Source organism: Lissotriton vulgaris, chromosome 3_1 (genome assembly GCF_964263255.1).
Source record: "Lissotriton vulgaris chromosome 3_1, aLisVul1.2, whole genome shotgun sequence".
Classification (NCBI taxonomy): Eukaryota; Metazoa; Chordata; class Amphibia; order Caudata; family Salamandridae; genus Lissotriton; species Lissotriton vulgaris.
In genome coordinates this window covers 63,940,092-64,012,180 of record NC_141689.1, presented here as the reverse complement: position 1 = coordinate 64,012,180, position 72,089 = coordinate 63,940,092, and positions in this window count along the sequence as shown.

The following is a 72,089-nucleotide window of genomic DNA, read 5'->3' as shown; positions in this document are numbered from 1 at the left end:
TTGTTCGCCATAAGTTGGCAGGGTATGCTCAGACTTGAGTCCCTTGTTCACTTTGCCACTGGATTCAAGCAAGCCTGGCTGAACACGGCTGAAATGCCAGAAACTGGTCCTAGGAAACTTGTTTCCGGTCCAGGAAAGACATGGCTTGGCAGTTCGGGCTGGACTGTTCCCACGAGGCACAGGGTGAGACTGATTTGCATATAGCCATGTCTGAACTGGGGTGGCAGAGTGGGCTAAAGAACGGTGATGGATTAAACCCAGATCTGTTGACTGGGTGTGAGTGTTTGATTGGTTCAGATGCTCCGTCCATCACCACCCCCTTTTGTACCGCTTTGTTCGCCATAAGTTGGCAGGGTATGCTCAGACGTGAGTCCCTTGCTCACTTTGCCACTGGATTCAAGCAAGCCTGGCTGAACACGGCTTGAATGCCAGAAACTGGTCCTAGGAAACTTGTTTCCGGTCCAGGGAAGGCATGGCTTGGCAGTTCAGGCTGGACTGTTCCCATGAGACACAGGGTCAGACTGATTTGCATATTGCCATGTCTGAACTGGGATGGCATAGTGGACTAAAGAACGGTGATGGATTAAACCCAGATCTGGTGACTGGGTGTGAGTGTTTGATTGGTTCAGATGCTCCGTCCATCACCACCCCCTTTTGTACCGCTTTGTTCGCCATAAGTTGGCAGGGTATGCTCAGACGTGAGTCCCTTGCTCACTTTGCCACTGGATTCAAGCAAGCCTGGCTGAACACGGCTGAAATGCCAGAAACTGGTCCTAGGAAACTTGTTTCCGGTCCCGGGAAGGCATGGCTTGGCAATTCAGGCTGGACTGTTCCCATGAGGCACAGGGTCAGACTGATATGCATATGGCCATGTCTGAACTGGGGTGGCAGAGTGGGCTAACGAACGGTGATGGATTAAACCCAGATCTATTGACTGGGTGTGAGTGTTTGATTGGTTTGGATGCTCCGTCCATCACCACCCCCTTTTGTACCGCATAAATATTACAGTCAGCTCCTTGTACCTATGCAGTACAACTGATGCGCTGCTCTCATGGGTATTTTTATGTTGAGGGCGTGTTCAGATAGTGACGTGCCCACGTTTGAGAGTGGCAAGTGTTGAAAGGGATACTGACTAGCCAAAAACAGAACCCGGGTGAGGGTGTTTTGGAAGCGTTTTCCTTTTTACTCATTATTTGCTGACCTTGTTTCTGTGAGTTATAGGTTTTGGGCACTTTGCCGCTATTGATCAGTGCTAGTAATGCATATGCCCTCTGTAGAATGGTGACAGTGACTACGTTTTCTAGGGTTGTCGTATTTGATTTAATGCTAAGTCTCTTGGAAATACATGTACGCGTTCCAAGGGCCGGTAAGCCAAATTCTACTAGCGGGCTTGCAAAATGTGCCACCCGCATGGGTAGCCATGTGATCAGAGGTCAGACCTATCATTATAGGGTCTGCGTACACAGTTGGTAAATTGCTGTGTTGGCTCATAGCCTTTCTTTCTTTACATATAAGCTACCTCTAGGTAGGCTCCAGGATTCCAAGTTGGTAACATTACTCACTGAGGGATTTATGCTTAGCATGTTACAGCAAGTTGTTTACATGGTTTTGAGGCTGAGCCTACTTGGCACTGGCCTCGGGGAGGGTCACTAAAGTACACGATTAACACCTAAGACTTCAAAACAGTACATCCCAGGTAGAGGTTGTCACACCTTCAAGGGTATCCCTGCATGCGTGTGCGGCGTTACATAGAAATGAAGGGTCTGTGTCAAAAAACCCTAGGCACCCATTGCAGGTACACGTCAGCTTTGGGAGTACGTGATGTCACGCGGTGCCTCTGCACTTGGCCGCTTAGACATGTATGCATTGTATGCCGGCGTCTGCTACACAGTATCTATACACCCTTATGCTCACTCAAGTATGACTAATTAATGTATTGTATCACATAGTTCCTCTGCACCCATCTGCCTGTGCACTTGTGCCTGTGATGTTCGTCTGGCGTTACCATCAAGAAACCTACCGGTACCGGAGCCGCCTACAGCCACCCACAACGACCTCTCCGCAATCCAGTCAGCTGCTGCTCGGTTGTCTGCCATTTGGAGGGGGAGATTGGCCACTGTTTGTCTCTGGATTCTCACTGATCACCGCGCCTGACTTCAAAATGGTAGCTCGCAAGGACTCCTCTTGATCGGAGCCTCACCGGAGCGCCCACCACCTTCCAGAAGTATGGGCTGCTGCTAGGCCTTTGTTTTGTGGCGCTGAGATGTTTGCCACCCCTTAGGCAGAGTCACATGGGCTGCTTGACTCTCGCCTCCACCCCTGATTCCAAAATGGCGGCCTGCGAGGACTCCTCTTGATCGGAGCCTCACCGGAGCCTCACAGGAACTGCCCGCCACCTTCCAGAGATATGGGCTGTTGCTAGGCCTTCTGGTTTGCGGCGATGAGATGTTTGCCACCTCCTAGGCGGAGCCTCATGGGCTGCTTGACTCTTGCCTCCGCGCCTGACTCCAAAATGGCGGCCCGCAAGGACTCCTACCACCTTCCCGAGGTCCTGGGTCTTGCTGGGCCATCTTTCATGTGGTGATGGGATGCTTGCCACCATACAGCCAAAGCCATTTGGGCTGCTAGACTCTCGTCGACCACCACCTCCATGCCTGACTTCAAAATGGCGGATGGCGAGGACTACTCCGAACGGAGCCTCACCGGAGCCGCCTTCTACCTTCCCAGGATCTTGGCTGTTGTTGGGTCGTCTGCTATGTAGTACTGAGACGTCCACCACCACATAGGCGGAGCCACCTGGGCTGCCTGTCTCTCTATGTTCACCTCCTCTGCACCTGACTTCAAAATGGCGGAGAGCGAGGTCTCCCCCTCATCGAAGTCTCACTAGAGCCGCCTTCCCCGCGGTCTCGGATGTTGCTGATCCATCCATCACAAGGAGAGGGGATGTCCACCTCCACATAGGTAGAGTCACTTGGGATGCTTGACTCTTGATGGTCGCCACCTCCGCGCCTGTCCCCAAAATAGACGATCCCGCGGAAGACTCCTGGCCGGAGCCTTACCGGGGCCGCCTGGACCGACCTCTCCTCGATTTCAGTTATTACGAGGACGTCCATCGCACAGCGATTCATCAACGCAAAGACTGATTCACGTTGCAGAACAACTCGAGTCTCACAGTTCGTCACCCATGCACCTGTCCTTGAAATGGCGGACACCAAGAACAACTATCTGACCTGATGGCACAAGGCGCACTCGGCGACTCCAATAACCTAATTCTTGGTGATCTGAATCTTCGCTGGAACGAGACACACAATCCTCTAATCCAATCGTTATCCAGCCTCCTCTATGATAACAACCTTAAACAACACTGCACTGAGGAGACTCATTACAAAGGGACCACATTGGATGCCATCATTTCACAAAAGAAATCAATCACGGTCAATCACATCCTTCCCGTCAACTGGTCAGACCACCACATGATCCTATTTCATATCAATCACCCCATTATCTCTCATAAACCTCCTCAAGACCCCCCCAAATGGATGAGAAATCTCTCCCAAATACCCCTAGATATCCTGGAAGGTCAGTTAAGCTCTCTTCTACCGGTCAACATAGCGCACCTTTCCATCAATGATGTAACCGACTGCTATAATTCTGAGCTAGCGTCCATACTCGACAAACTAGCGCCACTAAAGCTCAAAAGAAGCAGAGCTATCCCATCCAGAACATGGTTTAACGCTGACCTCAATGCAGAAAGGAGAAACTTAAGAGCCAAAGAAAGAAAGTGGGTAAACAACCCAACCGCCATCCTTCGCGACCAACTGAAATCAGCCCGCAGGAAATACAACAACCACATAAAAAACAAGAAATCCAGCTTCTTCCGCAAGGCACTGGACAAAGCCAAAAACAGACGAAAGGAGCTTTACAGCATCATCAGACAGCAAACTGTGCAGGCGTCCAAAGAACTATGCGACAATTTCGCCCACTTCTTCAACGATAAGATCACAATAATTGAACTATCACTTGACATCAACAAATCACACCCTAAGAAGACTAGCATGGCTATACCCCAGGCCCTCTCTTCCGGCTCTTCGATCACCCCCTAGCTTAGCTTCCACCCCGTTCCAGAAGCAGAGATAATCTCGCTGATCTCGTCCTCCAAACCATCTGCACATATATCAGACCCCATTCCTCCTTCTCTAATCAAGAAAATGAAGCTCGCTTTTGCACCTATATGGGGCAAAATCATAAACAGCTCCTTAAAAAATGGAGTGGTCCCTGATTGCCTAAAAATGGGGCAAGTCATCCCCCTGCTGAAAAAACCCGGTCTTGACTCAACAGACTTGAATAATTTCAGACCAATATCTAACCTCCCTCTGCTCTCTAAAACACTCGAACCCTGCGTACTTCTGCAACTGACTCAGCATCTGGACAACATCAATTTCCTAGACCCCCACTGGCTAGATAGAGTGGAATCATCATGCTATCGTAGGGTCTTTCGATTGCCAAACTCGACCTCTCACGCCCAAATCCGGAAAGAATTCTCCCTATCTTCCATGCGATGGATCATGAGGGCGAGATGTACCTCCTACTGCCTAAAGCGAAACAAGCTAGCCCTCTTTCTTTAAAGAGTTGCATAGGGTCAATGGTCAACAACCCAAAAACATAGTGGAATAAATATTTGATATTCTGCCTTGAATCTCTCAAAGCAAAGGACATATGGTCAGCTACCTTGCCGATGGAGGCGAAATCGAAGCTTTTAGTCAAACAAGCAAAAATCTTATCGAATGAGTTTGACGACCAACAGGTTCTCCAGCTCTTCAACGGCTTCTGGGCTTCTAAACTGTACGCCTCGAAATCTCTGCCGTTTTATCTTGCATCGTCAATGAATCCTTATATAAAACTTCAATTAATGAGATTCCGCTTCGCTTTAATACCGCTGAAGGCATACAAGTTTGGTCAAGGATACAAGAAAGAAGCCTCCTCCCAATGCCGTTTTTGCAACTTGGAAGAGGAAAATCTTATCCATATCTTGTGTATTTGTCATCGCCTACGAGCCCAAAGAATCTTTTGGCTGAGACCAATCTGGCTTCTCCATGGCATCAGTACATGTCAAGAAGCACTTGATGCATGCATGAGGGGGGACTCACCTCAGATGGCGACACGCTTTGTAAAATTCCTTACAGAAATTAACTCCTTGACCTTACCATTTGACCAAGTATGAGCTTTATTCCTTTCAAGAGACATTTTCACTTTTCTTTTAAATTAACAAACCCATTGATTTCCAAACTGATTTGAATATTCAATTCCTATAACTGCCAATTTTGTACGTGTATTTTGCTTTTTTTAAAAATAATTTTATTTTTCAGAGCCAGATAAAACAGGTACATACAAAAGAAAAAGTAGTCGAAGTGCGATAATATTGTACAATAAACAATAGCTTTCATGTTTGATTTGTTTTCATTCTTATATTGAGAGGGAAAGTGAAATAAAAATGAAGAAAACAATAAAAAATGAAAAAAGAAAAAGAAAAAAGAAAAGAAATGAAAAGAAAAGGGGCAGTGAATAGACATATAAAACGAGATATTAGAGTAAGTAATTATCATACTATCATACTGTGCTAAGCCTCCTTCTCCAATTAGTGATGGGTTGCCAGATCGCCATACCACGCATAGCGGATCTTAGCCCTCTAGTGGCATAGATAGCACTTTCCTGATTGAAGACCCCGAGAAGACGTGCTAACCACATTTGGAAACTCGGTGGATCTGAGTCTTTCCACCATGCTGCTAGTATTACCCTGAGGACTTCCGAGCTTATAAAAAGCAGGCAATCCAAGAGTACATACCACCCCCCACACGCACATGAAGCACTGAAGAGAATTTGTTCCAAGTTCCACCTCCATGACTCATGGCGCCTCCAACACCCGGATGGCCGTGACTATACTTTCTACTCCCCGCCCCACAACTCTTATTCAAGAATAGATTATTTATTGATATCTGACTCACATACACACCTCATCGATGAAACGGACATAGCCCCCATATTGGTGTCAGATCATGCTGCTATCCATATGAAATTGGCAGGCTCACATTCACTTATCCCTCCCAGTCGTGGCGCTTCAACGAGGAGATATTATCAGTGCCAGATAATAAGAAAAGCATAGAACATTGCATAGAAGAATACTTCCAGATAAACTCACAGCCGGAAACAGATCCCGCCTTAGTATGGGACGCGTTTAAGGCCACATTAAGGGTTATATTGATAGGTATCAGGGCTCGTATGAATAAAGAATTAAATTCCGAACTAGACGCTGTAAAAAGGGGTTCAAAGACAACCAGTAACCAAAGACCCTTTTATGTTGCCCGGCGGTGTCGCCTCTATGACCCACCAATATTAATCAACGAAGAAGCAGGCGCTGGAGACTGGAAGGCAGGAAACGAGGATTTTATTCTCTCCGGAGGAGAACACATCAATTCAGACAGCAAGTATCATCACGAGGTGCTCTAACCACATTTCTGAGGCCTGGCCTCTTATACTAGGGTTTATGACCCTTATTGCACGTAACACATTCTCGCAACACTTTGATATTTTGAAAGAACATCCTCGGAATCTCCCCTACAGGCCCGTTCCCACATACATTTACAGTTGAATTCCCCACCCCGGTCACAACAGGTGATGATTGTCACGCAGCAGGGCATTCCGCCGATTCACGGAATGCATGGGGTTGATCGGATCTCATAGGGTGGGGGCTTTGATCGGCTCGAGGGTCTTTTGATGGGGAGGGGAAGCTTCCTACTGTACGGGGTAATAAACAGTATCCGCAGGGCCAGGTGGCGGCCTGGGAATAGGGAAGACAAACGGGGACACAGGAAAAGGGGGTTTGCATCAAAAGGATCTGAGACCATGAAAGGAATGAAGGGAGGTGTCGCGCTGGGAACAGGATGGGATTCTGTGGCGGAGCTGCGCTGAAGAGGGGTTTATGACCCAAGGCATGAGAGAGCGGGGGTTGTCAGCGTGCGGGGGGATGCTTGCGAGGTTAGGAGAGAGAGAGAGAGAGAGAGACGCGCCGGCTATCAGCGAGGGGCAGGGAGGCCATGGTGTTTAAAATGGCTGCTGCTTACGCGCAAGGCATGTGAGAGTGGGAATGACCGGTGCGTGGGGGTCTTTCGAGAGGGTGATTCTGATCGTAACGGCTAAAATATGGCAGATGTGCATGACGAAAAGTGTGGCATCGGAAAAAGGCAAGATGGCGTAGATAATGTTCACTAAACTATATTAATTTTCCACAGTCCTCCCTTTAACATTTCCAAGACATCTTGCTGGCCTATTTCCTATCTATACCTATTGCAGCGGTCATAAGTAAAGGAGAGGGGACTTAGGCAAAAGAACTGTACATAAACATCACATTATAAACATCACATTGAAAAATCTCATCATCTAGTAGGCGGGTTCATCGTTAAGTTGGTTGCAGAAAAAGTCATAGTATTGCAATATCAGACTAGAATTATGTAGCGAGGGCGTTGGGTACAGATCATAGATACTTATAGTCATTTGGGATAGGAACTGGTAAGTTATCATATAAGTAAGTTCTTTTTGTACTCGGCGGGAGCATAGTCAGTCCAATGGTGGTTGGGAGAGAAATGAGATATAATAAAAAAATAAAAATCAGAGTTCTCAGTGTCTTTGTCGTCTTCTGTTGGCACTGTTAAGCACCTGGATTACAATTCGTTCTGTCAACAGGAATGTTCATGTGGATTGAGTCGTTGGAGGTCTGCGGGCAGGGGTACATTTTGTTTTGTTTCGCCAAACCTCATAGGAGAAATGCGTTACGGTTTTGGAGCAGGTGCACTTTCTTCCGTAACCCAGAGCATAGTTATTAGGAGGCAGAAAAAGGATTGTGACGAAAAGTGCGATTGTCTTTGAGTAGTGGGGTCTGTTTGTTTCTTGAGTCTCTGTGGTGGGTATTTCCTGTTGCTTCCATCATCATCGAGGCGTTCAGCAGCGGGTAGAACCACATACTTCGTTCATCTTCTCTTTAGGGGCGACCCTTGGTGGAGTTCTAGGTCACCGTTCTGAGATTAACATAGTTCGTGGTCTACTTAGTCGGAGCTCCCTCCCTTTTGACGCAGGGAATACCCTTCTCTGGATAGCTCAGTAGGATTTGGTGGAACTTGGAAGTTCAGGTGGAAAGGTGTGTGTGTGAACAGTCCTTATGGTAGGTCGGAGGAGGAGGGGATGGAGCAGGGCCAAGTTGGGAACAGATCAGGGGGACGGAGAATTTGAGACAGGCGGGTCCATAACCAGGTTCAGAGAGCGGGGACTTTTTGGCACACGTCGATCATAGAGCAGGGGCTTCAGGTCAGCCCTTTCCTTAGCTTTGTCTGAAACAGTGCCTCATCCTGCGACTCCTTACTGCTGTGGTCTCGCCTTGGCCTCCGTCGCTGAGGTTCCACGATCCACAGTCAAGCCGCGTGCTCCCACATCCGGTCTCTTTCTCCTCCGACAGTGGTACCCTTAAATGAGTTCGAAAAGACAGTCTTTAGAGATTTTGCAGAAGAAGGTAATTACGTAAACCTATTTCTCTCCCAACACCTAGCAACTGGGGTAAACATCCGCTACATTGAGATTTGCAGCCAACGTATAAACAATTGATGATGGGTTTGCTGGATTTTCTACAACTTCCCTTTGTGGCTAATTCTTTGGCGTTTTGTTGGTTATTACATTCATTTGTCGTGGTACGAGGTCTGGTACCCATTCATTGCATTCGTCTATCACAGTAGATGTCAGTTCTTCTGGTAGAGACCCATTTCCCTAGTACGAGTCTTGCAAGGCTAGGCCGGTCTTCAGGGCTTTGTATCTTACGGAAAAATGCAACGTGCTATTCACCATAGTCTGATAGGCATCCTTCTGAGGGATGAACATAGGCTAAACGACTCTCCATTACATAAATGCGTCCTATCTTTTAGCTAAACATCCTATTTTCAACAAGGTTTACTGCAACAAGTTCTTTCAGTTTTCGATCTAATTTTAACTTTGCACACATCTTTCTAACTTTCTATATAGATTCTCGCAACCTGGTCACTACAAAAAACTCGGGGGGGGGGTTTGCGATAATTATTAAACTTAATCTTTGGGGTGGGTGGGATCTTATGGAAAATAACCAGGAACACAGCGAATTGGAGCAAGGGGCGTTTTTCAGATTCTCGTTCAGGGCAGCTGATACCAAACTGGGGGCAATTTGGGAAGACGGGGGTGTCTCGATTATTTCTTACTGCTTGGGGTATGGAGACAATTTGGAATGGGGAAGGTCGCATTACCACAGACATTTTTTTTATCATGGAAGCCACTGACAAATAGTTCCCTGACTGTGGGTCAAATTTAGGGAACCTTAGTCGTCTTACCTGTCCCTTTCCTCTTGGCCAATTTAATTTTCATCCATATTTAGCAGAAAAGGAGAGGTAGTAACGTGGTATCGATACAATTTTATTTAGGACGAATTTGTGCAAATACTTGTGGTATTTGGGGCCAATCAGGAGGTGCACCAGGTTCGCCAATTAGGTGCCGGTCGCTAGGAAGAGGGAAAGTGTGGAGGGGTGAAAGAGAGGGAGAGAGAGAGAGAGAGAGAGAGAGAGAGAGAGAGAGAGAGAGAGAGTAACAATAGGCCAAATAGTACACGTGTGACACGGAGAATGACCGTGTATTGTTTGGGCTATTCAGTGCGTTACCCAACGTTAGACGTTTCGGGTCTGTGTTAGGACGTAGAAAGCATGCAGTTTTGGGACGGAAGAGCATTAGGTCAGGTACAAAAAGGTCGCGCATTGAGTAGGGCGTCTTGTTGTGTTGTCTTGCAGCGTTAGTTCGTATTCATGCATCGGGCGTGACGTGGCTCCAGATCCTTTACGATACCCTAATCGGGACTCCAATGTAACCTGCAGAGGGAAAAAGGAGGAGAAGGGAGGGGGAACAACATTCGAGCACATCAAATGTACGGGCACGAAAGTCCTTTACTTACCACATACTCATGCTTATCTCCTCGGGATATAATCCCTAGGGTCTTGGTTTCTGAAGTCAAGGGGGCGGGCAGTGTGATAGGTGGTTCATGGGGGGTTCGAAGGTGGCATTATGGATCGTGTGTAGGGAAACGCTAAAAAAGGAATCAGAGGTGCCTATCGCGAGGTACCTGGTTTTGTAGATGTATCTGGCCATCGGGATCCTTAAATCATTCCCAAAGCTGTGATGTTCTAAGGCATATCAGTTCTTCGGTCAATCCTGTCCCTTAGTACCTTCGACCACCATACCTTTATAACATTCTATCAATCACACCGCTATACTTTACCCATTCTCAGAAGTCGAGGTCCTTCTTCATACGTTAGTTCCTGAACTCAGTCGCATATTTTGGAGGCAGCGTATCATACCTTTGATTCGATCATCAATCCAGGGCCGAACAACCATTTTTCAGATAACCTTAAAAAAAGAGCAGAACGGTTGCGCACAGAGAAAACCCTCCCACCAATTCCCACATTTACAAAAGTATGTGATGCCTATTCATAGTTTGGAAAACCTTTATTTGCATAATCGTTCAGTACGTAAAATGTGAGAGTGCAATCATATTTTTGGCCGGACATGTCGACGATGGAAGCACATACAGTAGGGGGGTTATTTTGCGGCACAAGAACATGTTAAAAAGGCCTAATTAATTATTTGCAAGTAACTAAAAACGTTTCATTGCGTGATGAGGGATCAGGGGCATTTCAGTTCATAAATGGAAACACAGTCAAGCTCATTGTAATCACATTTCCTAGATGTATACCGTGGGTGTGCATCATAAGCGACGTTATGTACCAGTTGCAGATAAATATCAAAATAAATCGTTCATTGAAATCAACATTTTTACGGGACCCCTTTCAAATGTTCGTCAAGCGAACCCTCCTCCCTTTTTCATCAAGTGCGCAAAGGTTCGTATATAAATCTTAGTACATCAAGTTTCATTAGCTAAGGAACACCACGAGGCTTCCGTTAGTTCCTATTGATACCGGCGCCATTTTGGGCGAGGCCGGTTTAGTCCGGAAGTAGCATCAGGGGCAGAAAATGTCTCCGACGATTGGCGGTTGGACCAGGGTCCCTTTCGGCAGTTAAAAAAAAACTGTGCTAACAGAGGGGCTGGTGGTGTGGGCCGTCAATCAAGAGAGGGAGGGGGGTAGAGTCTTTCTTACCGGGTCATGTTGATGTTCAGCCGGAACTTACTCGAGTTCGTTAGCCCATAATGTTCCTGGGTGGTTCAGACGGAAGCTGATGCAGACACGAGAGCACCGCCATCTTGTTGCTGTGCCGCGGTTATTTCATTAGTGATCAATGCAGCTGTTCCCCACCGGAAGCCTGAAGGGGCTGAGGGCTCTTGGGACTTTGGTAGAATCTTCAAAGTCGAGGGGATGGTTGTCGATGGTGGGGGCTTGCGCCCAGGTGGGCAAATGCCCGAGTTGCAATTTCGGACAAAGTTACTCCAGAGGCCTAGACCCGCCTTCCGAGGGCCCAGACGCCATTTTGAGACCCTGCGGCAGCCGCCCTCCGTCGTATCTTTCAGGAGTGGAAGAAACTTCTTGTGGCGAAAATGACAGAACATCATGCTGTTGGAGCAGGACATTTTGGTTCGGGGCGCCAGGGTGCAGCAGTGGAGCCTTCATCTGGGGAGGTGAGGGAGGCTCGTCCGTGCCGCCTCCCTCTCCCGGCGCATCCTACGCCGTCCCTTCGAATCAGGGGTGCACATGATGACCACCCTACACCCCTGATTCCGACTCTTGGGGGACCATTGTACGTCCGGTGCTATTCAGGTATGCCCGTCGGACATTGTATGTCCTGTGCTGCGAAAATATACCAACCGGACATTGTAAGTTCTGTGCAGCGCAGGTATATGGCCGTCGCCCGGCTGGAGGACATCGGCGCCGGACCAGGGCAGGGAGGCCTCCTACCTGCGGAGGCGGGAGAGGGCTCGTCCGTGTCGCCTCTCCCTCCCCGCCCACCCTGCATCCGTTCGATGGAGGAATTTGTGATGGCCGGACCAGGAGATACGAGGGAGGGGGTCATTTGCATCCGCCCCCTCCCTACTCGCGGCCCGGGGGACGCCATCCCTGGAAGGGTAGTATGGGAAGACCATTTCATTGCCTGCTTTGTGGAGCCTCCGGTACCTTCTCGCCGGTGATCCCTTTTGGTCCATGGCTGCTGGCAGGCCCCGCCCCACACGTGCTATGTGTTTCAGGTGGACGGGACCATCGAACTGTTACATTTCGAGGACTTCCGGAGTGAGCATAATATGTTTTGTATTTCTCCTATTAGTACAGTTTGTTTTAGAGAGAGTTCTACTAGTTATTCTATTTACCGTTGGTTGTGTGTTTTCTTTACCGTAATTAAATCCTAAGTTATATAATAGACGTTTTTGGCTTCCTTGAGTCCTTTCTCCAACGGGGGTTGTTTACACTGGCCTGTAATTGTGTTTGTTTTTCAGAGTGGGGGGGAGCAACAGAGAGCAATCAGTCCCAGAACTCTAACATGTCGTTAAAATTGGTCTGACGAAACCTATGCCATCGAGCATAATCAAACGGGGTGGTTCTATCTGTTCCGTCTGCACTAGTCTGATTGGTTTTTATCTCGCGCCTTTTCCCTTTCTGCCGGCCTGTTCTTTCTGTCGACCCTTCGTTCTTACCTATGCTCTGCAGAGTCGGGCATTGGGCTTTCCAGTGCCCGAGACGTCTACAGAAAGCACATTGGTTTTGTTTTAAATCTGTTCGTCCTGTGCATAGTGTCGGGGGATTACTTTCGGGTCGTCGCGTCCCGGGGTTGTCCTGTCGACACATCCCTTTATACCGTTCCCTTTTCATATCTACTCCTCGGAGCTGTGCCATCGCTGGCCCTTCCCTTTGCCTACTAGACGTTTGGAGGGTCGTCCGCCGTGTCCCTTCACCTTTTCTGAATTCGTCGCTTTCCCTTCGTCGTGTGGCTTCTTTGCGCCACATACCGAGACTATCGAGCATAATAGGTGTTGTTTCATTCCTACGAAGGGTTATTTCTACCGTTTCTATTTTGTCAAGATCGAAGGATCCTATCAGTGGCCACTGACTTTCTCGATCCTTTTTCGTATATTTATGCCACAGCTGGCTATAGGCTATAGCGATTAATCCATGCTTCATGAACATGTCCTTATTAGGGGTGCCTTCCAGCGGAGCCGGATGGTTCATCTCTAATAAGCGGTCGGGCTAAACAGGCTACTAACCAGGGGGGAGAAGACAGGCATGACGGATCACAATGGGATAATAGTCAGCACTACCTATCTTATCACTGCTTGCAAAGACTAGACAGAATATTTCTATTCTACGTTGTTTGCAGGTAGTGAATACCTCATGAACCAATCTTGAGCAATCAATGTTAGGTCAAAAATAAAAAATCAATATGGTCAATGGGGAGAATAAGTAGGCTTGCAAAGGTCCGCGTCACCTACCCTTTCACTATCTGCAAAGAGGGGACCTATTCTTCCCTGTTTGCAGACAGAGAATCTCCAGAAAACAATCTATAACAGTTAATCAATGGGGGGAGGGGCAATTGTTCAGTGGGGGAGAAAGATAGGTCCGACGGATGCGTACCTATCCTTCGCTGTTTATAAAGGGAGAGCCTGTTGTTTCTCCGTTTGCAGACAGCGAATCTCCAAATAAATTAACAAAAAGTAATACTAGTATTTTCTCATCAATTATCAATCACTTTCAATTATCAATCACTTTCGCAATTCGTCGTGTTTACACGACCTTACCCGGACCGCATGGACAGTTTCTTGTCTTCCGAATCCAGCGCCCGATCGTCCTCTTCTCTTCGTAATCCACGTGGCACTCCTGATGGTTCCCAGTCAGGACCGCAGATCACTCGAGAGAGGTCTGTTCGGAACCAGTGAAGTTCGGATGATCGGCTGTCAGACGAGGGTCTATCGGACAGGGTACCTTCCGATCGTTGCAGTCGTTCACTCTGTCGTCAGGACCTCTCCCACTGGATCCACGAGTCGCTGATGGGCCCCACGTTTGGGACGCCAATTGTAAAAAGGGGTTCAAAGACAACCAGTAACCAAAGACCCTTTTATGTTGCCCGGCGGTGTCGCCTCTATGACCCACCAATATTAATCAACGAAGAAGCAGGCGCTGGAGACTGGAAGGCAGGAAACGAGGATTTTATTCTCTCCGGAGGAGAACACATCAATTCAGACAGCAAGTATCATCACGAGGTGCTCTAACCACATTTCTGAGGCCTGGCCTCTTATACTAGGGTTTATGACCTTTATTGCACGTAACACATTCTCGCAACACTTTGATATTTTGAAAGAACATCCTCGGAATCTCCCCTACAGGCCCGTTCCCACATACATTTACAGTTGAATTCCCCACCCCGGTCACAACAGGTGATGATTGTCACGCAGCAGGGCATTCCGCCGATTCACGGAATGCATGGGGTTGATCGGATCTCATAGGGTGGGGGCTTTGATCGGCTCGAGGGTCTTTTGATGGGGAGGGGAAGCTTCCTACTGTACGGGGTAATAAACAGTATCCGCAGGGCCAGGTGGCGGCCTGGGAATAGGGAAGACAAACGGGGACACAGGAAAAGGGGGTTTGCATCAAAAGGATCTGAGACCATGAAAGGAATGAAGGGAGGTGTCGCGCTGGGAACAGGATGGGATTCTGTGGCGGAGCTGCGCTGAAGAGGGGTTTATGACCCAAGGCATGAGAGAGCGGGGGTTGTCAGCGTGCGGGGGGATGCTTGCGAGGTTAGGAGAGAGAGAGAGAGAGAGAGACGCGCCGGCTATCAGCGAGGGGCAGGGAGGCCATGGTGTTTAAAATGGCTGCTGCTTACGCGCAAGGCATGTGAGAGTGGGAATGACCGGTGCGTGGGGGTCTTTCGTGAGGGTGATTCTGATCGTAACGGCTAAAATATGGCGGATGTGCATGACGAAAAGTGTGGCATCGGAAAAAGGCAAGATGGCGTAGATAATGTTCACTAAACTATATTAATTTTCCACAACGCTTTAGAGAAAACAATCAAGCAGCTAGAATTGCAACACTCCCTTGATCTGAATAATAAAGCTACCATCGACCGTTTGACCAATTTGAAATATAAATATAACGCCACCCTTAGTAAAAGGGCAGGAGTGTGGATTAATAAATTCAAGGCCTTAAGGCTATGTGCCGGTAACAAAGCAGGGAAGCTCCTTGCTTCCTATCTTAAACACAAAAGGAAGCAATTCCATATAACATCTATTAGGGACCAGTCCAATACTACCAAAACCAAACAGAAGGACATTCTCCGCACATTCCAGTCCTTTTACGAGGATCTTTACAAGTATAACGACCAATTCAACATGGAAGAATGTAACAATTATCTAAACTCTATCCAACTACCACGCTTATCCGACCCTGACAAAGCTAAACTTGGGGCACCATTGACCATATCAGAAATCTCGAACGCCGTTAAAACATTAAAAAACAATAAAGCTCCGGGGCCTGATGGCTTCACGGCCAATTTTTATAAGACCTTTGAGGAACAACTTAACCCACGTCTCCTCAAATTGTTCCAATCCTTTTCGGCATCAAAAAGAACCACCCCCACAATGAGTGAAGCAACAATAATAGTGATACCTAAGGAGGGGAAGGACCCTTTACTCCCTAAGAATTATAGGCCGATATCCCTCATAAACTTGGACTGCAAGATCTACGCGAAAGCCTTAGCAAGCAGACTTACCGCTGTTCTACCTTCCTTAATAAATAACTCACAGGTGGGGTTCCTGAAACACCGCCTTTCGAACGACAATACGAGACTCCTATGCCATGTTTTGGAGAAGTCGAAAATATCGAATGCCCCCGCAGTAGCAATCACCCTGGACGCGGAGAAGGCGTTTGATAGGGTGTCATGGCCCTTCCTCCGTCAATGCATGCACATATTCAACATGGGTGACACTTTTATCGACATGGTCATGTCACTGTATGCCTCCCCTTCTGCTAGAATTGCCATTAACAGTTCGCTGTTGGAACCTTTCCGTCTCGAACAAGGAACCAGACAGGGTTGTCCCTTATCTCCCGCTCTATTCCATCTAGCAATGGAACCTCTCCTCCGCGACATACAACAGAATGCAGATATCAGTGGCATCTCCTTCGGAGATAAAAGTATTAAAATTGCGGCTTACGCAGACGATATCCTGATAGTCACTGCGAACCCTGAATCCTCTATAGCCGCACTTATGAACTCAATAGAATCCTACGCTAACCAGTCAGGCTATAAACTGAATCGCGATAAATCTGAGGTAAAACCCCTCAATGTATTCACTAGTAAGGAATCTTTAGGTACATCAGGATTAGTCTGGCAAACCAATCACATTAAATACCTTGGTATAGAGTTTGCAAGTTCCATCTTAGAGACTCTCCAACACAATGAAAAAATTACTCTAGAGAAAATAAAAACTCAACTAGACGGATGGTCGCCCCGATTCATCACTTGGTGGGGCAGACTAGAGACCATCAAGATGATGATTGCACCACTAGTAAATTACATAATTACCATGCTCCCCTTGATGCTATCCCAAGACTTTCATAATAGGTTGGACAAAATGATTAACAATTTCATTTGGAAAGGGAAAAAATCCCGTATCAGCCTGCAAAAATTGAGATTAGATAAACCCATCGGTGGAGTCAATCTCCCAGATTTTAAGAGATATCAAATAGCCTTTCTAGCGAAGCAGGGATCCTATTGGCTGTCCCCCCCAGTGGATTATACACCGGTGTGGCTGGACATCGAAAAAGCGCTCCTGGATGGCATTCCTCCCATCTCAATCTTATCAATGAATGTGAATCAACTCCCGTGCTCTAAACCCATATTCACTAACACCAAAATAGCTCTACTAAGAATAGATAAACTGCTAGAATCATCGATAAGGAAATCTAGGTGGGAAGTGATTTGGAAAAATCCCTCAATCACTTACAAAAGTAAACCATTATTCAACCCAACCTGGATTGAGAAAGGAATTATTTTCCCCCACCAACTCTATGACAATGGCTATCCTCTGCCCTTTACAAAAATCCAATCGCTCTTTGGGATAGATAGTTCTGACTTTTACATATTCCTTAACATCAAAACTGCTCTTACAAAAGCGGGATTGACAACCAAACAACCGGCTCTTCCATCACTCCTCTCCTCCTTAAATAAAATCGGCCACCAGGTCTCAAGGCTGTACAAACTCTTGAGCCCACAATCATCCATGCTAAATGCCAAAACAACACAGTTCTGGTCGTCATTCGCCTCCTTCTCCATCTCAGAGCTGGAGTGGTCTTTGGCGTGGAAATCTTGCACAAGCCATAAAATTAGCCCTACATTATCACAAACCAAATTCTGGCTCATGCATAAAGTCTTCTGGACACCGTCCCGCCTATACGCGCATAAACTAAGCCCAGACGCATTTTGCTGGAACTGCAAGAGAGCTGAAGGAGACCTGGACCACCTCATCCTCCAATGCGACTGCGTCGCAACGTTTTGGGATAGGGTATTTGACTTCATCCGCAAAGTATTTAACATATCACCTGCCAAAGAACTCCCCTATCTTGTTTTCGGCTTTACAAAGGAGACCCAAATCCCAGAAACCGACAGGGCCCTCCTTGACCTCCTCCTCATGGCGGCCGTGAAAGTAATTCTAAACAATTGGAAGAACACAAAAAAGGCAAGCTTTGCCTGTTGGCTAAACTGGGTGATTAACCTCCGAGGGGCTGACAACATCTCTCTGCAAAACACACCAGGACGCCCTTCGCATAGGAAACTTTGGAACTCGCTGGATATATATTTCAAAACCCATAAACCTCCGTGATTACCCATTCCCTGTACTACTATGCCGCATCGTGGTGTTCCACCTTACTTCTCGCATCTCTTATCGTATATTTTTTCCTCTTACCTCTTACACCTATTCTTTGCTCTCTCTCCCTTCTCTGCTCTTATTCCTACCTACTTCACTTCCTTCCATTCCCTACTGTATTCTATCATCTCAGGTGCCCGGTCTAGAAAGGCTTCACGGCTGATTGCCACAATACCATAGAGACCGTCTCCAGCACCATGAACATCATTGAGGGACCTATAGCCTCTATATGCGAATACTCGCGCTATATCCTCTTTGCATATTATATAATGTCACGTATGTTTATATGTACATTGCTACTTCTGATTTGTATGCTACTAAACCCTGAAATTTCCAATAAAAATTTTTGAAATTAAAAAAAAAAAAAAAAGCATGTCCTCTTCTTCCCTGCTCAGGTTTAGTGTATTATGAGTACCTAACAGATATAGAGTAGGGGAGTCGGGTATTTTATGGCCAAACACTTCCTCCCAGAATTCACAGATAATTTTTTTAATAAGTGTTAATTGGTCGCATTCACAGAACATGTGAATAAGCGTTGCAGTGCCTTTAGGACATCTGGGGCAGTGATCGTTCTCTCTTTTGCCCCAGGCATATAATTTGGCCGGAGTATAGTATAGATTATAGATAGTTTTATAGGTCTGGGCTATTAAACTAGCTGACATAAGTAGTCGTGATGAAAGGCAGAGACTCATGTCAATATCTACATTCGGATTGTCAAGTCTGTCTGCCCACGCAATTTCTGTATGTTCTAGGTCATCTTGTACCTTATCCAGTAGCTGACCATAGATTGTACCTATTCTTGCTGTTCTTTTAGCGATAGTATCGATAATTTCAATTTTCTCCGAATTAATATTAGGGTTCTTATGTTTGAGCATAGTATGAATCTGCAAATATTTAAAATAGTGCCCATTTGGAAGATTACATTTTTGTTGTAAATCAGTAAAAGTATAAGCCTCATTCGCACCAAAAAGGTCACCAACTGAGGTAATTCCTACAGAGTGCCATTTCTTTGCGATAACATCGCTCCCTAGTTCCGGAAGAAGGTTAGAGTGCCATAGGGGAGAATACCTGTTAAGCTTTGGGATGTGCATATATTTCGTAATCCTTAACCAGATTGTCCAGGCACTCGTGATAACTTTGAATTTATTTTTCTTGTAGTAGCTTCTCTCTACTTGTCTCAGAAAAAGACCTTTAGCTTTTTCCCCTAGGGATAGCTTATATATAGATGGAATAGGTGCATCCTCCATAGTATCTGAGCTAGGATTCTCATAAAGTAGAGGAGCCATCTGTTGGAGAAATGAAGCCCAGAGATATAGCAGAATGTTTGGAACAGCTAGTCCACCTTTGTTCTGTGGTAGTGACAAAAGCTTCAAGGATCTTCTGTTTTTGCCCTGTTGCCACATAAATTCGGACATAAGAGAGTCTAGAATTTTGAGGACCTTTTCTTCAGGTATCAATGGAATAGCCCGGAAAAGATAAAGCACCCTTGGCAAGATATTCCTTTTTAAAAAGTTTCCTCTACCAATTATTGACAACTGTAGACTATAAACCTGATCTAGATCTTTCTTTACAGTGTTTAGTAATGGCTCATAATTGAGTTGAGAGATTCGTGTAACATCGGGGCTTATGCTAACACGAAGGTATGTAGCATTATCAGTTTTCCTGTGGTCATTACAAATAATGTTTTCTGTACATAGGATGATTGTTTTTTCTTTAATCAGAGAATATCCAGAGCAGCGTCCATAAGCTTGCGTTAGTGCCTCTATTTTTGATATTGCCACAGAAGGATTAGTCGTTAGTACAGCAATATCATCGGCATAGGCCAATACTTTGGTTTCAAATTTGTTAACAACTATAGGTGTGATTAGTGGGTTCTCTAAAAGTTTCAAAATTAAAGGGTTTATATACAGGGCAAATAATATCGGAGAACATGGACAGCCTTGGCGTGTGCCTCTGGATACTCTAATTATACTTGATTCAGAGCCCATTATTTGTAATTTTGCTATTGGTTTAGAATACATAGCCATGATAGACTTGATAAATTTGGGGCCGAAATTATACTGCGTCAGGGCAGCCCATAAAAAGTTCTAGGACACCCAGTCAAAGGCCTTCTCAGCATCCAGAAGGATCATCGACATCTGGCCTCCTGTTGCAGACATTACATCAAAGAGGGAGATTACTCTTCGAGTATGGTCAGTCGTACCTTTGCCTGGAATAAACCCTTGCTGCCATGAGGAGACCAGATGTTCGACGACCCTTCCGAGCCGGATGGCCATCATTTTAGCTTATAATTTGGAATCCGAATTGATTAGGGAAATTGGACGATATGATGATAATTGATCCTGAGGTTTGCCCTTTTTTGGAAAGATAATTATATTTGTTTCTCTCCATAAGGTGCGTGGGATACCACTCTATTGGATCCCTAAAAATAGATCATATATTAGTGGGCCCATGGTATGACTGAGAATTTTATATAGTTCCAGAGGTATTTTATCGGGGCCTGCCGCCTTCCCAGAAGCCAGTGAAGACAAAGGAAGCTGGACTTCTATAAGGGTAATTTCTTTCTCAAGCTCTTCTCTGGTATTATCATCTAAGGTCTTGTTTACCTCTGGTTGATCAAGAAGATCTTTCAAGAATAAGTCTGTGTCTGCCCTGCTGGTTCTGTTATCATCCTGGTAGAGGGTCTGATAGTATTGTTGAAATGCCCCAATTATTTCTGGTGTTTGTGTGAACGTCTGTCCTTGTGATTGTATCTTTGTGATGGCATTATGGGACATTTGCTGGCGTGTATGTAGTGCGAGATGTTTGCCAACTTTCTCCCCGTTCTCGTACACTTCTTTCCGGTGTGCTTTATATGTCTCAGCAGATTTCTGAGTCAGGCCAGAGTTAAGCTCGGTTTTTAACTCTAGCAGACGGTGCATAGCTAGTTTCCCATTTTCGCCTTGAGCTATTTGTGCCATGTGCTCTTCCTCGGCTCTAGTCAAATCAGCCAGTTGTTGATGATATCCCATATTGTTTTGCTTCCATATTCTAGCTTGATAGCTCGTAGTTTCGCCTCTTAGAGCCGCTTTAAAGCTATCCCATACAACAACCCTAGAGGCACTATATCTGTTTATATAAAAAAAAACTCTTGGTCCAGCTAGTAATGTGAGTAATATAATCTTTAACAAGTTTTACAGAGTTCCCTGAGCACAAAAGTATATGAGTGTATCTGTTAGATTTACAGATGATATCAATTCAAACAATGAAAGTCCATATCCATGTATCCAAGTTTGAAAAAAAGTCCTTATTTTATTTCTCTTCCAGATGCTCACGAAGACTTGTGGATACAGCAGTACAGTCCTGATATCAATTACAACAGCCAAACGCCAACACGTGTTTCGTCAAGGGGCATCACCCAATGACTTCCTCAGGGCAAAAGAATGATATCACTTGCAGATGTAAGAGCGGCTGAGTAACAGGAAATTCTATAGAGCAATCCACCTTAGGGTGGTATCGTAATTTTATTCCTCACTAGTGTCTTCAAGAGTCTATCAATCTCATTGTAAAAACGATAGGCAAAATAGGTCTGTGTATCTTGAGATTGCAACACGCCGTCCAAACGATACAGATCACATACGGGAGCTCGAGACATACTTGATGGTCTCAAGATACACAGACCTATTTTGCCTATCGTCATTGGGTGATGCCCCTTGACGAAACACGTGTTGGCGTTTGGCTGTTGTAATTGATATCAGGACTGTACTGCTGTATCCACAAGTCTTCGTGAGCATCTGGAAGAGAAATAAATTAAGGACTTTTTTTCAAACTTGGATACATGGATATGGACTTTCATTGTTTGAATTGATATCATCTGTAAATCTAACAGATACACTCATATACTTTTGTGCTCAGGGAACTCTGTAAAACTTGTCATTGTGACAACAATTACGTCTGTAATTTACTGTCTCTTGACAGCGGTGGGTGGTAGCTGTCTGTGGTTGCCTTGATGCCCCATTTTTGAGATAACAAGCTGTAAACTTATTGCTACATAGGCTATGCGCTGTTAAAAACTCACTACCCATCGTTCGAAGTGTGTAATATAATCTTTGTTGGCTAACAGCTTCCTATCAAATGTCCAGATTTTATGTTCCCTTTTAATGGATCCAAGTTTAATAGTGAGAGTTAGAGCATTATGGTCCGAGATAATTTTAGATTCCTTTAAAATTGTAGCATTGTCAGCCAAATGACTAGTAGCAAATAGATAGTCAATCCTGATATATTTGCTATGGGGGAAGGAATAATAAGTGTAACCAGGGTCCGTATAGTTTTTTAGGTCCCATACATCGCTTAACCCAAAGCTATCACAAAGTCTGCTAAGAGCTTTAAAGACTCGTGGCTTACGGCCAATATAGTGAGGATGTGTATGACTACTGAATCGAGGGCCTAATGATATGTTTAGATCGCCACATAATATAAGTGGGCCCTGTATAGGTGCTAGCTCGAGCTCAAGTGTCTCAAATATAGTCGGATCATCCTGATTAGATCCGTAGATAGAACAGATAGTGATACCAATGCCCAGTTTGATAATTACCCATCTGCCATGAGTGTCTACTATTTTATGAGTGGCCTGTCCCAGAAAAGTTTTAGCAAGCACTGCTACCCCCCTAATATTGGAGGTTTGTGTGGTACATGCTAATAAATTATATCCTCTGATTTTAAGAAGGTGTCTTTTCAGCCAGGGCATGTGTGTCTCTTGAAGGCAGATGATATCTGCTGAGTTTCGGTGAATTATCTCTCCCAGCCATTGACGTTTATCACTATCTAAGAGTCCTGAAACATTCTAAGTTTGTATAGTTAACTTCCCCATGGTCCTATGTTTAGCGAGCCATAATCAGCCAGTACCCTCAGCTCATATTGATAGTGTGTTTGATCTGACTTGATTTTGATTGCCCTATTCCGTAAGGGTAATATTGATTGAAAATAAAAAGTAAGACTTGGATTGACTCTGGTTCTGTTTTTTAAGTTTCTTTTAAATGCTTCCCCCCTCCCCCACTTTTCTCCCCCGCCTCCCCTCCCCTCCCCCCCCTCTCCCTGCGAGACGTCCTGGGTCATAGGGGGCCCAGGTGTGGCCGTCAGCAAGGACTGAACGTCCCAGCACGGATGCACCGTGGCCTGATCAAAAATATATACATTTTGGGTACATAGAATACATATAAGTTTACTTTCCTTTATTGTCATCCTAACCCAAATTTTTACAAAGTTGAGATGATCTCCTTCTTTATCTTGATCCTATCTTTTTGTTTATTTTCGTTTATTTATTATTTTTTTTCCTACAATGAACTGCCGGTGTGTAATCCGCTGGCGTATATGTTCAATAAATTGTAATGCTGTGATGGTTAAAACGGTTACAGAATGCCTTTTGGTTATTTTCCAGTGTTCTGCTTGCTTTTCTCAGTAATTTCTTTTACATAGGCCTCAGCCTGGATCTCACTTGTGAAAGTTTTAATTGTTCCTTTATAGATGATTTTCAGACGCGCCGGGTTTTGTAGGTATACTGTTGCTCCAGTTTGTTCAAATGGGGCGAATAGTTGTCTCATACGCCATCTGCGTTCTACTGTCGCGTGAGCAAAGTCGGGGCGCACTAAGAAAGTAAATCCCTTGAATTCTGTTTTATTTGACAGTCTGGCAATATCATAGATTTTTTCCCCTTAAGATGAAATTTCCGAAGTAGACCAACATGGCCCTCGGTTACTGTGGGGTTTGATGGTTACATTTGGGGAGTGCCAAGAGGAAGCGATGTGCGCATTGGATCTCTTTATTCAGGTTCCAAGTTTGGAGTTCGGGAAAAGATGTTTTCAGAAGATCAGCCATGAAGCCCCTTGGATCATTTCCCTCGGCGCCCTCGGGAATGCCTAGAAAGCGCAGATTGTTTCTCCTGCCTCTGTTCTCAAGGTCTTCAACCTTTTGGATCAGGTCTTTAATAACACCTTCATGAAAATGGCGTCGGAGTGAGAGGACGTAGCGGCCGCTTGCTCCGTGAGCTCTGATCTGAAGTCTCTCCTAGCAATGCTGGAATAAGCTCTGCCAGTTGCTGCTTTGCTGCTTTGCTCGACTCATTGCTTTTCCCGCTGGCAGTTGCTGTCGAGGCCGATGGGCTAAAAAAAAAAACCTCTGTCTCTATACTGCAGGTACTGGCACTGAGGGAATATGCGATTTGCAGCGGCGTGGTGTGGAAGTGACGGTGATGACAGCGTGCTGAGATTGTAGGCTGTGGGGGAAAAAAAAAAGAAAGAGAATACCCTTTCCTTCGTCTTTCACCTGCTATCTCTCCGGGGGTCTGCAGAGGCGCTGCACGGTGAGGAAGGTGCAACATCAGTAATGAGGGTGATAGATTGTAATTTTCCTGCTAATGATGTAGTGAATATGTTAGCCTAATGTGTCAAAATTAATATGCAGTTACAGCCTATTATTCATGTGCTGCAACCCACTGAGCTATTTTTCTTTATATGCAAGCTTCATTTGGCTAGAACTGTTTCTGTAATGGTTAAGCTTTTGTCTTATTTTTGCCTTCTAAGTTAGAAGACTTGCTGTAGTACATTGCCTTCTATCTGTTAGGTTCCCATTATTGATATTTTTGTATACTTTCTTATAATAACAAGAAGCTTGTCTATGACAGGCAGATTTCTAATGCTGACATTTGCTCTGCAGCTCCAATGTCTCATGGTACAGTTTTCCCCCCTCCCTTATGAGCAGAAAGTCCCTCTTTCAGCATTTCTTTCCTCAGAGCTTCGGCTCTGTGGCCTTGAGGGGTGATAACACTGTTGCCTTCGCAGGTGCAGATGCCTCATGTATGAGTTCATTGTTCTCCCTCTGCTGAGCCCAGTACTTTTCCAGTCTGGGCGTGGTTTTACTCTGCCATGCTATGTGATAATGTATTGCTGTGATGAGAGGAGTCAGTCCTCTCGATGCACTCCCTAGGGTGTAGACCTGACAGGGCCCATCTGCAGATGAATATTATTTAAATAAATATGTGTCTAATTCTTCTCCACTGCCTGGCTGGATTATTATATTGTTAGTGATAGATGAGTGAGGTAAGTCGCTCAGGTGAATTTGAGCCACACTTATCAGATGGCGCCCGAGCAGGGACTCCGCGATAAGGATCTTTCTCACCCGTAGGTGGGTAGCAGAAGGCCGGGGACCCTCTGGTCGGCACGGTGGGTCTGGGTACCCACTTTGATGCCGAGCTTGGTTCTCGCAGCGCTGCCCCACCCTGCTGATCAGGAGAGGTCCCGGTTCATGATCCTGCGCCGGGGTCCAGAAGGCGGAACTTTGGAGCGGACCGTGTTGGTCCCAGCAGCCGGCGGTGGAGAACAGTGGATGTCGGGTTCCGCGAACAGGAGGTGAGTGGTCCGACTGGTTATTGAAGGAGCTAGGGTGCTCCAGGGACTAGCGTGTCCCCAGTGGTTAAGAGACCGGTGTGTCTCTAGTGGTAAAGGAGCCGGTGCGCTCCTGGGGCTAGTATGCTCCGGGGAACTCAGAGTGCGAGTGGTGCTCTGACAGACTTAATGAAGGTTGGGAGGACATTTGTTTTTGGTCATCCGACCGGGTGGTACTGTGGTGGAGGCGTGGCTCATTGAGGGTAGGCTCCGGAACTCACCCCGAACCCCTAGGGTGGCGGTTCGGCGGGAGTGGGTCCTGGGTCCCCTGTGGTAAAGTGCGCAGCGATCTTTAGTGCCACCCGGGTGGCGGATGTGTTCTCCATCCTCAGAACAGTTAGTGTACTGTTCGGTCTGCGGTAGGGTCCAGGTTCTCCAGGACTTGGTCGACGTTCCTTGTCCCATTATGGTAACACGTGTTTGGCAGGGACTTAATGCATAGGATGGATGTGTGTGGGCGAATGTAAGTGGTTGTGTGTGGAGATAGTTGCTTGGTCTTTTGTGTCCGGGTATGTGTGGGTTCCTTGGCGGTATCTGATTGAGTGAGTTTGGTGGTGTTTGATTGAGGGTGCAAGATGCCGCGTTTCAGTAAGTTGCAATGTTTTAGGTGTTGCTGCAGTTTAACTGATGTCAGATTGGCCGAGAGCCAACCCGCTCCTGTAAAAGACTCTTTTAATTCTGAGATGTATGTGAATATGGATTTATCCTGATTTTGTTTAATATTTTTGATGCAGTTAAGATAGATTACTTACAGGAGAGACTGTTTGCTATGTACAGCTGTCAGAGCATGTTTAATTCCTAAGGTTGTGGCAGAGAGAGGTTCAGCAAAGACAGATATGAGGACTTATGATAGCCCAGAATATGGACAGATCAACAGTTTAGTTTTAAAGGAAGACAAAATGTGTACATTTGAAATGTGCAAGGTGTTCCTATTTAAATGTGCTTGTAATGGCTCAGGGGGGCAATGTGAGCAGTGATTAAGAGGATTGAGTATGTATTTCATATAATATGTTTGATTTGGTTATAATTGGTTTGGTTTGAGAGCAGTCTGTGGGTTGCCTTTTGTTTGTGTAAATGTTTGTTTGAATGAAGTGAGTGCATCTTTTGCATGAGTTAGTTTGTCTGGTCCTTGTGAGCTACCTGAGATGGTTGCGCCTGGCTATCAGTGTGTTTTTTTTATGTAGTGTAAAAGTGCATGCAGGGCTGTGCTCTATGAAAAAAAGTTTGGTTTCTTTCATCCCCTTAATTTGTGAACAGTAGAAGATGAAGAAAAGAATGAGGATTTGATTACCAGTAATTAGAATGTATATTAATAAGAATGTAGAAAGTGTGTAAAGTTAGGAGGAAGAGAAATGTATTTTTTAAAAAATATGGCATGTCGAAAAAGTTAGGAAAGGCTTCTTGGCTTTGTCAGCGCCTGAGCGACGAGCACAGACTGCGAAGCAGATTTGGCCTTGGTGCTGAATGCCAGGGGGGGCTAGGAAGGCTGGCTAGCAGCCCAGAATTCTTATCTCTTGGAAGATGGTAAGTGTGAGATGTATTTTCTGAACGACAAAATAGGCCTTCAAAAAGGGAATTTGGGACTCTGGGCTGGGAAGGTTTAGTATGACAGTGTGTGAATTCTATTCCGTTCTGGAAGGGTTAAATAGAAAAATAGAGAATGTGAGCAGGGCTATTGTGGAAGATTTAGACGAGCAGAGCAGCGGTGACCTTGTGTGATAACAGCATTCCAATGGGTTCGCAGAGCACAGACAGAAGATTATGGGGAGGGCTAGGAGGCCCAGCTATTGGCACTGACAGGCAGAGATACACAGTTGGAGCCATGTGAATTGTGAATTTGGAGCGAGTCTGCATAATTATTAGTGCAAAATGCTGGTTTAGACTAAAGTATGAAGCAGTTGTTCAGAACACATGTGATTTAGTATCAGGAACAAACTTATGAATAATTTTCAACAGGTTATTCCACTTGGACATAGAGACTTACACTTCACTGTTGGTCCATGTCATAGTATACAGGTTTTCTATTTGAATAAATATTGAGTTGGGGGGGGGTCTCTGATGGGCATACTGATTAGTGTTTTTGCTAGTGGATTCCTAGTGGAGAGAACTGATCATGCGAGGGTAGGTATCTAATATTGATTGTGTTGCTCATAAGAAGGTCTGGTGGGAATGTATATATGCATGTATATATTGGATTTGTATAAAAGTCTTTGTATGCAGTTTGTCCATAGGATACCATTGCAGTGGGACCAGTGCCCCACCCGCTGAGTAGAGGTGCAGAGTGTGTTTGTGCAAATGTCAAAATGTTAACATAACACAGTTAGAGCTGTGATTTTACCCAGAAGTAAGATGCTTTTTTTTGTTTAAAGATGAGAATGTGCAATTGGTTATAAAAAGGCCCATTTAAAAGGGTAAGATGTCTGTGCAGAAAAAAGATTTGGTACCTTTAGTAACAAGAATAATGGAAAGGGGCGACCATTCGGTCCCCCCGAACGTATGGCGGAGTACCACGATCCCCCCGGGAAGCCATCTTGGGCGGGAGGCGTGTCTCGGCTGGTATGCCCGAAGCGGCGTGGCCGGGGCGCCCCTTTTTCCCGCCCTGGAGTGGGCTGGCCTAGACACTGACGCGGCCGGCCACGCCCTTGGGGCAGGCAGGGGCGGGTTTACGCCCGCCCTGAAGACGGATAAAAGGAGCAACAAGCCAAGAAAGCATCCTCTTGTTCCTGTGCTCTGAAGCTGCACCTCCTCGCTGCACGTGAGCTCGAGACGGAACGAAGAGCCAATTTTGAGCGTTGTAATCTTTCTTGTTTGTTTTACAGATACTCTGTTGGAGAATGCCCAAGAAAGCGGGAAAGCGAATGACTACCGACCAGATGCTGCGTGTTCTTATGAAAGAGGTGACCGACCTAAAGAGGCGAATGGCGGATAAAGACGAGGAAGGGGGACCGAAACGTCCTTTGGCAGGAGCAGCTCCAGGAGGAAAAGGCAAGAGGCCCAGAAGGGGAGCAGCTGGGGGAGACATCCCGGTTCCCTGTACCCCACTCGAAGAACCAACTCCGGTGCCGGCAGAGGGGAATCCGATTCCCGTGGTGGTCACCCCCGTGTCCGGGGAGGATATGCCGCCCGAGCTGGCAGCACAATTAGCAGCGTGGTTGGGTAAAGGTAGCGAGGGCGCCACGGCTGACGACGCGCGGGTGTTGATGAAGCAACTGCGTGAAATGAGGGAAGCGGCGAAGGCATCATCGCCGGCTGCGGCAGTAGAGAAACCACCTGGGACAGGTCCAGTCGCAGATACAGCTTCCGGTTCAGGTAAGCGGCCATTGCCGATTGCGAGGGATGAGTCTGCACCCTCACGAAGGGAAAAGTTGGGTCAACATGTCCCTCTGGCTATTAAAGAGAAGATATGGGCAGATGAGTATATAAACATCTTCTCGTTGCTTACCGATCATTATGAGATGGAGCATGTTAAGAGCCAGAAGGAGCTCATGCATCCGAGTGTTTGGCGCGCAAAGATGGCCGCCTTTAAGGTAAATGAAAACATTGGCACTTGGGGCAGAGCGTGGGGGATTTTTACATCCATCATGGGTGAACGTAGGCCCGAGTTGCTGTCCGAATTGCCGATTTATCAGTCACGGATCATGGGGTATTCTGTATCACACGAGGGCAATCAATGGTTCTGTTACGATAATATTTTCAGAAAAGCGAAAGAACAGGATAAAAACTTAACTTGGGACTGTTATGATTCTGTGTCTTGGTCCAAAATGGAAGATACTGGTATGCTGAAGTTGCCATTGGTAGGGAGTAGCGTGGGTGAATCCTCCCGCCAATATGCTGGGACGCCCTTTCGATCAGGTACGAGTAACGACTACCACTCGAGGCCGAACGGCAATGCAGGTAAAAGGGGGATTTGTTGGAACTTTAACAGGGGTAAATGTACGAGGCCCCAGGGGTCATGCAAATTTAGGCACGAATGTGGTGGGTGTGGGCAATCATCCCATCCTGAGTCCATGTGCAGAGCCAAAACGGGTGATAACGGGGGTAGAGGAGGCGCCAAACAGGTCTGAAATAGTCCGAGGGGCGCCTTTACCTACTCCGATTGATACCATGGCAATGATTCCCTGGCTCAGCGAATACCCGGATCACGCTTCCGCTGGGGTGTTGCGGAACGGGTTTTCATATGGTTTCCGCATCCCAGTGGGAGAGTTTCAGGGTGTAGCGAAATGTAAAAACCAAATATCGGTCTTGCAACATACGACCGTGGTACAGGAGAAGATCGGGAAAGAAGTTACTCGAGGTCGAGTCGCCGGTCCATTCAAGGTGCCACCAGTTGCTAACTTTGTTTGTTCCCCTTTAGGGGTGGTCCCCAAGAAGGACCCGGGTGAGTTTCGGCTGATACATAATTTATCAGCCCCACGTGGTCTTTCCGTAAACGATGCAATAGACCCGGAAGTGTGTTCGGTGCGGTACGCATCCTTCGATGAGGCCGTAGCCATATTGAATCGCCTGGGGCCCGGTGCGCTGATGGCAAAATCTGATATTGAGTCAGCGTTCCGGTTGCTCCCGGTACATCCAGACGACCAGCGTCTTCTTGGTTTCATGTTTCAGGGTCACTATTACATGGATAGGTGTATGCCAATGGGGTGCTCTATATCTTGTGCCTATTTTGAGAAGTTCAGTTGTTTCCTGCAATGGGTCTTCACAAAGAAGATGGGGTTTCAACATGTTATGCATTATCTCGATGACTTTTTGTTTCTGGGGGCAGCCGGGGATCCGGAATGTGGACAGGCTTTGACTGAATTTTGTGTCTTGATGAATCAATTTGGCGGGCCATTGGCACCAGGTAAGACTGTGGGTCCCTCGACTTGCCTCGAGTTTCTGGGGATCGAGCTCGACTCTGAAGAAGGTTGTTTTCGTTTACCAAGAGACAAAGTGTTAAGATTCAGGGCATGCCTGGAAACGTGTATAAGTGAGTCTAAGGTTAAGCTACATCAATTACAACAAGTGGTGGGACAGTTGAATTTTGCCCTAAGAGTAATACCGATGGCCCGCCCCTTTTCCCGCTCGATCGCTCAAGCCATGGTCGGCCTGAAGGAGGGTCATCATCGCACGAGGCTCTCGGCAGAGGTTCGCCAGGACATGCGCATTTGGTTGCCATTTCTGGCGGATTTCAATGGTCGAATTGTCTGGAACAAACCGGCGGTGTCCTCTGAGGACCTGGGGCTGTGGACAGATTCGGCAGGGAGCATTGGTTTTGGTGCCATATTCGGCACTCAGTGGTCGGCACAAAAATGGCCGTCATGGTGGCATGATGGTGGACTGACAAGTAACATTGCTTTTCTGGAACTTTTCCCCATTCTGGTGGCCCTGAAAACTTGGCCCGAGGGGTTCAGAGATCACTCTGTGGTATTCTGGTCTGATAACATGACCGTGGTTGAGTGTATCAATAGCCAGGCAGCACGATGCAAATGGATTCTGAGATTGCTCAAGGAAATTGTACTACTGTGTATGAAATTGAATGTGCTATTTAAGGCAAGACATGTGCCGGGGGTGATGAACCAGGCGGCTGATGCGCTTTCTCGTTTTCGTATGCAGGCCTTCTGGGGTTTTCTGCCCACAGCGGACCCGGTGGCGGCACCCTTTCCCGAAGCTCTCTGGTCTCTCGGTGCCCCGAACTACGAAACCTCGTGGGAGAGAGTTTAGCACCCAGGACGAGGAAGGCATATGAAGGGGCGTTCCGTTCCTATTGGGCCTTTTTGGGGGCTGCTAGAGGGGAGCTTTGGGGCCAGGAGGAGTTGGTAGTAAAATTCCTGCTGTCTTTACATCAGGCAGGCAAATCAGTGGCTACGGCCCAGAGGCATCGGGCCGCCATTTCCTTTGTGGCTAGGGCTCATGGGATCCAGGACCCGACAGCGTCTTTCGTTGTGCAAAAAGCGCTACGTGGGTGGCAACGCCTTGAGGATCGCAGAGTAGATGAAAGGCGCCCGATAGGTTTGGATAGGTTGGCCCTGTTATTGTCCGTACTCCCTACAACGTGTTCATCCCAGTATGAAACAGTGTTATTCCGAGCCGCTTTTACGCTGGCATTCCATGGGGCTATGCGGGTAAGCGAACTAGTGGCAAGGAACAAGCAGGATGGGATGGGGGGACTGTGCCGAGAGCACGTTCAGGTCAGAGGGGAGACAATGACTGTCTCGTTTGTCAGGTCCAAGACCGATCAGGGTGCGATGGGTGACTGCATAATCATACAAAGGATTCCCGGGTCCTCCATGTGCCCGGTGAGTTGTGTAGAGGAATATTTAGCACAAAGGTTGGCATCATGGGGGGGGACCTTGTTGAGACACGCTGACGCCACCCCACTGACGAGGTTTCAGTTTCAGCGGGTGCTTGCGATGTCGATTGCCGCTGCGGGCTTGAACCCCGGCGAGTTTGGGACCCATTCCTTTCGGATAGGGGCTGCTACAGAGGCTACAGCCAGGGGTCTGAATGTCGAACAAGTTAAACGTGTGGGGCGTTGGTCCTCCAACTGTTATAAAAGGTATGTGCGGTTGCACATGTTGTGAAGCTGTAATGATGTACTCACGCTTCTTGTTTTTGTTTGGTTTTCAGTTGCGCAAGCCTACGAGGCGGGGCGGACTAAGCAGTCGACCCAACACCGGGCCAGCGGTCAGACATCACCGGCTGTGAAAAAGGAGGTGTGGGTCGTGGGCCACTCATACGTGAGGCGTGCCGCGGACGTATTCAAAGCAGGTGACATGATTCACGTGGCTGGGGAATACGGGTACAGTGTGTCCTTCTACGGAAGGGGCGGACTCTGTATTGACCAGTTTCAATCATTTTTTGAGGGTTTGCTAGGGCGGACGAGGTCACCGCCGTCTATAGTCATAGTACATCTTGGGGGCAATGATTTGGTCACCACTGGTAGACGACTTCTTCTTGAGGCGATGCTTTCCACTGTAAGTTGGTTAGCGAGGAGAGTTCCAGGGTGTACAATTGCATGGTCCCATATGATCCCACGAAAAGTATGGCGGGGGGCTATTTCTGTTTCTGCTCTGAATCATTCAGTAAGAAAAATTAATAACAAAGTGAGTAGATTGTTCCGTTCCAATACACTGCATTCTATTTCGCATGGTTGTATTAATGGTGACAGTATGTATTTGGGGGATGGTGTTCATTTGTCCCGGGTGGGGAACGAGTTACTCATAGGAGACTTGATAGCTTGGCTAAAGACTTTAAGACATGACCTTTAGGTAGGAGTGTTGTGGGGGGTCCGGATAGCCGGTCAACTATCCGGCCTGTGGCGGTAAGGTCATGATCGGTGAGCACTAATTGGAAGATCCCTATGAGTGGGCGTCACCCATTACGGATGGGAGCGCTCGAGGGAGGTGGCCATTGGCCCCTCAACGGGGAGGCGGTCCCTTCTAAGGATGGGCCGCCGAAAGGAAAGGAAAGGCGGTCAAGGCCCCTTCCTGGGTAGGAGGGGCTACAGCCCCCTCCTGGGGAATTTCCCGGGGCCAGGACATCTGCGACGGCAGATGTGGTAAGTTGTGTGGGGTTTGGGGGGGGGTCTACGCTACCTTCTAGATACCTCACACGAGTCCTCGGACGACCTTTAAGTGGCGTCGAGTTTATTGGGGCCCCCGTCAAGTCAAGGGAAATTGGTAGTTGCACTTGAGGTACACCTCTGTGCGGTCGCCCCTCACAAGTGAGGGGGATATTTCTGGTTTAGGGATCTTGACACCGGTTACGACCTTGCCGTTGGCCCTTAAACGTTAGGATGTACAATTTCAAAATTTCAAGTTAAATGTTTTGTAGGATGTTAGTTCGGCTAGGAGAACCTTTGTATTAGAGAATATGTTAAGGTTAGCCAAACATCGCAATGTGGTAATGAAATTGTACATAATATGAAACTGTTATTTTAATGTTTTAATTTTGTTTCATATTTTAATAAATACGGCCGGGAGGGTCACTCCCTCCCGTCTTCCAAAAGTTCAGAACTGTTTCCGGTTTCCCATCCTTGGGGATTGTGTTGAGAGGGGGTGGCGGGTATCTCAGCCATATGGAAAGGGGCGACCATTCGGTCCCCCCGAACGTATGGCGGAGTACCACGATCCCCCCGGGAAGCCATCTTGGGCGGGAGGCGTGTCTCGGCTGGTATGCCCGAAGCGGTGTGGCCGGGGCGCGCCTTTTTCCCGCCCTGGAGTGGGCTGGCCTAGACACTGACGCGGCCGGCCATGCCCTTGGGGCAGGCAGGGGCGGGTTTACGCCCGCCCTGAAGACGGATAAAAGGAGCAACAAGCCAAGAAAGCATCCTCTTGTTCCTGTGCTCTGAAGCTGCACCTCCTCGCTGCACGTGAGCTCGAGACGGAACGAAGAGCCAATTTTGACCCACCCACCAGCCCCTGAGGACAGCAAGTGGTTTTGAATAAAGTTTGATGTGGTAACTCTAATTTTTTGTTTACAGGTTGGGATTATTATCGTGATATCTTTTGAATATGCAATAAAGAATGGTTAATTTGTCGTATGTTTTGCAAATAAAGTAATCCTGCTCTAGTGTTGATCAGTAAGCATGCTTTTAATAAAGTTGTTGTTGTTACTGTCTTTTAAGTAATTTAGTCATTTAGTAATTTAGTTAGAATTGTCGTATTTATTTTGGTCGGGCGGTAAGGTCATGATCGGTGAGCACTAATTGGAAGATCCCTATGAGTGGGCGTCACCCATTACGGATGGGAGCGCTCGAGGGAGGTGGCCATTGGCCCCTCAACGGGGAGGCGGTCCCTTCTAAGGATGGGCCGCCGAAAGGAAAGGAAAGGCGGTCAAGGCCCCTTCCTGGGTAGGAGGGGCTACAGCCCCCTCCTGGGGAATTTCCCGGGGCCAGGACATCTGCGACGGCAGATGTGGTAAGTTGTGTGGGGTTTGGGGGGGGGTCTACGCTACCTTCTAGATACCTCACACGAGTCCTCGGACGACCTTTAAGTGGCGTCGAGTTTATTGGGGCCCCCGTCAAGTCAAGGGAAATTGGTAGTTCAAGTTAAATGTTTTGTAGGATGTTAGTTCGGCTAGGAGAACCTTTGTATTAGAGAATATGTTAAGGTTAGCCAAACATCGCAATGTGGTAATGAAATTGTACATAATATGAAACTGTTATTTTAATGTTTTAATTTTGTTTCATATTTTAATAAATACGGCCGGGAGGGTCACTCCCTCCCGTCTTCCAAAAGTTCAGAACTGTTTCCGGTTTCCCATCCTTGGGGATTGTGTTGAGAGGGGGTGGCGGGTATCTCAGCCATACAGTTTTACGCATGGAAAGTAAACGTACATCTTTTTCTCTTTTGATGCTGCCTTAAATGTTATTATAACATAGTCATGTGATTTTCAATGCTGCCACATGTTTTGTTCTTTTGACTGGAGGTTGGGGGCTCGTCCTGTCTAAGACAACAAATAGGGTTTTTTTTTTTACATTGAAAGGATGTTAGGGTGTGAATGGGCTCCAAGCATAGGTTTTAAGGTAAGTATTTATATAGGGTATTTTTACTAAGTGGTTGCCTTTCTGTCCAATATTTTGTGTGTTGTTGTTTTTTTTTATTTTGTGGTTTGATTTGTTTCGTTTCAGTGCAATGGGAAATATTATCTCTGTGTTATGGTGAGTATTGATGCAACTTTGTGTTAGACAGATTACATGTGCACTGACACCGCATGATGCATGACATGCATGAGAAAGATATAGTCCTTTGAGTAACTAATATTGTGTTTCCCTTATTGTGGTTTTTGTGTTTGGTATATGTATTATTGCATATTATTTTATGTTATACGCATGTAAATATTGTGTGTTTTATGTTTTCTTTGGCTTATTGTGCGTTGTTTGTTCTGTTCTGCGTGGTAGGGATGCTGATCGATCTTAAGGCTGACAACCTAAGGAGGCCAGCATACTGGGTTTTGGGCTGCAGTTTCACTGTGCATGAAATGCATGGCATTGTGTTCTGTGTCACAGCTCCTTTGCATGTGTTGCTGGGATTTGTCTATGCTTTCTGTGCTTGGCACAGCCAGTATACCTGTTGCCTTGGTATGCTTGTTTCTGTTTTGTATTGTTTTGACAATTCTATTTTTGATACTAGTACAAGCTCCTCTGTGGGGAATTTGTTCTGGTCCCTAAATTTCACAGACAGCACTTTAGCAGTGTACGTCTATTTTGTTACATGGTTGTTCTTTTATAGATTTCCCTTTTGCCGCCATTTCCCTAATGGCGCATAGTGCCTGGTTATGGGGGATTTTTACACTTTTCTTGTCCTTACTCCTTAATGGGAATATAAGGCCTCAAAAGAAGTTGTGTGTTTTGCAATAGATAAATAATAAGAATGAATTTGCGATATTAATAGGCACACACATCATTTTATGGCAATGACATTTGTACATGTGCTAAAAGATGTTCTATCCCTCTCAAAAGTGCTATGTATCTCCTACAATTTTGTTTCTGCCCAGTGCTACACCCGGGGGTTGATGGTTTTGACTGAAGAGAAATATGTTTCAGATTTCCTTCTGTCAAACATGGGGGAGGTAGCTAGCTCTCCGCTAGCTCTCCTATAAATTAGGAATAGGTAACATGTATATTCCTCCCTCCTCTTCTCCAATTTTTATTAGCCTGTTCTGCTTTGCTCTAAAAGGGGAATTAGATGTGGGTAGTTTTGTTTTACAAGTGTTGGGGTTTAAAGTCGTGCGGGCACACTGCTAGTTCTTTATTAGCTAGTCTGTGAAAATAAACTGATAGTCTTTATTAGAGAAGACGCCCCAGACTAATGTTTCCTTATTTGACCTTTGAAGGGAACAATAGTTCTGTACTTTTTTCTTTTATTTTTGGCAGCCCCTTTTTTAGCTAGGATAGCTACTCCTCTTGTCCTACTATCCTGATTTGTATGAGCAAGAACCTCATACCCCATCTGTTCCAGCATGAATTTATCCTTCCCCATAATATGAGTCTCTTGGAGACATATCACATCCAGCCTTAACATCCTTAGCATAGCTGCAGCCGTCTGCCTTTTCCCTCCGTTATTCAGTCCACATATGTTAAAAGAGGCCACCCTTAACGCCATGTATATTTACAAGGATTTTCCATACTACCTGCCAGCTTGAAACTCTCTTCTCTCATTATGTATACCCAAGCTTCCTCTTCTTGATGTGTTTTGTCATTTTGTGCTGTTTTCTCCACCCGACCATCACAAGACATGGTCTACATAGTGAAAAAGGTGAAAGATGCTTGTGTGATCCTCAGCAAAATATCCTCAGCAAAATATTTTTTCTGTTGCAATTATAGCTTTGTAGAAGTTAGTTTCCTGCTGCTTCCCATAGTACATGAGCATGGTCATGAGGAGAAAAAAAAAAGTGAATATTAGAAGTGTTTGATGATTTGCACAACAGTGAGGGTTCACAAAGTAGACGCTGTGTGCATGCTATAGGAATAGCGTTTTGAAATTCCCTTTTTGAGGATTCTCAAGAAAATGTTTTGCGGGAATACAACATGTCTGTTTTGTTTTATTTTTTCTCTTCTCTTAGAATTAACGCATACGTCCGACCACAGGTAATACAGTGGAAAAGTCAAATAAGTAATTTATTACCTATTGTTAGCACACATTTATTGATAGGCCTGAGATGTTTTTTTCATTCAAAACCACACCGCCCAGCAAATGTTTAGGGTGTCTTGAGACCAAATTGTTTTGACACTTTGTATGCTTTGACTAAAGATCTTCGTTCCCTTCATCAGCAGGTAGCAGACACACTGAAGCCGCAACCGGAGGGGCCTGGACACACACCAACCAACATGAGGACTGCGTCGACATCCGAAGATACCAGCGGAAGTCTTACTTTGAGCCGAGAGGAAGGTGCTGCTGCCACCCAAACAGCACTCAGTGTGCACCCACCTCTCTAAGCTTCTGTTACCCTATGAGTGGGAGTGGGCGTGAAAGGGCGTCGCTGATGACAAATACGCTTCTCAGATGCTTTATTGAGAGGTGAGGAGCCTGATCAAAAGGAGAAAAGGCCATCTCTGATCGATAGTGGTGAGGTCTCTCTTGATCACAGTAAGCAAACATCAGCAGATAAGTCCCCTGCAAATGAGCCCCCCATTCTGTTCACAGATCCAGAGGTGCGAGGGAGCACTCGATACAATCTGTGGCCCAAGAAAGGAGAGCAGGGCACCGGAATAAGGGCTGAGTAAGGGAAGTAGGGAAGGACTAAAGAAAGTGGTAGGGATGGACTGCTGGAAGAGCCCTGGTGCACTGTTGAGACATTGTCAGGTGAGACACTAGGACTGCGCCTGGGCCCAGATTAAGTTCTCCTCTGAGTCGTGAAGCTGTGCGACTCCATCGTGGGAGTTAGGGAATGAACAATATAAGCCTGCCTGTGAGGATTTAACGGACACAGGGAGAAGATCCCTTTTGAGGGTTGAAGAACCCCTCTGGCCGGTTTTAGGACTGTCTGGGACAATTTTTTCTAGTTTAGTTTCTTTTTCCTTTTTTTCCTTTTTGCTTTTTGGATTTTTTGGTTACGTTACAATGTATTCCTTTGGTCGTCCTATCCCCGATGAGGAGCAGCCCTTTGCAGCTCCTCGTACACCTGAGCCCGCTTCCCCCTGGTTGGCCTCAGTGTGAACTGTTTTTTCCCCTAGTTTACTTTGGTCTTTTAGCTAGGAAAATGAGTCCCTTTGAATGTTCCTTTTCACCAGGAGGAGCTGCCTCTGCGGCTCCTTGTCCAGATGCCCGTGTCCATATTTGGTTCACATGGTCTACAAATTTAATAATGTGTTTGTTTTTGGAAGTTCATTAGGATGATGTAGTATTCCATTGTTGCACAAGACACATGTTACTTATAGTACTGCAGATTATTGGGTGTGTGGGTCGTTGCCTTCAAACACACAAGGGTGAAAAAAATGTTGCTTCTATTCCTGCCCTATGGAGGTAGCTGTGAGGGTTAGTATACTTTGAGTAGTCGAGAAAAGAAAAAATTCTCAGCCCAAAAAAGATATGCTTCATGGGTGTTAGATAAAGGTCCTTGCTGATAATGCAAGTGAATACTGAGTATATGGTTCAATAGGGTGTTTTCTCTGATCAATATTATTGCATTAATTCCTGCTCATGACTTGAACTGTGATGTCTTTTTAAGTTGTCCGATAATGACATAATGTTATAGAGCAATGGTGCACCGAGAGAATATGCTTAGATTAGTCAAAAAGGAGGGTGCCTCACACCCAGAGAATAATAATTGTTTTAGTAGGTATTGCAGGGGTTGTTCTTTTACTAGTTGCCTCTGCACTTCCTGTCCTATAGTATGCTGCGCTACTTCTATGACCATGCTCATCCTAGTATTTCCTTTCCCGACCTTTGATTGATGAGTGATGCCGTCCCCGTTCTCTCCTTTAGAATTGCACAGTCCCTACTTTGAGCAATAAAGGCTGCACTTATGTTAGCCACATTAGGCTAAAAGGAGGGTCTGATAGATTGTAATTTTCCTGCTAATGATGTGGTGAATATGTTAGCCTAATGTGTCAAAATTAATATGCAGTTACAGCCTATTATTCATGTGCTGCAACCCACTGAGCTATTTTTCTTTACATGCAAGCTTCATTTGGATAGAACTGTTTCTGTAATGGTTAAGCTTTTGACTTATTTTTGCCTTCTAAGTTAGAAGACTTGCTGTAGTACATTGCCTTCTATCTGTTAGGTTCCCATTATTGATATTTTTGTATACTTTCTTATAATAACAAGAAGCTTGTCTATGACAGGCAGATTTCTAATGCTGACATTTGCTCTGCAGCTCCAATGTCTCATGGTACACTTTTCCCCCCTCCCTTATGAGCAGAAAGTCCCTGTTTCAGCATTTCTTTCCTCAGAGCTTCGGCTCTGTGGCCTTGAGGGGTGATAACACTGTTGCCTTCGCAGGTGCAGATGCCTCATGTATGAGTTCATTGTTCTCCCTCTGCTGAGCCCAGTACTTTTCCAGTCTGGGCGTGGTTTTACTCTGCCATGCTATGTGATAATGTATTGCTGTGATGAGAGGAGTCAGTCCTCTCGATGCACTCCCTGGGGAGTAGACCTGACAGGGCCCATCTGCAGATTAATATTATTTAAATAAATATGTGTCTAATTCTTCTCCACTGCCTGGCTGGATTATTATATTGTTAGTGATAGATGAGTGAGGTGAGTCGCTCAGGTGGATTTGAGCCACACTTATCAAGGGAAAGATAAGGACAAGGATTAACCGGAGAATGCCGACCTCCAACCAGTGACCCTGCCTTGAGCTCTCAAGCGTGGACTTGGCTTGGGCTTGGGTCTGGACGTGTCTGTGGATATCGGGTTTGAAAGGAGCTGAGACATTTCAGGACACCTCTAAAGCCTGTGTAAGTACAGCTGCATGTAGCACTCTGCGCCATCCACCGCGCTGGGCAGGCCGAACGAGGCTTACAACCCGCTGTCCTCCTAATGCTGTATATATTTCACCTGCTTTCACCCAGCTTCTCACACGTACCTTTCTTGTCTGCGGTGCGGCTGAAGGGCGGCCTGAAGGGTCACGGCAAGTCGGAAGGACACGGCATGCAGCGTGGGGCCTTGTGAAGGATTCGGGCACTTACAGACTTACTAAATCACTGGTTAAGCATCTGTAGCTCTGTGGTTCCGTGGCTCCCTGCGTTGCATATGCACTGAGGAGCTGATCAACTACTCGACTGTCCCAGGCTGATTCTCCACGTCATCTGCAGAGTTTGAGACGCTGTGCTTTAAGGGCTTTAAGGATTAAAGGGCCCCTGACTTTTTTTTTGTGCTTAATTTATCATTCAATTTTGAAAAACTTAGTGGCTTTGATAGGCATCCAGGCACTTTCAGCGGCATTTTCGTGGCATCTCCACTCTCATCCTCATTTTCAGCAGCTGCTTCTTTAATTGTTAATTGTACTGAGTTTCATTGCTAATTAGCCGAGGCCTACGTGGCAAAAAGCTGGGAAAAACCGGGGAGGATAAAAAACTGAGACCACACAGGTCACACAGACTGGGCAGATCGACAGACAAAGAGCAAAGAACAAAAGTAAAGCAAAACCGATACAAAGTTAAGCTGAATAACAAAATAGAACCGAGGCCAGTTAAGAGAGAGCAAATATCCAAAGTATAAGTAAAGGCCAGTTGCACTGCATGAATTTTTCAAATACTATCAATGCTAATCTGCTGCCACGTATTGTGCTGGGTTTGTGCTGTTTATGAGGCAATGTGCCTCTACAACTGCGCTGCTCCTGAGCTATTCTGAAGGTCTACAGTGCTGCTCTGCTGATTGACCATCTAACTTGGTACGGCTCAGGGCTTAGTAGACTTGGCAAAGAGGCAAGAACGACAACCCTAAAAATAACTCAAAAACAATCAAGGCTGGTAGACTAAACAACCAACTAAGTAACCAAACCCCCAACAACGAAGAATAAAGAAGCTAAGCAGCACACTCCAGACCAGAGATACGGGTGGGGTGGCTTTTTAAAGGCTTGTTGAGGTAGAGTGCAGGCTCACTTCGATAAACTGGGGGGACAGGGGGGCTCAAAGAACGGACACTCGGGTGTCTGTGAAGTTTAAAAGACAGACGGGTCAGCCAAATGCTTATGCCAAACTCCAACCTGGCAGATGCGCTCCGTATTACCTCCACCACATGCCAAGTGACAGAAATACCATAAGAGGGTGGCCTGCGCAAAATCCACAATCATTTCTAAAACATAAGGGAAGGGCATTAGCCGTATCAGTGGCCTCTGAGGTAGTGGCAGCAAAGGGGTCAAAACTCTCTAAATTCCCCACTATAACCATTATAGCTACTATAACTCTTGCCCTAAGAACACACAAACAAACTCAGGCACAGCTGAGCGGGCAAGCTGCGAGCCAAACCCTGACTCAGGCACAGAGAATATACAACATGGCAGATCTTGCTCGGGCAGAGGGACAGGCATCGGAGCAAATATCCGAAAAAATATCTGAACATTTAATCGAATCAAAACTCAACAAGGTAATCCAGAAGAGCCAGAAGGGCCAGAAGTGCCAGAAGAACCCAGAAAAGCCACTTTAGAGACACAAAACACCAACAATGTCCAAAAAGCAAAACATGGGCAACGACGACCTGAAACCACAGGGTCCAAGGCTAAAGAAAACCCCGATGAGAAAAGGAACGCTAGTAGTAGCAATGTGGAGAAAAATAAAAATAAGGACAATAACAAAAATAAAGCGACGGAAAAAAACACAGACAAGGCCTTTGATAAAAAAACGGAAAAAAACATTGATAAAGATAACGACAAAGACAAGAACAAAAATGAAGGTAATGATAAAGTAAAGGAAAAGGACAGAGTAATCCTAATCAAAGAACAAAGCGACGACAATGAGAATCTGGAGTTGATAGCCAAAAAGGCAAGGAGGTTGCAAAATATAAAAAACCTGAAAGCATCAGCCAAAAAAAGTCAGCAGGTAGACTCCCAGCCCAGGATCTCTAATATTTTTACGCCATTATTCAAGGAAGGGCAGAACAAACTGACAGCAAACTCAAACGCAAATACGAGTAAAAACACTATCTTATCCGCAAATACAAGTGATGCGACTGAATCTTTGCCTATACTCTCAACTGAACCCCTGAGAGTTGAACACTCTTCCGCAACGGCCCTGGTACAAACATTTAGTGATGGTGGCGAACTATACCCTGAGCCTAAAGTATCCGCCATAGATGCGGACTCTGACTCGGACATCTATGAGACAGGAGTATCTATTTCTAGTGCGACAACTGATTCAAGCGAGGCAGGAGAGGAAGATAATCCAATTGAAAGAAGCTCAAGCCTCAAACTGGTAGAAGCAATGCTGGAGGTCTCTGATACCATAGGCGAAGGGAAATCAGGGGCAGGGTGTCAAAATCCCACTCCCAAAAAGAAGCTGAAAAAAAAAGAACTAGACATAGAAGACACCGTAAGCTATCATATGATGAAACCACTGATCCCGGGAGTAATACGGAACATGCTAAAGAAAGACCTAACCATACCCAGAACGACTCATTATTTAAAAAGCCCATAGAAACTGAATCATACATGTGTTCCAATCGGGTTCCATTGGAAATGGCTTCAGCACAAAATGGAAAGTACAGCGACAGACATGAAAATACAAATGAACCATCTCTGAGCGAAGTACTCAATTCCATCAAACTCTTCCATAAGGATGTCAAAATAGACAGCAACAGAAATCATGCGGCTATACAAAAACTCCAAGATGCTGTACAAAAAGTAGACCAAACTTGCTCAGAAATATCTAACCGAATGGCCTCTGTCGAAACCCGTACTGAAAATCTCGAGCTCGATGTCACAAACTGTACGTGTATTTTGCAATGATTTTAATTAATTGTGCAAATAAAAATTTTACTTACTTACTCCTAGACCCCCTCCAGTCCGGCTTTCGACAAGGCTGCAGCACAGAAACAGCGATGCTGAACCTCATAGATGATATCCACGGATCTCTTGACTCAGACAAATGTTGCCACCTCATCCTCCTTGACCTCTCTGCAGCATTTGATACGGTGGAACACAAACTCCTCATCAAGGCTCTTCAAGAAAGAGCTGGCCTCGGCGAGGTAGTTCTCAAATGGTTCTCCTCATTTATACACAATCGAACGCAAATAATAAAAATTAAGAACTTCACCTCCGAAACCCAGCAAGTCAACAAGGGCGTCCCCCAAGGATCGGTGCTCTCTCCTCACATTTTTAACATCTATATGGAACCACTATCCAAGCTACTCAGGAAAGCCAACATCTGCTTCCACCTTTATGCGGACGATACACAATCTATCTGGAAACTTCCTCTCTCAATAACATCCATAGACTAAATGATGTCCTGAAAGATGTTCAAGAATGGCTGACAAACAATCACTTGAAACTAAATCCAGACAAGACCGAGACACTCCTCATCTCGAACAAGGAAGACAACCCGCAAATCACCGAATGGCTAAAAGCAATTTATGCGCTCAAAGTGAATCTTACTCTAGTAGACTCTGTTAAATCTCTTGGCATCACCTTAGATTCCAAACTAAACATGATAAAACCCATCAAAAACGCGGCCAAAAGTGCATTCTTTAATCTCAGACTTCTGAACAAAATCAAAGCCTACATTCCTAATAAGGATCTCAAACTGCCCACTCAATCTCTGGTACTGTCAAGACTGGACTATGGGAACGCAATCCTAACAGGTATTCCTAAATTGAACTTGGCAACGATCAAAACAACATTACATGCGGCAGCCAGAATGATCACCGGCATCAAAAAATCTGATCACATCTCCCCTGCACTCAAAGAACTCAAATGGCTCCCAGTAGAAATGCGAAGTAACTTCAGAACGGCCTGCCTAACCCACAAAGCCCTCCACACCGACAAACCCGAATACTTGGCAAAACAACTCAAAAAAGCAGGCCAAGCCAGGAATCTGAGAAGCTCTAACTCCTTCCTCCTCATCCTACCTAAAACTAGAAAGAAAAGAACAGCGGACTGCTCTTTCACGGGAAACGCCCCCACAATCTGGAACTCCATCCCCCGCACATCAGAACTATACCGTCTTTTGTGGAATTCAAAAGCCAACTCAAATCCTTGTTCCTTATCCGCTCCCTTGGCTGTGGATAATTCGGCCAGAGAGCAACCCCATAACTATGCGACTACACTGAATCCGCTTACTCTGACACTCGTTGACTGCTAATACCTTTCATATGTCATGTCTCTGATGATTTTATGCAAAACAGGACAAGGTGGCTAGTCAGGTTTGTTTTGTTATAAGTTTGGACAAACACAGCCAGTTTGTGCTGCGTGAACCTCACGTTTTATATTACAAAAGATGTATTTTCATTTTTAGTTAAGTTTCATAAATTAAACCATATGTCTTCAAAGGAATATCCTGTCAAAACAGTCGAATCAACAACAGACAATTGTGTGCGCAATATATACAGTTGCAAAAAGGTTCACAGTGGATACTCAAAATTCACGACACCAACATACAACTTATTACATAATTGTTACATACAAAACAAATTGCAACATGAGAGGCATTAAACGAGGAAAAGCATTACACAAAAAGAACCAGTCCTTGAACTTGAATTCCAGTGGACAGGCGGAACTAAGGATACAATGAAACTGCCTGCCTGTCTCACAAAACCTGTGATAAAGTGTTTTCCGGATTGTCAGCTAGAGCCCACTGCAGTGGTATTGATTATTCCCTGGCTGCACCCTTCTTTCTTGTCACAGGCTGGGGGTCAACGCGTTTCGAATCGTAGCAATTGAAAGGTTCTCCTCAGGACGGGGACTGGGTGAGATCTTCACTGCACAACACGCACAGAGGCTGCAGGAGTGGAGATTAACTGTGCATCATGTGAATTTTTCTGTACTTAAATGTGGATGCAGGGTGAGGAGGACTCGTGAATCAGGGCGCCCGTGAATTGGAACGGAGTCGATGGGTGGAACTGCTCACCTTCTCTCAATTACTGCACTCAATTGTAACTGCAGGTAGACGGTGACGCCCGGGAAGAAGTCCGGAGGTAGCAGGGGTAGAGACTCTCCTACGCTGAACCGTCGGACGGTAGCTGGATTCAATCCATTTCGCCACCAGTGTCATCTGGCGTGTGATAGCGCGGGCCGGCTCCGGTAGATTTGCCGGCCTTAAACGACAAAAATACACACTATGATTACTTTAAGATGGTAGATTTAAGCTTAGTTCAGTTCAGTTGTCAGATGCGACACTCTGCAATGTCGCAGCGATGGGAAATGCGGAAAAGTTCAGGTGCAAAGAAATAAAGACGTGAAGATCTTCCAGATGCGGCACGCTTCTCGGGGATGCGAGAAGTTCTCGGTCGGATACGTGGACTACAGCGATGACATCCAAGATGCGACGGTAGCAGCTCCAGTGGTGAGGCTCTTCTCCCACGATGCGTGAAGGTTCCGCTCGATGCGACAACTACAGCGGCGACATCCAAAATGCGACGGCAGCAACTCCTACAGCGGCGCACTTCACGGGGATGGAGGTGCTCTTGGTCGATGCGGTGCAATGCGACAGTTCCGGCGGTGACTACAGCGGTGACATCCAAGATGCGACGGTAGCAGCTCCAGTGGTGAGGCTCTTCTCCCACGATGCGTGAAGGTTCCGCTCGATGCAACAACTACAGCGGCGACATCCAAAATGCGACGGCAGCAACTCCTACAGCGGCGCACTTCACGGGGATGGAGGTGCTCTTGGTCGATGCGGTGCAATGCGACAGTTCCGGCGGTGAAACCCTCCTTAACCGGAGTTGCGACAGCAGGCACAGCGACGGCGACACGCTTCGACCTTGTTGCAAGATTCTTCTCCTGATGCGGTGCAGTGCGACAGCTCCAGTGGCGACACCCTCCTTCTTCGGAGGTGCGACAGCAGCAGCAGCGACGGTGACATGCTTCCTCTTCATTGCGGCACGCTTCTCTCTGATGCGGTGCAGTGCGACAGTTCCAGCGGCGACACCCTCCTTTCTCCAGAGTTGCGACGGCAGGCACAGCGACGGCAGGCACAGGAACACGCTTCTTCTTGTTGAGTCGCACTCCCAGGTCCTTGCGACACGCAGTTCCTCAGAAGGCCCAAAACAGCAGCAGGCACTTTCACAAGTACTCTGGGGAGCTGGGGGGTGAAGTCTGTTGTCCCTGATACTTCAGCAGGAGGCAAGCTCTTTTCCAAGCCCTTGGAGATCCTTCACAAGTTGAAAGAAAAGTACACAAAGTTTCTTTCTCCTTCCTTTGGCAGTAAGGCAACCACTGCAAGCCAATCCCCCAAGCAGCACTTTAGCTTGGGAATAGTCTCTCCTCAGTTTCTCCAGGTTCCTCTCCTCAGTAAAGGTTTCTTCTTGTAGTCCAAAAGTGATCTAATTTCTTGGGAGCAGGGTCCCAATACTTATACCCCCAAATCCTTTGTTCTCTGAGGGGAGAGGGGCCTTTGTCCAGTCCAAACCAGTTCTGAAGCACTCTGTTTACCAGACCTCTCTTTTCCTTTCACAGTGCAGAGCAGAAACATCAGACGCCCCACAGGAGGTGGAGCCAGCATTGTGGAAGGCAAGTGCAGTCCAGGAGCACTTTGTTGACAGGACTCCTTCTCTTCTTTCAGTGTGCAGGGCAGAGACATCAGCCGCTCCCCAGGGGGTGGAGCCAGCATTGTGGAAGGCAGGCACAGCCCTATTCAGAGTTCAGGTGCACTCCTCCCTCCCATCTAGATGCAGATCTCTCAATTCACCACTTGGTGACTCAGCCTGTCTCCTGGAATTCCACAGCCCTGACACTCACAGAAACCAGACATAGGAATACACAACCTAGCAGAGGCAGGTTTGAATGGTTAGACAATTAAATACCTATTTTCTAAAAGTGGTATTCGCAAACACAGAATATTAATATAAACTTTACTAAAAGATGTATTTTATTATTTTGAGTTCAGGCATACTAAACTCGAATTTCTACCATGTTCTCTGAGCCTGGTAGGATTATAAAGTGTAACAATTCTAACAGCCCATTCTGGCCTATGGAGAACAGGTAGCCTTGCAATAGTGAAAAACGAAAATGTCTGTAATTCATTATTTGGACATGCCACACACATCAGTGCTTGTCCTACCTTATACTTATACTTACTTATGCACCCTGCCCTTGGGCCTACCATAGGGGTGACTGATATGAAGAAAAGGGAAGGTTTAGGGACTGGCAAGTGGATGCACTTGCCCAGTCAGCATGGCAGTACCAGACTGCACGCAGGGTCTGCAATGGCAGACCTTAGAGACATGTTACAAGGCTGCTTCTGTGGGTGGCACAACCAGTGCTGCAGGCCCACCAGCAGCATTTGGATTACATGCCCTGGCACACTCAATGCACTAGACTAGGGTCTGACAAGTAAATCAACATAGCCAAACATGGAATCACTAATCCATACATCAATTTACAATAGGGAGCACTTGCACCGTGGTACTGAATAGCAGTGGCACAGTCCCCAAAGCTAACACCAGCATAAACACATGAGGCAACAGAAAAAAATGGAAGGGAGACCCACACCAATGATGCTAGGTATTGGACCTAGCCCTTTTTGGCATGTTCACCCCAAAACTTTTTGCTTTTGCCTAGCCTGTTTCTGTGACCTGGTGTTGGTGATTTTAGGCTTCTGCGCACTTTTTCACTGTGGTACAGTGTAAAGTGCATGAGCTCTCTGTGTATGTGTGGTGAGTGACCTGTCCTCCCATAGGAATGAATAGGGAATATGTATGCCCATGGTAGTTCCTGATGTGTGGGGAGTGCAGGGTCGAGTTTGGTATGTGTGAGCTTGTGATATTGAATACTGCGTAATGATATATGCGGCATGAATGTGTCTAGTATAGAAATGCCACTTTTAGAATTTGGCATATTTGTGTAATTTGTGTCTGGCGTGTGATTGGCTGGTGAGCCTTGCTCCAAGAGGCTGGGTGGGCCTGCTTGTGGATTGACTGTCTGGTGTGAGGGTGACAGGGGCTGCAGAGCCCCCAGGAGGTTGTCTGAGTCAGCCCGTGGATGAAAGGCTGCATCTGCTGCCAAGCCAGTGGGAGGAGATAGCACCTGGGAGTGACTAGGGCTGTGCCTGCCTGACCACAATGCTGGCTCCACCTCCCGCTGGGCGACTGTCACCTCTGTCCCTGATACTGAAAGAAAGAAGGAAGCCAGGAAAGCCCCAGTGCCCCAGCAACACCCAGAACTGGTTTAGACCGGGCTCAGGGCCCACTTGCCCAAAGACTTCAAAGAACTTCAAAGACTTTTAGGGGTTTAAGAGAAGGACCCCTGACAACAGAAAATCAGATTCTACAATCAAGAGGTGTCTGTGAAGTTTAAAAGACAGACGGGTCAGCCAAATGCTTATGCCAAACTCCAACCTGGCAGATGCGCACCGTATTACCTCCACCACATGCCAAGTGACAGAAATACCATAAGAGGGTGGCCTGCGCAAAATCCACAATCATTTCTAAAACATAAGGGAAGGGCATTAGCCGTATCAGTGGCCTCTGAGGTAGTGGCAGCAAAGGGGTCAAAACTCTCTAAATTCCCCACTATAACCATTATAGCTACTATAACTCTTGCCCTAAGAACACACAAACAAACTCAGGCACAGCTGAGCGGGCAAGCTGCGAGCCAAACCCTGACTCAGGCACAGAGGATATACAACATGGCAGATCTTGCTCGGGCAGAGGGACAGGCATCGGAGCAAATATCCGAAAAAATATCTGAACATTTAATCGAATCAAAACTCAACAAGGTAATCCAGAAGAGCCAGAAGGGCCAGAAGTGCCAGAAGAACCCAGAAAAGCCACTTTAGAGACACAAAACACCAACAATGTCCAAAAAGCAAAACATGGGCAACGACGACCTGAAACCACAGGGTCCAAGGCTAAAGAAAACCCCGATGAGAAAAGGAACGCTAGTAGTAGCAATGTGGAGAAAAATAAAAATAAGGACAATAACAAAAATAAAGCGACGGAAAAAAACACAGACAAGGCCTTTGATAAAAAAACGGAAAAAAACATTGATAAAGATAACGACAAAGACAAGAACAAAAATGAAGGTAATGATAAAGTAAAGGAAAAGGACAGAGTAATCCTAATCAAAGAACAAAGCGACGACAATGAGAATCTGGAGTTGATAGCCAAAAAGGCAAGGAGGTTGCAAAATATAAAAAACCTGAAAGCATCAGCCAAAAAAAGTCAGCAGGTAGACTCCCAGCCCAGGATCTCTAATATTTTTACGCCATTATTCAAGGAAGGGCAGAACAAACTGACAGCAAACTCAAACGCAAATACGAGTAAAAACACTATCTTATCCGCAAATACAAGTGATGCGACTGAATCTTTGCCTATACTCTCAACTGAACCCCTGAGAGTTGAACACTCTTCCGCAACGGCCCTGGTACAAACATTTAGTGATGGTGGCGAACTATACCCTGAGCCTAAAGTATCCGCCATAGATGCGGACTCTGACTCGGACATCTATGAGACAGGAGTATCTATTTCTAGTGCGACAACTGATTCAAGCGAGGCAGGAGAGGAAGATAATCCAATTGAAAGAAGCTCAAGCCTCAAACTGGTAGAAGCAATGCTGGAGGTCTCTGATACCATAGGCGAAGGGAAATCAGGGGCAGGGTGTCAAAATCCCACTCCCAAAAAGAAGCTGAAAAAAAAAGAACTAGACATAGAAGACACCGTAAGCTATCATATGATGAAACCACTGATCCCGGGAGTAATACGGAACATGCTAAAGAAAGACCTAACCATACCCAGAACGACTCATTATTTAAAAAGCCCATAGAAACTGAATCATACATGTGTTCCAATCGGGTTCCATTGGAAATGGCTTCAGCACAAAATGGAAAGTACAGCGACAGACATGAAAATACAAATGAACCATCTCTGAGCGAAGTACTCAATTCCATCAAACTCTTCCATAAGGATGTCAAAATAGACAGCAACAGAAATCATGCGGCTATACAAAAACTCCAAGATGCTGTACAAAAAGTAGACCAAACTTGCTCAGAAATATCTAACCGAATGGCCTCTGTCGAAACCCGTACTGAAAATCTCGAGCTCGATGTCACAAACTGTACGTGTATTTTGCAATGATTTTAATTAATTGTGCAAATAAAAATTTTACTTACTTACTCCTAGACCCCCTCCAGTCCGGCTTTCGACAAGGCTGCAGCACAGAAACAGCGATGCTGAACCTCATAGATGATATCCACGGATCTCTTGACTCAGACAAATGTTGCCACCTCATCCTCCTTGACCTCTCTGCAGCATTTGATACGGTGGAACACAAACTCCTCATCAAGGCTCTTCAAGAAAGAGCTGGCCTCGGCGAGGTAGTTCTCAAATGGTTCTCCTCATTTATACACAATCGAACGCAAATAATAAAAATTAAGAACTTCACCTCCGAAACCCAGCAAGTCAACAAGGGCGTCCCCCAAGGATCGGTGCTCTCTCCTCACATTTTTAACATCTATATGGAACCACTATCCAAGCTACTCAGGAAAGCCAACATCTGCTTCCACCTTTATGCGGACGATACACAATCTATCTGGAAACTTCCTCTCTCAATAACATCCATAGACTAAATGATGTCCTGAAAGATGTTCAAGAATGGCTGACAAACAATCACTTGAAACTAAATCCAGACAAGACCGAGACACTCCTCATCTCGAACAAGGAAGACAACCCGCAAATCACCGAATGGCTAAAAGCAATTTATGCGCTCAAAGTGAATCTTACTCTAGTAGACTCTGTTAAATCTCTTGGCATCACCTTAGATTCCAAACTAAACATGATAAAACCCATCAAAAACGCGGCCAAAAGTGCATTCTTTAATCTCAGACTTCTGAACAAAATCAAAGCCTACATTCCTAATAAGGATCTCAAACTGCCCACTCAATCTCTGGTACTGTCAAGACTGGACTATGGGAACGCAATCCTAACAGGTATTCCTAAATTGAACTTGGCAACGATCAAAACAACATTACATGCGGCAGCCAGAATGATCACCGGCATCAAAAAATCTGATCACATCTCCCCTGCACTCAAAGAACTCAAATGGCTCCCAGTAGAAATGCGAAGTAACTTCAGAACGGCCTGCCTAACCCACAAAGCCCTCCACACCGACAAACCCGAATACTTGGCAAAACAACTCAAAAAAGCAGGCCAAGCCAGGAATCTGAGAAGCTCTAACTCCTTCCTCCTCATCCTACCTAAAACTAGAAAGAAAAGAACAGCGGACTGCTCTTTCACGGGAAACGCCCCCACAATCTGGAACTCCATCCCCCGCACATCAGAACTATACCGTCTTTTGTGGAATTCAAAAGCCAACTCAAATCCTTGTTCCTTATCCGCTCCCTTGGCTGTGGATAATTCGGCCAGAGAGCAACCCCATAACTATGCGACTACACTGAATCCGCTTACTCTGACACTCGTTGACTGCTAATACCTTTCATATGTCATGTCTCTGATGATTTTATGCAAAACAGGACAAGGTGGCTAGTCAGGTTTGTTTTGTTATAAGTTTGGACAAACACAGCCAGTTTGTGCTGCGTGAACCTCACGTTTTATATTACAAAAGATGTATTTTCATTTTTAGTTAAGTTTCATAAATTAAACCATATGTCTTCAAAGGAATATCCTGTCAAAACAGTCGAATCAACAACAGACAATTGTGTGCGCAATATATACAGTTGCAAAAAGGTTCACAGTGGATACTCAAAATTCACGACACCAACATACAACTTATTACATAATTGTTACATACAAAACAAATTGCAACATGAGAGGCATTAAACGAGGAAAAGCATTACACAAAAAGAACCAGTCCTTGAACTTGAATTCCAGTGGACAGGCGGAACTAAGGATACAATGAAACTGCCTGCCTGTCTCACAAAACCTGTGATAAAGTGTTTTCCGGATTGTCAGCTAGAGCCCACTGCAGTGGTATTGATTATTCCCTGGCTGCACCCTTCTTTCTTGTCACAGGCTGGGGGTCAACGCGTTTCGAATCGTAGCAATTGAAAGGTTCTCCTCAGGACGGGGACTGGGTGAGATCTTCACTGCACAACACGCACAGAGGCTGCAGGAGTGGAGATTAACTGTGCATCATGTGAATTTTTCTGTACTTAAATGTGGATGCAGGGTGAGGAGGACTCGTGAATCAGGGCGCCCGTGAATTGGAACGGAGTCGATGGGTGGAACTGCTCACCTTCTCTCAATTACTGCACTCAATTGTAACTGCAGGTAGACGGTGACGCCCGGGAAGAAGTCCGGAGGTAGCAGGGGTAGAGACTCTCCTACGCTGAACCGTCGGACGGTAGCTGGATTCAATCCATTTCGCCACCAGTGTCATCTGGCGTGTGATAGCGCGGGCCGGCTCCGGTAGATTTGCCGGCCTTAAACGACAAAAATACACACTATGATTACTTTAAGATGGTAGATTTAAGCTTAGTTCAGTTCAGTTGTCAGATGCGACACTCTGCAATGTCGCAGCGATGGGAAATGCGGAAAAGTTCAGGTGCAAAGAAATAAAGACGTGAAGATCTTCCAGATGCGGCACGCTTCTCGGGGATGCGAGAAGTTCTCGGTCGGATACGTGGACTACAGCGATGACATCCAAGATGCGACGGTAGCAGCTCCAGTGGTGAGGCTCTTCTCCCACGATGCGTGAAGGTTCCGCTCGATGCGACAACTACAGCGGCGACATCCAAAATGCGACGGCAGCAACTCCTACAGCGGCGCACTTCACGGGGATGGAGGTGCTCTTGGTCGATGCGGTGCAATGCGACAGTTCCGGCGGTGACTACAGCGGTGACATCCAAGATGCGACGGTAGCAGCTCCAGTGGTGAGGCTCTTCTCCCACGATGCGTGAAGGTTCCGCTCGATGCAACAACTACAGCGGCGACATCCAAAATGCGACGGCAGCAACTCCTACAGCGGCGCACTTCACGGGGATGGAGGTGCTCTTGGTCGATGCGGTGCAATGCGACAGTTCCGGCGGTGAAACCCTCCTTAACCGGAGTTGCGACAGCAGGCACAGCGACGGCGACACGCTTCGACCTTGTTGCAAGATTCTTCTCCTGATGCGGTGCAGTGCGACAGCTCCAGTGGCGACACCCTCCTTCTTCGGAGGTGCGACAGCAGCAGCAGCGACGGTGACATGCTTCCTCTTCATTGCGGCACGCTTCTCTCTGATGCGGTGCAGTGCGACAGTTCCAGCGGCGACACCCTCCTTTCTCCAGAGTTGCGACGGCAGGCACAGCGACGGCAGGCACAGGAACACGCTTCTTCTTGTTGAGTCGCACTCCCAGGTCCTTGCGACACGCAGTTCCTCAGAAGGCCCAAAACAGCAGCAGGCACTTTCACAAGTACTCTGGGGAGCTGGGGGGTGAAGTCTGTTGTCCCTGATACTTCAGCAGGAGGCAAGCTCTTTTCCAAGCCCTTGGAGATCCTTCACAAGTTGAAAGAAAAGTACACAAAGTTTCTTTCTCCTTCCTTTGGCAGTAAGGCAACCACTGCAAGCCAATCCCCCAAGCAGCACTTTAGCTTGGGAATAGTCTCTCCTCAGTTTCTCCAGGTTCCTCTCCTCAGTAAAGGTTTCTTCTTGTAGTCCAAAAGTGATCTAATTTCTTGGGAGCAGGGTCCCAATACTTATACCCCCAAATCCTTTGTTCTCTGAGGGGAGAGGGGCCTTTGTCCAGTCCAAACCAGTTCTGAAGCACTCTGTTTACCAGACCTCTCTTTTCCTTTCACAGTGCAGAGCAGAAACATCAGACGCCCCACAGGAGGTGGAGCCAGCATTGTGGAAGGCAAGTGCAGTCCAGGAGCACTTTGTTGACAGGACTCCTTCTCTTCTTTCAGTGTGCAGGGCAGAGACATCAGCCGCTCCCCAGGGGGTGGAGCCAGCATTGTGGAAGGCAGGCACAGCCCTATTCAGAGTTCAGGTGCACTCCTCCCTCCCATCTAGATGCAGATCTCTCAATTCACCACTTGGTGACTCAGCCTGTCTCCTGGAATTCCACAGCCCTGACACTCACAGAAACCAGACATAGGAATACACAACCTAGCAGAGGCAGGTTTGAATGGTTAGACAATTAAATACCTATTTTCTAAAAGTGGTATTCGCAAACACAGAATATTAATATAAACTTTACTAAAAGATGTATTTTATTATTTTGAGTTCAGGCATACTAAACTCGAATTTCTACCATGTTCTCTGAGCCTGGTAGGATTATAAAGTGTAACAATTCTAACAGCCCATTCTGGCCTATGGAGAACAGGTAGCCTTGCAATAGTGAAAAACGAAAATGTCTGTAATTCATTATTTGGACATGCCACACACATCAGTGCTTGTCCTACCTTATACTTATACTTACTTATGCACCCTGCCCTTGGGCCTACCATAGGGGTGACTGATATGAAGAAAAGGGAAGGTTTAGGGACTGGCAAGTGGATGCACTTGCCCAGTCAGCATGGCAGTACCAGACTGCACGCAGGGTCTGCAATGGCAGACCTTAGAGACATGTTACAAGGCTGCTTCTGTGGGTGGCACAACCAGTGCTGCAGGCCCACCAGCAGCATTTGGATTACATGCCCTGGCACACTCAATGCACTAGACTAGGGTCTGACAAGTAAATCAACATAGCCAAACATGGAATCACTAATCCATACATCAATTTACAATAGGGAGCACTTGCACCGTGGTACTGAATAGCAGTGGCACAGTCCCCAAAGCTAACACCAGCATAAACACATGAGGCAACAGAAAAAAATGGAAGGGAGACCCACACCAATGATGCTAGGTATTGGACCTAGCCCTTTTTGGCATGTTCACCCCAAAACTTTTTGCTTTTGCCTAGCCTGTTTCTGTGACCTGGTGTTGGTGATTTTAGGCTTCTGCGCACTTTTTCACTGTGGTACAGTGTAAAGTGCATGAGCTCTCTGTGTATGTGTGGTGAGTGACCTGTCCTCCCATAGGAATGAATAGGGAATATGTATGCCCATGGTAGTTCCTGATGTGTGGGGAGTGCAGGGTCGAGTTTGGTATGTGTGAGCTTGTGATATTGAATACTGCGTAATGATATATGCGGCATGAATGTGTCTAGTATAGAAATGCCACTTTTAGAATTTGGCATATTTGTGTAATTTGTGTCTGGCGTGTGATTGGCTGGTGAGCCTTGCTCCAAGAGGCTGGGTGGGCCTGCTTGTGGATTGACTGTCTGGTGTGAGGGTGACAGGGGCTGCAGAGCCCCCAGGAGGTTGTCTGAGTCAGCCCGTGGATGAAAGGCTGCATCTGCTGCCAAGCCAGTGGGAGGAGATAGCACCTGGGAGTGACTAGGGCTGTGCCTGCCTGACCACAATGCTGGCTCCACCTCCCGCTGGGCGACTGTCACCTCTGTCCCTGATACTGAAAGAAAGAAGGAAGCCAGGAAAGCCCCAGTGCCCCAGCAACACCCAGAACTGGTTTAGACCGGGCTCAGGGCCCACTTGCCCAAAGACTTCAAAGAACTTCAAAGACTTTTAGGGGTTTAAGAGAAGGACCCCTGACAACAGAAAATCAGATTCTACAATCAAGAGGTGTCTGTGAAGTTTAAAAGACAGACGGGTCAGCCAAATGCTTATGCCAAACTCCAACCTGGCAGATGCGCACCGTATTACCTCCACCACATGCCAAGTGACAGAAATACCATAAGAGGGTGGCCTGCGCAAAATCCACAATCATTTCTAAAACATAAGGGAAGGGCATTAGCCGTATCAGTGGCCTCTGAGGTAGTGGCAGCAAAGGGGTCAAAACTCTCTAAATTCCCCACTATAACCATTATAGCTACTATAACTCTTGCCCTAAGAACACACAAACAAACTCAGGCACAGCTGAGCGGGCAAGCTGCGAGCCAAACCCTGACTCAGGCACAGAGGATATACAACATGGCAGATCTTGCTCGGGCAGAGGGACAGGCATCGGAGCAAATATCCGAAAAAATATCTGAACATTTAATCGAATCAAAACTCAACAAGGTAATCCAGAAGAGCCAGAAGGGCCAGAAGTGCCAGAAGAACCCAGAAAAGCCACTTTAGAGACACAAAACACCAACAATGTCCAAAAAGCAAAACATGGGCAACGACGACCTGAAACCACAGGGTCCAAGGCTAAAGAAAACCCCGATGAGAAAAGGAACGCTAGTAGTAGCAATGTGGAGAAAAATAAAAATAAGGACAATAACAAAAATAAAGCGACGGAAAAAAACACAGACAAGGCCTTTGATAAAAAAACGGAAAAAAACATTGATAAAGATAACGACAAAGACAAGAACAAAAATGAAGGTAATGATAAAGTAAAGGAAAAGGACAGAGTAATCCTAATCAAAGAACAAAGCGACGACAATGAGAATCTGGAGTTGATAGCCAAAAAGGCAAGGAGGTTGCAAAATATAAAAAACCTGAAAGCATCAGCCAAAAAAAGTCAGCAGGTAGACTCCCAGCCCAGGATCTCTAATATTTTTACGCCATTATTCAAGGAAGGGCAGAACAAACTGACAGCAAACTCAAACGCAAATACGAGTAAAAACACTATCTTATCCGCAAATACAAGTGATGCGACTGAATCTTTGCCTATACTCTCAACTGAACCCCTGAGAGTTGAACACTCTTCCGCAACGGCCCTGGTACAAACATTTAGTGATGGTGGCGAACTATACCCTGAGCCTAAAGTATCCGCCATAGATGCGGACTCTGACTCGGACATCTATGAGACAGGAGTATCTATTTCTAGTGCGACAACTGATTCAAGCGAGGCAGGAGAGGAAGATAATCCAATTGAAAGAAGCTCAAGCCTCAAACTGGTAGAAGCAATGCTGGAGGTCTCTGATACCATAGGCGAAGGGAAATCAGGGGCAGGGTGTCAAAATCCCACTCCCAAAAAGAAGCTGAAAAAAAAAGAACTAGACATAGAAGACACCGTAAGCTATCATATGATGAAACCACTGATCCCGGGAGTAATACGGAACATGCTAAAGAAAGACCTAACCATACCCAGAACGACTCATTATTTAAAAAGCCCATAGAAACTGAATCATACATGTGTTCCAATCGGGTTCCATTGGAAATGGCTTCAGCACAAAATGGAAAGTACAGCGACAGACATGAAAATACAAATGAACCATCTCTGAGCGAAGTACTCAATTCCATCAATCTCGTCCATAAGGATGTCAAAATAGACAGCAACAGAAATCATGCGGCTATACAAAAACTCCAAGATGCTGTACAAAAAGTAGACCAAACTTGCTCAGAAATATCTAACCGAATGGCCTCTGTCGAAACCCGTACTGAAAATCTCGAGCTCGATGTCACAAACTGTACGTGTATTTTGCAATGATTTTAATTAATTGTGCAAATAAAAATTTTACTTACTTACTCCTAGACCCCCTCCAGTCCGGCTTTCGACAAGGCTGCAGCACAGAAACAGCGATGCTGAACCTCATAGATGATATCCACGGATCTCTTGACTCAGACAAATGTTGCCACCTCATCCTCCTTGACCTCTCTGCAGCATTTGATACGGTGGAACACAAACTCCTCATCAAGGCTCTTCAAGAAAGAGCTGGCCTCGGCGAGGTAGTTCTCAAATGGTTCTCCTCATTTATACACAATCGAACGCAAATAATAAAAATTAAGAACTTCACCTCCGAAACCCAGCAAGTCAACAAGGGCGTCCCCCAAGGATCGGTGCTCTCTCCTCACATTTTTAACATCTATATGGAACCTCTATCCAAGCTACTCAGGAAAGCCAACATCTGCTTCCACCTTTATGCGGACGATACACAATCTATCTGGAAACTTCCTCTCTCAATAACATCCATAGACTAAATGATGTACTGAAAGATGTTCAAGAATGGCTGACAAACAATCACTTGAAACTAAATCCAGACAAGACCGAGACACTCCTCATCTCGAACAAGGAAGACAACCCGCAAATCACCGAATGGCTAAAAGCAATTTATGCGCTCAAAGTGAATCTTACTCTAGTAGACTCTGTTAAATCTCTTGGCATCACCTTAGATTCCAAACTAAACATGATAAAACCCATCAAAAACGCGGCCAAAAGTGCATTCTTTAATCTCAGACTTCTGAACAAAATCAAAGCCTACATTCCTAATAAGGATCTCAAACTGCCCACTCAATCTCTGGTACTGTCAAGACTGGACTATGGGAACGCAATCCTAACAGGTATTCCTAAATTGAACTTGGCAACGATCAAAACAACATTACATGCGGCAGCCAGAATGATCACCGGCATCAAAAAATCTGATCACATCTCCCCTGCACTCAAAGAACTCAAATGGCTCCCAGTAGAAATGCGAAGTAACTTCAGAACGGCCTGCCTAACCCACAAAGCCCTCCACACCGACAAACCCGAATACTTGGCAAAACAACTCAAAAAAGCAGGCCAAGCCAGGAATCTGAGAAGCTCTAACTCCTTCCTCCTCATCCTACCTAAAACTAGAAAGAAAAGAACAGCGGACTGCTCTTTCACGGGAAACGCCCCCACAATCTGGAACTCCATCCCCCGCACATCAGAACTATACCGTCTTTTGTGGAATTCAAAAGCCAACTCAAATCCTTGTTCCTTATCCGCTCCCTTGGCTGTGGATAATTCGGCCAGAGAGCAACCCCATAACTATGCGACTACACTGAATCCGCTTACTCTGACACTCGTTGACTGCTAATACCTTTCATATGTCATGTCTCTGATGATTTTATGCAAAACAGGACAAGGTGGCTAGTCAGGTTTGTTTTGTTATAAGTTTGGACAAACACAGCCAGTTTGTGCTGCGTGAACCTCACGTTTTATATTACAAAAGATGTATTTTCATTTTTAGTTAAGTTTCATAAATTAAACCATATGTCTTCAAAGGAATATCCTGTCAAAACAGTCGAATCAACAACAGACAATTGTGTGCGCAATATATACAGTTGCAAAAAGGTTCACAGTGGATACTCAAAATTCACGACACCAACATACAACTTATTACATAATTGTTACATACAAAACAAATTGCAACATGAGAGGCATTAAACGAGGAAAAGCATTACACAAAAAGAACCAGTCCTTGAACTTGAATTCCAGTGGACAGGCGGAACTAAGGATACAATGAAACTGCCTGCCTGTCTCACAAAACCTGTGATAAAGTGTTTTCCGGATTGTCAGCTAGAGCCCACTGCAGTGGTATTGATTATTCCCTGGCTGCACCCTTCTTTCTTGTCACAGGCTGGGGGTCAACGCGTTTCGAATCGTAGCAATTGAAAGGTTCTCCTCAGGACGGGGACTGGGTGAGATCTTCACTGCACAACACGCACAGAGGCTGCAGGAGTGGAGATTAACTGTGCATCATGTGAATTTTTCTGTACTTAAATGTGGATGCAGGGTGAGGAGGACTCGTGAATCAGGGCGCCCGTGAATTGGAACGGAGTCGATGGGTGGAACTGCTCACCTTCTCTCAATTACTGCACTCAATTGTAACTGCAGGTAGACGGTGACGCCCGGGAAGAAGTCCGGAGGTAGCAGGGGTAGAGACTCTCCTACGCTGAACCGTCGGACGGTAGCTGGATTCAATCCATTTCGCCACCAGTGTCATCTGGCGTGTGATAGCGCGGGCCGGCTCCGGTAGATTTGCCGGCCTTAAACGACAAAAATACACACTATGATTACTTTAAGATGGTAGATTTAAGCTTAGTTCAGTTCAGTTGTCAGATGCGACACTCTGCAATGTCGCAGCGATGGGAAATGCGGAAAAGTTCAGGTGCAAAGAAATAAAGACGTGAAGATCTTCCAGATGCGGCACGCTTCTCGGGGATGCGAGAAGTTCTCGGTCGGATACGTGGACTACAGCGATGACATCCAAGATGCGACGGTAGCAGCTCCAGTGGTGAGGCTCTTCTCCCACGATGCGTGAAGGTTCCGCTCGATGCGACAACTACAGCGGCGACATCCAAAATGCGACGGCAGCAACTCCTACAGCGGCGCACTTCACGGGGATGGAGGTGCTCTTGGTCGATGCGGTGCAATGCGACAGTTCCGGCGGTGACTACAGCGGTGACATCCAAGATGCGACGGTAGCAGCTCCAGTGGTGAGGCTCTTCTCCCACGATGCGTGAAGGTTCCGCTCGATGCAACAACTACAGCGGCGACATCCAAAATGCGACGGCAGCAACTCCTACAGCGGCGCACTTCACGGGGATGGAGGTGCTCTTGGTCGATGCGGTGCAATGCGACAGTTCCGGCGGTGAAACCCTCCTTAACCGGAGTTGCGACAGCAGGCACAGCGACGGCGACACGCTTCGACCTTGTTGCAAGATTCTTCTCCTGATGCGGTGCAGTGCGACAGCTCCAGTGGCGACACCCTCCTTCTTCGGAGGTGCGACAGCAGCAGCAGCGACGGTGACATGCTTCCTCTTCATTGCGGCACGCTTCTCTCTGATGCGGTGCAGTGCGACAGTTCCAGCGGCGACACCCTCCTTTCTCCAGAGTTGCGACGGCAGGCACAGCGACGGCAGGCACAGGAACACGCTTCTTCTTGTTGAGTCGCACTCCCAGGTCCTTGCGACACGCAGTTCCTCAGAAGGCCCAAAACAGCAGCAGGCACTTTCACAAGTACTCTGGGGAGCTGGGGGGTGAAGTCTGTTGTCCCTGATACTTCAGCAGGAGGCAAGCTCTTTTCCAAGCCCTTGGAGATCCTTCACAAGTTGAAAGAAAAGTACACAAAGTTTCTTTCTCCTTCCTTTGGCAGTAAGGCAACCACTGCAAGCCAATCCCCCAAGCAGCACTTTAGCTTGGGAATAGTCTCTCCTCAGTTTCTCCAGGTTCCTCTCCTCAGTAAAGGTTTCTTCTTGTAGTCCAAAAGTGATCTAATTTCTTGGGAGCAGGGTCCCAATACTTATACCCCCAAATCCTTTGTTCTCTGAGGGGAGAGGGGCCTTTGTCCAGTCCAAACCAGTTCTGAAGCACTCTGTTTACCAGACCTCTCTTTTCCTTTCACAGTGCAGAGCAGAAACATCAGACGCCCCACAGGAGGTGGAGCCAGCATTGTGGAAGGCAAGTGCAGTCCAGGAGCACTTTGTTGACAGGACTCCTTCTCTTCTTTCAGTGTGCAGGGCAGAGACATCAGCCGCTCCCCAGGGGGTGGAGCCAGCATTGTGGAAGGCAGGCACAGCCCTATTCAGAGTTCAGGTGCACTCCTCCCTCCCATCTAGATGCAGATCTCTCAATTCACCACTTGGTGACTCAGCCTGTCTCCTGGAATTCCACAGCCCTGACACTCACAGAAACCAGACATAGGAATACACAACCTAGCAGAGGCAGGTTTGAATGGTTAGACAATTAAATACCTATTTTCTAAAAGTGGTATTCGCAAACACAGAATATTAATATAAACTTTACTAAAAGATGTATTTTATTATTTTGAGTTCAGGCATACTAAACTCGAATTTCTACCATGTTCTCTGAGCCTGGTAGGATTATAAAGTGTAACAATTCTAACAGCCCATTCTGGCCTATGGAGAACAGGTAGCCTTGCAATAGTGAAAAACGAAAATGTCTGTAATTCATTATTTGGACATGCCACACACATCAGTGCTTGTCCTACCTTATACTTATACTTACTTACGCACCCTGCCCTTGGGCCTACCATAGGGGTGACTGATATGAAGAAAAGGGAAGGTTTAGGGACTGGCAAGTGGATGCACTTGCCCAGTCAGCATGGCAGTACCAGACTGCACGCAGGGTCTGCAATGGCAGACCTTAGAGACATGTTACAAGGCTGCTTCTGTGGGTGGCACAACCAGTGCTGCAGGCCCACCAGCAGCATTTGGATTACATGCCCTGGCACACTCAATGCACTAGACTAGGGTCTGACAAGTAAATCAACATAGCCAAACATGGAATCACTAATCCATACATCAATTTACAATAGGGAGCACTTGCACCGTGGTACTGAATAGCAGTGGCACAGTCCCCAAAGCTAACACCAGCATAAACACATGAGGCAACAGAAAAAAATGGAAGGGAGACCCACACCAATGATGCTAGGTATTGGACCTAGCCCTTTTTGGCATGTTCACCCCAAAACTTTTTGCTTTTGCCTAGCCTGTTTCTGTGACCTGGTGTTGGTGATTTTAGGCTTCTGCGCACTTTTTCACTGTGGTACAGTGTAAAGTGCATGAGCTCTCTGTGTATGTGTGGTGAGTGACCTGTCCTCCCATAGGAATGAATAGGGAATATGTATGCCCATGGTAGTTCCTGATGTGTGGGGAGTGCAGGGTCGAGTTTGGTATGTGTGAGCTTGTGATATTGAATACTGCGTAATGATATATGCGGCATGAATGTGTCTAGTATAGAAATGCCACTTTTAGAATTTGGCATATTTGTGTAATTTGTGTCTGGCGTGTGATTGGCTGGTGAGCCTTGCTCCAAGAGGCTGGGTGGGCCTGCTTGTGGATTGACTGTCTGGTGTGAGGGTGACAGGGGCTGCAGAGCCCCCAGGAGGTTGTCTGAGTCAGCCCGTGGATGAAAGGCTGCATCTGCTGCCAAGCCAGTGGGAGGAGATAGCACCTGGGAGTGACTAGGGCTGTGCCTGCCTGACCACAATGCTGGCTCCACCTCCCGCTGGGCGACTGTCACCTCTGTCCCTGATACTGAAAGAAAGAAGGAAGCCAGGAAAGCCCCAGTGCCCCAGCAACACCCAGAACTGGTTTAGACCGGGCTCAGGGCCCACTTGCCCAAAGACTTCAAAGAACTTCAAAGACTTTTAGGGGTTTAAGAGAAGGACCCCTGACAACAGAAAATCAGATTCTACAATCAAGAGGAACCTCTGCTGGAAGAAGGACTGCTGGAGAACTGAAGGAAGATTGACTTGCTGTGTGCTCTAAGGGCGGACCTGTTCTGCTGACCAACTGAAGCTGAGGAGAAGAGGGACTTTGCTGTGTGCTGTGACCCTGCTTACTTGATCTCCAAAGACTTTGCTGTGTGCTGTGTCTCCTAAATTGAATCTCCAAGGGCCTGGAGAGCTGGCCTCCTGTTTGGTAACTCAGGGCAGAAAGGTTACCAAAGACTACAGAGCTCTGCTGTGTGCTGCAGAGATCATGAGCTGTTTGCATAGACCGTCGATCATCTGCACGCGGGGTGCGCTGGCTGCCCTCTCTTTGGCTTGAGAGCGCCGCGCTGAGCATCGCCTGCCCACCAGCTGTTGTGCCATAGTATCGAAGTGCTCGTCGGCACGTGGGAAGTGGTGGCAGTGAGCCCGAAGGCCTCCCCAGGATGAAGAAATCCTTGTTGAGGATTTGTGATACACAGACCCTCGGCGCGGTTAATTCATCTACCCGCAATTCACCGCCGCGGCCCGGGGGCTTGAAATTGATCAGCGTGGTTTCCAAGAGCTGTGGCGAAGAACACGAAGGTGCCGCGAACTGATTGACCGAGCCACGAGAGGAGCCGCGCTCTGATTGGCCTTTGCCGTAGGCCTGCCCCGAGAGTCGCGCTCTGATTGGCCGAGTCGCCCTGCAAGTTCTACGCATCACAGGGGCCTGGCCCAGGAGCCGCGCTGTGAGAGGCTGACTCCTGGAAGCTGTGCCATGTCATCGAGGGGCTCGTCTACCGAGTCGCGCAACAATTGGTCCCTGTGCCTGGGACCTGCGGAAGCCGCCGAGAGTCGTGTTTCAAGTGCAGAAGCCGGGGAAGATTGACCCGACCTCACCGAGGGAGCAACATGAGTGCCCCCCCTGCCCCTGGCCTGTCTGTCCCTGCTCGGAGCACCGAGCTAGCTCCCCGCCGCTCCCCGAGGACCTGAGAGCGGGCGGAGGGCTGCTGGGACCGGCCGGGGCTGGGAGCGAGTCTGTACTGTTCGGCGCGGTGCGCCCGAAGTCGTTAGTGAGGCGCGTCTGCATTGCTGGGGCGCAGTAGGGTGAAGGGCTGACTCACGAAGTGAATTACACGCTGGTATTACTGGGACAGTTGTTTAAAGAGCCGATGTTGAAATAAGTCAGTATTATTAGTTTTAACACAGATTTATAAGAGACTTGAGACTGTCCTAATAAGAACTTTCTAATAAGCTAAGTAACCGACAAGATTAAGAGCAACCTTTTGATTAAGTCAAGTCAAGTCAAGTAATTCATATAGCGCGCTACATACCCAGAGGGTCTCAAGGCGCTTGAAGAGGGGTGGGGGATTACAAGTCGAAAATCCAAGTTTTAAGTTGCTTTCTGAATGCAAAGTGGTTCTGAGTTAGACGAAGGTGAATGGGAAGTGAGTTCCAGGTTTTAGCCGCCAGGTAGGAGAAGGATCTTCCTCCCATGGTGGTTTTGTTGATGCGGGGCACAGCAGCAAGGGCTTGGTTGGAAGAGCGTAGCTGGCGGGAGGGGGTGTAGAAGGAAAGTCGTGTGTTGAGGCATTCGGGTCCAAGTTCGTAAAGTGCTTTGTGTGCGTGGGTTAGGAGGCGGAATGTAATCCTCTTATTGACGGGGAGCCAGTGGAGGTTTTTCAGATGACCAGAGATGTGGTCTTTACGCGGGATGTCTAGTATGAGTCTGGCTGATGCATTCTGGATGCGTTGGAGTTTATTCAGAAGTTTTGCGGTGGTGCCGGCGTATAGGGTGTTTCCATAGTCCAGGCGGCTTGTAACCAGTGCGTGGGTGACCGTTTTTCTGGTTTCGGTGGGGATCCAACGAAATGTTTTTTTGAGCATGCGAAGAATGTTGAAGCAGGATGATGAGACGGCGTTGACTTGTCTGGTCATCGAGAGTGAGGAGTCCAGGATGACGCCCAGGTTCCGTGCGTGGACCGTCGGGATGGGTGCTTTTCCAAGGGCCTCTGGCCACCAAGAGTCGTCCCAGGCAGAGGGGGAGGTACCTAAGATAAGGACTTCTGTTTTGTCTGAATTCAGTTTCAGACGGCTGTGTTTCATCCACTCGGCTACTTCTTTCATTCCTTCATGAAGGTTGGTTTTGGCGGTGTTAGGGTCTTTGGTGAGTGAGAGGATCAGTTGAGTGTCATCAGCGTACGAGATGGTTGTGTTGGCGTGCGATGGCCGCAAGGGGGCTCATGTATACTATCATTGTGCAACTGTTTTATTTTTCTTGCTGAAACTAGATAAATATATATTTTTATAAATATACTTACCTGTGTGGTCTCAGTTTGTGGTGAATGGAGAGTCATTGTTGGTATTAAGTGCATTTCTTATACACATTGCCTTGGGGATAAGCCTGCCTGCTCGCGCCAAGCTACCTAGAGGGGGAGCAGGGGTTATCTACTTTGTGTACTTCTTCGCCCTGACTAGAAGCAAGGGTCCCTACTTGGTCTAAGGTACTTACCTCTGCCAATTAGAGATCCCCAAATCTAACACTAGGTCTAACAGAGCTCTCTTTCCGTTTTGTTTTGTAATCAGTTTAATTGCTGATCGATCGATAGCTGAGTAAGCAATTGTTGAGTGAGAGCCCTATAAACATCAGTGAGTGCTTTGAAGAAAGGCCTTTCATATGATCAATTCTTTTTTCTACTTCCCAGTGAATACACAAAAGAAACACTGTAAAAACCTAGTAGCAATTGCCCCCCTCTTCGCCTGTCTAATAAACTTAACATCACCTTCAGGGTTTGATCTGTTACCGATGAAAGTGTAGTGTAGTTCCCAGTTTCCCACTAGGCCCTGCGCATTGGAATAACATAAACAGTAGTATCGACGTAGAAGTGCGGATCTTCCAGGCCTCCACTGACTATGCTAAACTTAATTGGGTGTGTTACCAACTAGCTCAGAGGTCACTGGAAACTTTCTTCTCTGCATAGGAAGTGATCAGCTTCCCTGGCACAGACAAGAAGGGATTCAGCTTTCCAACAACCGTGCAACATGACAACTTTGCTCCTCAGATCAAGAGTCAATCTCTAGGGTCTTGTGAAACAATAGACAGGTATATCACTCAGTCAGATTAGTGCAGTTTACTTTCACCATATGTAGAGAATAGAGAGACGGGCGTTTGTCAATAAAGGGTTAACATTTATTGAACAGTCTTTCTTCTCGTACAAGAGAAATGTATTGCCACAATTGCAAGACTTGTTATTATAAAAAGTACGTACAGTAAGATAAGTATTGCGAGATAATACTGTAAAAGCATTGATATGGTTTCTTAGCCATACAATGATTTAAAAGTAATAAAACATATATACAGTCATATATACATTAGGCTAAAATACTCAACTGGTGCTTCTAACTGAGCCTACCCCAGTGTGCCTGACCTAAGCCTAACACGTGGAAGGGGAGTAAGTAAGTAGCTTTAAGTTAAGTTGGTTTTGCCAAGGTTTGCTTCACGAATTCTCATCTAAGGGTTTAGTCAACACCATACCTCTGAATAGAATGATGGAAGTCTGGTATTTCCTTCAGGGGGAACTCGGTATCCCAGTCACCCGCGAGGGCAGACTAGAAGCGCTGGAGCTGGATTTCTCTGTTCAGCGCGTCGAGGAGGAGGAGGGGGGACAGCGTCCGCGGGCAGCTTGGCATCTGCTGGGCTCTTCGCAGAGGGACGGCTGTTCAGCTCCTAAGCTCACCACACCATCGTTCGCGCTTTAGCAGCGATAATGGTATCAGTAGCTTCACCAACAGCAGCGGGGCAGCAGGCTGCAGCAGCAGGGTGCATACAGCATACAACAGCTAGCAACAGGGTAGCAGGCTGCAGCAACAGGCTATTGCTTAAGGCAACGTTGGTAATATTTATACCTGACAGGTGCCTGGTTTGACGCAAGTTTGCTGGACATAAGACGTCAATTAAAGATGTCACTAGGAAGTGATAGCTATCAGTTGCTCATTAGAGTTCCATTACTAATCAAAACACAGCAAGCGGGGATTTCCAGGTTTGCTGAGTTTTTATCTTGTTGAAGAACTCGGAGTGTTAATCTAGGAATATCAGATACTGACTTCTGATCTGTCATTGCACTAATTGGTTGCAAAGCAAGTGGCAGAGAACTATTCTGGAATGTGGCTCTGTTCGTGTGAGGCCAGAGATGACTTTCTGAATATCGCACTTGAACGGTTATGCCAATATAGGGAATAAATGGATTTATAGCCGAATAGGGGCATAAGGTCGCAGTATCGATCAGGAACCTAGATAAACACGCAACACCCACTCCACGTTTTCATGTCCATCAAATTACTAAAACTAGAGCAATAGGATGCATGTGTAACATTGCCCACCCCAAAATACATAAATGCATTCGAAATAGGCGTATATTGTAATACATGAAATTTAGGTACTGTACATTTTTGAAGCATAGAAATCATTAAAAAATTATTGCATATAAAATCAATGAACGATTATGCAAAAAGAATTACACATGAAATATCTCTGAACAGAAGAAGGGCGAGATAAATCATCACATATAAATGCATTGCAAATAATGTGCTAGAGGCTGATGTAAGTTTGTTATGTCTCTAGATGTGTTTAGAAATAGAAGTGTGAATCTTCTGTTCTCTTAGAATAGTTTTTACCTTAAGCAAAGAATTGTTCGTGCCAAAAAAGGTCAATATTAAAAATGTCCAATTCAAAAGAATTAATGCTTGAACGGGGAAATAGAGTTTCAACGATTTTAGCAGTTTTTGTTGATCAAAACTGAAGGCCGAATTCAGAGTTCATGGGAACGCTTTGTGTCGGAAAGCTTCTCCAAAGTTATTGTTTCTGTACGGGTGAGAACATCGTATCAGACAGGCTCTCAAAGAATTGGTCTACAAAATCAGGTGACAGTTCAACCAAATTCGATAGTGCTGTAACTTGGCAGGTGTGAGAATGATTGCTGTCATCATAGTCGGGATCAGCAATGCTCACAGAAGGTCGTACCTGGGTGATGCTGCTTTTGTCACTCGCTCCACTGTTACCACCTAGTCGTAGTACAGGAGTCTCAACGAATGCCGTCATCAGGATTGGTAGCCGCTGGGGACAACACAATGCGTGAGCCGTTATTGGACTGAGCAAAGTATCGACGTCCATTGGTACTGCTGATGAAAGTGAAAGACAGATGTCCAACACGCATTCATCTCCGCATAGCATACATCGAAGTACCGGTAAGATACAGTTCTGCCATATAGGTCTGAATGAAAGGAACCAGGTCATGTTTAGATCTCTCAGCCTGGCCAATCCGAGGACGTTAGTTATCCTGTCCCAGTAGCGCATTGCTAGGATTGTCTCTTCCATTCCCATGGGAGCTATGTCTGAGCTTTGGCTTGCCATAACGAACCAGGAGGGTCAAAAATAAAATGCCTGCTACAAGTCCCAAAAATAATGGTATGCCGCCAAAAACAGAGTGTACAAAATTAGGAACGATTCCCAAAATTGCTTGAAAAGGTGTTAGCAGTCCCGTAAAGACCGTCTTAAATATGCCTGGGATGCTTGTGGCACTAGACATGTTAAGGAGTTGGCTGAGCATTTCTATGAAATGCACGGGGCAATTTGTTGATAAAAGTTCATGAACTTCAGTAGCTGTCCTTGCAACTAGAAGATCATACGTCTCTTTTGATGACGTTATAGGCACTGTTGTCTGCAAAAGCACAGACTTCATTTTGCTTAAAGTATCAATTCGTATAGAATAGAGATTCAGACGAGGCCAGATGGGAGTCACTGTGTCTGCAGGCCCACTCGGGAACAATGCTTGCATACAGCATTTGACCATGGATGTTACGCTTACTAGATAACTTTTCCCTGGCACAAGGCCACAACATCTGTGATCCGTTCTAAGAATGTAACTCCCGTTCGCAAGTTGCATAAAGAAGGGCTCTATCTGAGTTGCAGGTGTGACTAGCTGGTGGCATGAAAGGTTGTTCGAATTTCCATCACATGCTCCCTGTAAATTAATACCCTGACACAAAAGTATACCGCTTAGTGAATGTTTACAATTTTCACCACTAAGAAATACATTTTTGTCGCTGTCACTATAGCAAGAATGTGTGTATGGTAATTTCCATTCGGATTTTACATATCCTTTACCCAATTGTTCATACTGCCCAGTAGGCATGTATTCAAGGCACTTTTTAAATCGGAAAGTTGTTATCGGAATAGTGATAATTCCGTGTATTATCCATTCAATGACAGGATTCTATGACATTGTCAATGGTAATCTCTCAAGTTTCTCGATGCTCAGGATTGTATAGTCTGCTCCTTTCTGTGCCAAACTGATCTGTTTATCAGTAAGGTTAAAAATGGAAAATAATGACGTTGTGTTGATTAAACGCCAAGGCACATAGCCTGAACGAAGATTTTGCAGCGTCCAGCCTAATTCTATAATAGAACGTAATTGAGATTGGCCATGTTGTAACATTAGCAAGTCTCTATCTATCACATCAAAGGCAGAGGATACAATATTGTCCAACGAATATATTCTGGAAGACAGAGTCATTAACCCATTGTCTACTACAGAAAGTGATTTCTCCAAATTAATACGATCAATTTCTCGTATTTTTTCAGCTGTTTCAATTTGTTTGACTTTCCAAGCCTCGTTGTACGCAGCATAGATACTGGTCGCTATGAAACGCTTTTGACGCTGTTTGCGTGGTCCAAGAATGAAATCGCGCAAATCAGCACCATCTTTTAGTAAAGACAAGTGTTGCTTAATTTCAGCCAGTGTGGATGATGTTAGCCATTCAAGGCAGAGTTTCCCTACACTGTATGTCATTATTATCCCTGGATGTTGTCTCTGGGAATATCTCGGGTCTAGTCTGGTCATTTTTAACCCCTGTGTCTTATTCAGGAATCTATCTTGACAGCTGTTTGTGTCAGTAGGCCAGATTAACCACTTTTTCCAATCAGGATGTGTTCTGTTGAAATGTAAAATTTGTGATACGTCTAACTCAATATCTGCAGTTGTATTTTCAGGTATTGGTTTTGGAATAGACGGTTTGTTAAGGTCTTTGATCTTAGCTAGGCCAAGACAGGATGTTTGATGTATTGTGTCATTTAAAAACAACATTTGTTCTGGTATCATGCAGGTTCTGAATAGTGCTTCAAGGCCTTGTACCTGCCAATCTTTTGTAACCCAAATTGTTTTCGTTTCAATGTTATCTTTCCAATAATCAAAACCAAATGTCATCATTTTTTCATAAAATGCTTCTGAATATATCAATTTAGAATTTGTCAGCATTGTTTTCATTCCTGTTTTATCTAACAGTTTGTAATAAAACGTTTCTGCATTACTGGTGTTAAACCCTGAGAAGTATTTGAATTTCTCAAAGAATGCTTTAGAACTGCTTTTAGGTGGTGTAGCACAATGTTCCCATTGATTATACATAAAAACATTTCTAGGTTGTGCAGATTTATGCAAATAATGATCGCCATAATGTGTGTAGCAGAATATCTGCTCATAACTAGATGAACCTTGTAAATAATCATGATCTGTGAATCTTGCTGACATTACTAAATCGGACATCATGTCATTAATACTGTTTAAGTCCCAATCATCAGAGAATGTACTCGGTTTTACAAAGTCACTTAAGGAAACCTTCAGTTGATGAGGATACTTCAGGATTTCGACCGGACCATATATCTCATATTCAGTTTTCTCCCATACTACCCCACCAGGTATTGGAATTGCTGTGACATTTACTGTTGACAGTTCTCTTTTCTTCACGTGGGATGATCTGTGTGGTTTCAGGACTAGGTTGATGTTCTGACTTGCAATGTCCATTCAATTGTAATAAACTTTCCTAAAATTAAAACTAAAATTAGGCATAGTAGGAGTATGAATACCCCTGAAATAATCCAATGCTCAATCAACGGTGAATCCAGATATAGTTCTTTGATTTGTTGAAGGAGTCCTGTTGTATTTTCTTTAGAATACTTTTCAGTTTCTGGCATCACTTCGGGGTCGTTTTGATCTTCAGAGAAGTTGTCGAAGTTGATGAAATAACCAGAGGCAGTTCTGTCAATTGATGGGATTGAATTTTCAATCTGTCTTTTGGTAGCACTTTCTGATGCCACATTAGTGTAGACTGGTGTTGTTTCGTGACGAACTGTTTCAATCTGTGTTTCAAGAGGCACGAGTTCCATGGCATTATTGCATAGTCCTTTACTGTGCACTGCAGGCGGATCGAATGTGATTAGTCTTTCAGTTTGAACCTCTTGGATTGTTGCAAGTTTGGGTATTCTGTTGTTTCTTGGGAGTCCACTGGGCCTACTGTTGATTATAGGCCACATGCTTGTGGTTTTACCAGGTCGATGGACACAACTCTGTTCTCCTTTTTACCAGCAAGGGGCGGTAGTACTACTGATCTTGTTCCGGTGACTGCCAAGACAGGTACTGCTTTTCTGTAAGAAGGCCCAAATTCCTTCTTAACCGTGATCTTTTCTCTGACTAGATCCCCAATCTTTGGAATCCAGACAGGCCTTGCTGGGGCTGTTGCTTGTGGTGCCTTGTCAGTGGTAGATGGCTGTTGCTTTAACTTTATGTTGCTTAAGGATTTTCTTGTTTCATTCAGTTCCTGTAAAACAGCCAAACGATCTTTGATGTCAAAGTCTGTTGTTTTTTCTTGTACCACTGACATCTGACTATCGAGGTCCTGAATGTTCATTCTAATTCCTAACAATAGTTCGTATGGGCTGAAACCTTTTAGAGAATTTCTTGGCAAGTTATTAAGACTAGTCTGGACACGTATGAAATGTTTGACCCATCCAGCGCCTGAACCTAATACCTTCGCTGTTATAGATCGCTTTATGTCCCGGTTTTTTCTTTCAACCACACTATTCCCTTCGGGGTGCGACGGACAAGAATACCGCAACCCAATTCCCATGCTGGCCATGGCCTCCTTATAAGCTCGAGAGCTAAAAGCAGGACCCTGGTCAGAACGGAACGTGGTAATTGCGTATGTGCCGATATGGACTCGCAAATCTTTCTTATAACAGTTCTAGGCGTCAGCCGAGTGCTGGAGGCCACATTATTTAAGTGTGTTTAGCCTTAACTGTGTACAATGGGACGCACTTCTCTTCTTTGATTGCGCAGATAGACCGCCTTATGCTGTCTAGCAGGGATCCTGAAACTACACTGGCCTGTTCATTACTGCGATCTCTGTTGCAGTCTTCACAATTTTGAGCAAAACATTGAATATCTATGCTCATTCCTGGCCACCAGTACTCTGATTGTAATTCTTTCAGAGAATCCTTAATTGTTTGGTGTCTCAGACCCA